Raw genomic sequence first — 72,089 nt, 5'->3', positions numbered from 1 at the left:
TTACGAATCAATAACCCGTATATTGTATCAACGAGTTATGAAGAGTTAACTCATTCCCTTTGAAGAAATTATATGTATATTTTATATATTTTGAAATAAAAATAAATCTTTCCGTGCTAAGCTATTGTGTGTGAATCTTAACTAATCGGTTAATTCATATTACAAATATGCAATAATGTACGTCCTTCGGCCGCAACTTAACAAATTCAACAAATTCCAATTCATAATAAATCAAGTATATATTTGATTTTACACTTTCATCATCGACGTACCCGAAACTTTTCAGATAACATCATTCGTACTTTGCGAAATTCACAAGAATTCCACGAACCGAACATCATACATCAACAAATAACGAAGTATTGATTCATAATTTCAATGTCATTAAAGAAATACTGCGTAAAAGTTATGTACTTTTTAAAGCCTTTAGGGATTATTCAATTCTAGTTTCAACCGTAAATCAAATGAGTTTAATTTAACATTAACTCATTAAATCTATGTTACATCTGAAGAAAATATACATATATATATATATTTTCATAAAGACTGTAATAAAATTCTTTTGTACAAAATATTAATTGTGAAATTTTTTTTAGCGGGTAGGTAATACCCGAGAGATATATAAATTCACAATTAATATATTACATTCTTCGAATCTGATTCAGCAAATCATCCATTATACTCCCTACTTTCACAACAATATACATTCTTTTATAGAAATCAAAACAACCATACTCATTCAAAATTTAATTACATATTCTGATTTTGAAATCTCAAAATTCAACTTGAGATATGACCAAAATCATCACTCTTAGATCCTTACATCTTTCACAAGCTATATTTTGACTTTAAAACTGTGTTAGAACATCAAATGTATGTTAACGATTACAATCTGTGTTCAAACCCTTCGAAAATTTCTGAAGACACTTCGAATGATGAGCAATCGAGATGATGATCCAACCACATGTTACCCACAGTTATGTACCCGAAAAACTCTTGAAAACAAAGTAAAAGTTTAAACAACGTATCCGCGTCAGATTCTTTAGCATTTATTAGCAAAAATAACTTTGCGACTCCTATTCAAAGTAGCCAGTTTTGTCACAGCTCCAGCAAGTCAACTTTGACTTTTCAGTCAGACTAACCTTATTATAACCTTGAGATATACACCATCGTTATCAGGGAACCTTTTACATTCCACCACATTATTAACAGATGTATCAACAACTTCATTACCCTTTGACTTTAGCCTCTCCAAAAAGTCATTATAATTATTCATTGAAATCCCATCATTTACTCATTCGCATCTTGTAATGAGAATTTCCATACGAATCATTGGGAATTAGCAATCAGTATTTTGAAATCTCGCAGCATGTCTACGCCAACAGTTATATGTGTATATATAACGTATATCTTCTGGACTTAAATTGAATGTGAAGATTCTGAAAAACACTTCGAACTACGAATTGGTTCTCCGAAAATGGAAAAATACTGATGAAGCAGCAAAAAAAAAAAAAAAACTATAAACGACCTTAACAATAAAAGTTTGATGATAATGAATAGGTGTGCTGGCAAAGCGCAGAAAAAGAGAAGTCTTGGAACTGGAAAACGGATTGAGCAAAGTAGGAAGGAGGCTGTGGACAAATTACAAAGACTGAACCTGACTTCAAAGGATCCAAATAATTCAGTATCTGCTGAAGTCATTAACGAATACCTTGCTCCTGACTCTAAACCCCTGCGGACAATATTCTTCATCATCCTCTGATATTAGAAATTCTAAAATATCATCATATATTTCATTATAAATATCCTCCATATTTCTGAAGATATTTTCTTAATTTTTCTTATTTGAAATCATTTACCTCTTCGCGCTATCTGTATTACATCATAAAAGAAACTATTTTAGTTTCTAAATTCTGAAACATTCAAGTTTAAAATACGAATATTTTGAAGTAGTGTTGGGAACTGAAGCATGAATTAGTATAATATAATGACACTTGATCAATGTGATTATATTACAGTAAGTCATGCAGAGTTTCTAAATGGAACGTGATGATTCACAGATCATAACATCATCATGTGCCATGTTATACGACTCTTGTATTCTATTTAACCTCTAAAATATCAAGAAAATATTTCTTGATGATTCGGCCTTTTCCAAGGTATTTTAGTAATTTGACAAGTCAAGATCGTCCCATCACAATTTCCTTCCTAGAACATTAACAATGTTCATTTCGAAATTCATATCTGTGAATTCTGGACCATTACAAGCGGTGCTTAATCGCAAGAAGAAGAAACGAAAGGACAAAACTCTGAAATAGAAATTGGGGTATAAATTGCAGCAAATAAAAGAGAGCATTAACTGTGAATGATAATGATTATAGAAGACAGAAGCAGAGACTTTGAAATATAAGGGAACATATAAAGCCCAACGACAAATCATAAATTATAAACCATATATATCGATGCATATAGCAATATAAAGACACGAGAGAACTAGGAACACTATAAATCCAAGAGTATAGTAGAAGTAAATAGATTCTTCCGGTGGTAGATGAAAAAAAAGAAGAATGACCGATATGAAAGTTAGAAGTATATCGAGAATCAGAACTGGATGGAGCATATTAATGAATACTTTAAAATATGAGTTGAGGGGGAAAGAATAGAAGGTGATGAAACACGACTAGGAACTTAGAAATCAACAGATTTAACTCACACAATGGCAGAATAAGTGAATCAAACCCTCTAGTGAATAGGTTAAGTTTTTTTTTGATTAATTTAGTCAAACCACAACTAAATCAAGTGTGATTAGATCAACACCTAGAGCTATTATTCACCACCTGGGTGATTTGGACTGAGAGAGAATCGAAGGAGCTCACTAGATCTAAGTGTGTGTAACAAATGAGAGGCTTAACCTAAAATGAAGAACATAAGACTTTATATACCCCTGCTGTTGACACACCCATACGATTCATTCATCACACGTACGAGTTGGCTTCATCAACCGTACGGGTGATCACTCACTCGTGTCTTATCATTTAGGTTGTAACTGTGACTTAGCTCAGCATCAACCATGCGTATGAGCCTGTCAGCCGTACTAGTGAGGCTTCACTCATACGTCTGACTAAGTCTAACATAGTCAAACATCTAAATCTCGTTCCTGCAGTTCCTGTAACCACATACAAACACGGATAGGATAATAACGAGCAATCATGGTGGCCTGTAAACTGTTGTACCTGCAATGGACGTGGGTAGATGTCTAGGGACTTGCATAAAATGCTTCAACAGATGGTGTGAGTTGTAAGGAAACGAAGGAGGTGAATTTATAAGAAAATCTCTGACAGAACAATTAAAATGGATGATCGCATTTAAAGCGGATCCTAATTCCCTTGATTACCGGAGAGTCAAATCTTATTAAGAAGATTTTCTTCAAATCCCTTAAAATCTGGGAATCAATCATATCTACGTCAAATGATAAGATGAATCTACACTTACTCATTTCACTCTTCTATGTTAGCTTCATTCGTACTCTTCATATAAATGGATTGTTTATCCAAATTATTCGCTGATGATAAAACTCTAATTTTCAGCCCGTATGCATCATGAAAACATACTTATTATCATTCACGACCTTTCCACTCAAATTTCGGGACGAAATTTCTTTAACGGGTAGGTACTGTGACAACCCAGAAATTTCCAACCAAATTTAAACTTTAATCTTTATATGATTCCGACACGATAAGCAATATTTGTTAAGTTAAATTTCAAGAATTTTAAACTATGTTCATACATTCATTCAACCTCGACCAAGTTCCAACGATTCACGAACCATTAAACGAATATGATTATATATGTATATGTGTATATATATTATAACTTGAAACGTAAACAAAATATTAGATTAAATACTTTATATGATTGTATCTGTTTCAAAATGTTTATCAATGGAATTAGAAGATAAGATCAAATGATTGAATTATCAGATATATTAAATTATGATTACAAGTCTCTGTTGAAAGGCCCACGTTGATTTGAGAAATCTTTTCATTTTAACAATATTCAAAAAATGGTAAAGTGATTTATAAATATGAACAAATTGTCAATCATTGAGAACTAGACAAAGGATAGTGGAAGATTGAATCTCATAAAGACTCGATTGATCTATTTAGTTTCAAACGTACAAAAACGTTTTCAGTTTAAAAAGAACTTTATTATTAAAACGTATATAACTTTTATAAATATCTAGAACCACTTTTGACAACTCATTACTTAACCAGTATGATAAAGATAACGATATTTATATTTTATTTTATTAAATATATATAACGATTTAAATTAATATTATATATATTTATACGCGTATTATACGTACATAGTTTTATACTTTTACTATACTTAAACTTTACCTTTACTTTATTTTTTACTTTACTTTGACTTTAATAATTCACTTTAATAATTCATACTTTAATAATTCACTTTAATAATTCATACTTTAATAATTCACTTTAATAATTCATACTTTAATAATTCACTTTAATAATTCATACTTTAATAATTCACTTTAATAATTCAAAAATCTATTATAAATAGAATTCAATAGGTTTCATTATTTCATAGAAACTTGAAAATATTTTTCTCTAAACTCTCTCAATCGATTTACATATATATATTTACTCCGTATTATTTCAAGATATTATTAGTATACATAAAATATTACGTCGGAGTGCGGTCCGGGTGATTTCGAAATTGTTTTTCGAGTGGGATTGGATTAAGGAAATTATGGGTTATAGCTATGGAGGTGATTGGGTATGGTTCATGGGTATGCTCATGAGGTCAATATAGTGTTTATCATCTCCGTTGCGTCTACGTACCTTTCCTGCAATATTGAATCTCAATATTGATACGTGAGTACTCATAATTTAACTTTTACATACTAATAGTGTATCCCTGACTAATGCTCGAGTATATAGGATTATGCATGTTTGTACTTTTGATATTGCCTTTAGTTAGATTATGTTGAATCCTGAATTAGTTATATATGCGACTGAGATAAGGTATAAGATATGCATGTCGTTGGAAAGCTAGCGAAAAATTAAGAACTTTTTATTTAGATATCGAATGATTTCGATGAACGGATTTGAAGTTATAGTCCATCGAATTTTTGTATTATTATTAAAAATGATTATTATTATCGTCGTTATTATCGTCGTTCTAGTTTTATCTTATTATTATTATTATTATCTTTATCAATAAAAGGATTTATCATTAAAAATTGTTTTTTTATTATTATTACTATCGTTATTATCATTAAAGTTATAATTAGTATTATTATTATTATTATTATTATTATTATTATTATTATTATTATCTAATTATTATTATTATTATCTAATTATTATTATTATTATTATTATTATTATTATTATTATCATTATTATTATTATTATCATTATTAATATATATATCATTATTTAAAAATGGTTATTGTTATTATTATTATTATTATTATTATATTATCATTATCGTTAATAATGTCATAGTAATTATCATTATTAGTATTATTGTAATTAAAACTAATATTAGTAACACCTAATTATTTTGATTACTATTATTATCATTATTATGAGCACGATATAAAAGACGATTAAAAGCTATTAAACGAAACGATTAGGAAATAATGAGTAAGAGTATCATGATGAAATTAAAATATTATAAGATATTGATTTAGATAAAATTATCGTTCTTATTATTTTTATCATTACTATTATTATTAAAAGTATCGTTAGTATCAAAACTATCATTTTAACAAGAATTATCATTTTAACAAAAATTATCATTTTAATAGAAATATCATTGTTACTATAAAATATCATTTTTATTATCATTTTAAATAGAATTATTATTTTAAAGATAATATTAAAAATTATCGTAAATATTAAAGTTATCATAATTAGAATTATCGTTTTATCATAATATCACCTTAGTAATTATAAATATTGATATTTTTATAATAATAATTATTATTACAAAATAATACAACTTTTACTTACTAACATTATAGATATTATTTTATCAAATAAATATGTAATACAAACATATTTTACTACGTGTAATAAATTACTTTAATAATACCTATCATATTATCTTTATGATATTAAATGAACCCTATAAATTTTATTACTTAATATATATAAAAGTATATTTTATTATATAAATTTTAATATAAAATTTTATTTATTAATAAATGAATTATATTATTTACTCTAATAAATCTTTTAAAAATATTTAAAAATATAAAACGACGATATTTAAAATATATTATAATCATGTATAAATTTTGGAAATCATTTTGAGTCAAATTGACTTTTGTTGACTTTTGCATATTAGTCTCGAGCATTAGGATTGTGGTACACTATGACCTGACCTAATTGTTAGACAAATATTGACCAATATATAATTATATATAATTAATTTAGGTTCGTGAATCCGAGGCCAACCTTGCACTAGTTCAATGACGTTATATGTATTTGCACTACGAAATACAGTATGGTGAGTTTCATTTGCCTTTTTACCCTTTATATTTTTGGGCTGAGAATACATGCGCAATTTTTATAAATGTTTGACGAAATAGACACAAGTAATTGAAACTAGATTCTATGGTTGAATTATCGAAATCGAATATGCCCCTTTTTATTAAAGTCTGGTAATCTAAGAATTAGGGAACAGACACCCTAATTGACGCGAATCCTAAAGATAGATCTATTGGGCCTAACAAACCCCATCCAAAGTACCGGATGCTTTAGTACTTCGAAATTTATATCATGTCCGAAGGAGGATCCCGGAATGATAGGGGATATTCTTATATGCATATTGTTAATGTCGGTTACCAGGTGTTCACCATATGAATGATTATTTTTGTCTCTATGCATTGGACGTATATTTATGAGAACTGGAAATGAAATTCTTGTGGTCTATTAAAATGATGGAAATAAATGATTATGATAAACTAATGAACTCACCAACCTTTTGGTTGACACTTTAAAGCATGTTTATTCTCAGGTGTTAAAGAAATCTTCCGCTGTGCATTTGCTCATTTTAAAGATATTACTTGGAGTCTTTCATAGCATATTTCGAAGAACGTTGCATTCGAGTCATTGAGTTCATCAAAGATTATTATTAAATCAATTTATAGTTGGATAGTGGATATTATGAAATGGTATGCATGCCTGTCAATTTTCGATGTAAAGAAAGATTGTCTATTAAAAACGAATGCAATGTTTGTAAAATGTATCATATAGAGGTCAAATACCTCGCAATGTAATCAACTATTGTGAATCGTTTATAATGTATATGAACGGGTCCTTTCATTGTTAATATACCTAGTGAGATACTTACTCATCATAATCTCATGTCAACCATATATATATGTCTATATATACCACAACATGTAGTTTTTACAATTTTGTAACGTTCGTGAATCGGCGGCCAACTTGGGTGATCAATTGTCTATATGAAACTTATTTCATTTAATCAAGTCTTAACAAGTTTGATTGCTTAACATGTTGGAAACACTTAATCATGTAAATAACAATTTCATTTAAGATATATATAAACATGGAAAAGTTCGGGTCACTACAGTACCTACCCGTTAAATAAATTTCGTCCCGAAATTTTAAGCTGTTGAAGGTGTTGACGAATCTTCTGGAAATAAGTGCGGGTATTTCTTCTTCATCTGATCTTCACACTCCTAGGTGAACTCGGGTCCTCTATGAGCATTCCATCAAACCTTAACAATCGGTATCTTGTTTTGCTTAAGTCTCTTAACCTCACGATCCATTATTTCGACGGGTTCTTCAATGAATTGAAGTTTTTCATTGATTTGGATTTCGTCCAACTGAATAGTGAGATCTTCTTTAGTAAAACATTTCTTCAAATTCAAGACGTGGAAAGTGTTATGTACAGCCACGAGTTGTTGAGGTAGCTCCAGTTGGTAAGCTACTGGTCCGACACGATCTATAATCTTGAATGGTCCAATGTACCTTGGATTTAGTTTCCCCCGTTTTCCAAATCGAACAATGCCTTTCCAAGGTGAAACCTTAAGCATGACCATTTCTCCAATTTCAAACTCTATATCTTTTCTTTTACTGTCTGCGTAGCTCTTTTGTCCACTCTGGGTGGTTTTCAATCGTTGTTGAATTTAGATGATTTTCTCGGTAGTTTCTTGTATTATCTCCGGACCCATAATCTGTCTATCCCCCACTTCATTCCAACAAATCGGAGACCTGAACTTTCTACCATAAAGTGCCTCAAATGGAGCCATCTCAATACTAGAATGATAACTGATGTTTTAAGAAAATTCTGCTAACGGTAGGTGTCGATCCCAACTGTTTTTGAAATCAATAACACATACTCGTAACATGTCTTCAAGCGTTTGTATCGTCCTTTCACTCTGCCCATTAGTTGGTGGATGATAGGCAGTACTCATGTCTAGACGAGTCCCCAATGCTTGTTACAACGTCTGCCAGAACCTTGAAACAAATCTACCATCCCTATCAGAGATAATAGAGATGGGTATTCCATGTCTGGAAACAACCTCCTTCAAATACAATCGTGCTAACTTCTCCATTTTGTCATCTTCTCTCATTGGCAGGAAGTGTGCTGACTTGGTGAGACGATCAACTATTACCCAAATAGTATCATAACCACTTGCAGTCCTTGTTAGTAATGAAATCCATGGTAATGTTTTCCCATTTCCATTCCGGGATTTCAGGTTGTTGTAGTAGACCTGATGGTTTCTGATGTTCAGCTTTGACCTTAGAACACGTCAAACATTCTCCTACATATTTAGCAATATCGGCTTTCATACCCGGCCACCAAAAGTGTTTCTTGAGATCTTTATACATCTTTCCCACTCCGGGATGTATTGAATATCTGGTTTTATGTGCTTCTTTAAGTACCATTTTTCTCACATCTCCAAACCTTGGTACCCAAATTCTATCAGCCCTATATCGGGTTCCGTCTTCTCGAATATTAAGATGTTTCTCTGATCCTTTGGGTATCTCATTCTTCAACTTTCCTTCTTTTACAACCCCCTGTTGCGCCTCCTTTATTTGAGTAGTAAGGTTAGTACGAATAATTATATTCATAGCTTTTACCCGTATAGGTTCTCTGTCCTTTCTACTCAAAGCGTCGGCTACCACATTCACCTTCCCCGGGTGGTATCGAATCTCAAAATCATAATCATTCAACAGTTCAATCCACCTGCGTTGTCTCATATTCAGTTGCTTCTGATTAAATATATGTTGGAGACTTTTGTGGTCGGTATATATAATACTTTTGACCCCATATAAATAACGCCTCCAAGTCTTTTATGCAAAAATAACAGCACCCAATTCCAAATCGTGGGTTGTATAATTTTGCTCGTGAATCTTCAATTGTCTAGACGTATAAGCAATCACCTTCGTTCGTTGCATTAATACACAACCGAGACCTTGCTTTGATGCATCACAATAAATCACAAAATCATCATTCCCTTCAGGCAATGACAATATAGGTGCCGTAGTTAGCTTTTTCTTTAATAACTGAAATGCCTTCTCTTGTTCATCCTTCCATTCAAATTTCTTCCCTTTATGCGTTAATGCAGTCAAGGGTTTTGCTATTTTGGAGAAATCTTGGATGAATCTTCTGTAGTAACCAGCCAATCCTAAAAATTGACGTATATGTTTCGGAGTTTTTGGGGTTTCCCACTTTTCAACGGTTTTGATCTTTGTCGGGTCCACCTGGATACCTTCTTTGTTCACTATGTGACCGAGGAATTGAACTTCTTCAAACCAAAATGCACACTTTGAAAACTTAGCGTACAGTTTTTCTTTCCTCAATACTTCTAGCACTTTTCTCAAATATTCTTCGTGCTCTTGATCATTATTTGAGTAAATAAGTATGTCATGAATGAAAACAATGAAAAATTTGTCAAGATATGGCCCACACACTCGGTTCATAAGGTCCATGAACACAGCTGGTACGTTAGTCAATCCAAATGGCATAACCATAAACTCGTAATGACCATAACGCGTCCTAAAAGCAGTTTTTTGGAATATCATCCTCCTTTACTCGCATTTGATGATACCCAGAACGTAAATCGATTTTCGAATAAACCGACGAGCCTTGTAGTTGATCAAATAAGTCATCAATTCTCGGCAGTGGATAAAGGTTTTTGATGGTAAGTTTATTCAACTCTCTGTAGTCAATACACAACCTAAATGTACCATCCTTATTCTTGACAAACAAAACAGGAGCTCCCCATGGTGATATGCTTGGTTAAATGAAACCACGTTCTAATAGTTCTTGCAGTTGGCTTTGTAGTTCTTTCATCTCGCTGGGTGCGAGTCTGTAAGGAGCACGAGCTATTGGTGCAGCTCCTGGTACAAGATCTATTTGAAATTCAACAGATCGATGTGGAGGTAGTCCCGGTAATTCTTTCGAAAATACATCGGGAAATTCCTTTGCGACGGGAACATCATTGATGCTCTTTTCTTCAGTTTGTACTTTCTTGACGTGTACTAGGACAGCATAGCAACCTTTTCTTATTAGTTTTTGTGCCTTCAAATTACTAATAAGATGTAGCTTCGTGTTGCCCTTTTCTCCGTACACCATTAAGGGTTCTCCTTCTTCTCGTACAATGTGAATTGCATTTTTGTAACATACGATCTCTGCTTTCATCTCCTTCAGCCAGTCCATGCCAACTATTACATCAAAACTCCCTAACTCTACTGGTATCAAATCAATCTTAAATATTTCGCTACCCAGTTTAATTTCTCGATTCCGGCATATATAATCTGCTGAAATTAATTTACCGTTTGCTAATTTGAGTAAAAATTTACTATCCAACGGCGTCAATGGACAACTTAATTTAGCACAAAAATCTCATATAGCTTCTATCCGCACCCGAATCAAATAAAACGTAAGCAGATTTATTGTCAATAAGAAACGTACCCGTAACAAGCTCCAGGTCTTCCTGTGCCTCTGCCGCATTAATATTGAAAATTCTTCCGCGGCCTTGTCCATTCGTGTTCTCCTGGTTCGGGAAATTTCTAATAATGTGGCCCGGTTTCCACATTGGTTTAGAAAAACCAGGTGGTTTAGAGGTTCCCGGGTTATTGTCAAGATATTGAAAATACGGGTGTTGACGGTACATATAAAGTTCATCGGGGTCAGAATCAGATTTCTATATTTTGATGCCTTTTCCCTTATTATTTTCTTTTGCCTCATTAAATTGGGTCGGGGTAATTTCTATAACATCATTGGAATCCTCATCAGGATCCGGTTCATCGGAAAATTGGTAATTTTCCCAATATTTTGCTTCCTTAGCGGAAACACCATTGACCATTATTAACTTTGGTCCATTGGTTGAGGATTTTCTTTTATTTGACCGGTTTTCTATGGTTCCTACTATACCCCCCTCTGGAACCTCTTCTTCTTCCGGTTCCTCTTCTTCTGGTTCCTCTTCTTCCGGTTCCTCTTCTTCCGGTTCCGTTTCCTCTTCTTCCGGTTCTTCGGGAACTTGTGAATCTTGCCAATATATATTCGACTATTCGTTATTATTAGGTGAGTCAATGGGATTTGTGCTAGAGGTAGACATCTATCACACAATATCAAACATGTTAAGAGATTAATATATCACATAATATTTACATGTTAATAATATATAGTTTCCAACAAAAATGTTAAGCAATCATTTTTAAAGAAAACACGGTCGAAGTTCAGACTCACTAATGCATCCTAATAAACTTGATAAGACACACTAATACAAATTTTCTGATTCTCTAAGACAAACGCTCGGATACCAACTGAAATGTCCCGTTCATATTGATTATAAAAGTTCCATATTAATTGATTTTGTTGCGAGGTTTTGACCTCTATATGAGACGTTTTTCAAAGACTGCATTCATTTTTAAAACAACCATAACCTTTATTTTATCAATAAAGGTTTTAAAAATATTACGTAAATTATCAAATAATGATAATCTAAAATATACTGTTTACACACGACCATTACATAATGGTTTACAATAGAAATATATTACATCGACATATGTTTCTTGAATGCAGTTTTTACACAATATCATACAAACATGGACTCCAAATCTTGTCCTTATTTTAGTATGCAATAGCGGAAGCTCTTAGTATTCACCTGAGAATAAACATGCTTTAAACGTCAACAAAAATATTGGTGAGTTATAGGTTTAACCTATATATATCAAATTGTAACAATAGACCACAAGATTTCATATTTCAATACACATCCCATACATAGAGATAAAAATCATTCATATGGTGAACACCTGGTAACCGACATTAACAAGATGCATATATAAGAATATCCCCATCATTCCGGGACACCCATCGGATATGATATAAATTTCAAAGTACTAAAGCATCCGGTACTTTGGATGGGGTTTGTTAGGCCCAATAGATCTATCTTTAGGATTCGTGTCAATTAGGGTGTCTGTTCCCTAATTCTTAGATTACCAGACTTAATAAAAAGGGACATATTCGATTTCGATAATTCAACCATAGAATGTAGTTTCACGTACTTGTGTCTATTTTGTAAATCATTTATAAAACCTGCATGTATTCTCATCCCAAAAATATTAGATTTTAAAAGTGGGACTATAACTCACTTTCACAGATATTTCCTTCCTCGGAAATAAGACTTGACCACGGATCGATTCACGAACCTATACAAATATGTACATATATATCAAAGTATGATCAAAATATAATTACAACCATTTTTATTATGTTTTAAAGATTTGAGTGTATTAAGTCAGCTGTCCTCGTTAGTAACCTACAACTAGTTGTTTACAGTTAGATGTACAGAAATAAATCGATATATATTATCTTGAATCAATCCATGACCCAGTGTATACACGTCTCAGGCTAGATCACAACTCAAAGTATATATATTTTTGGAATCAACCTCAACCCTGTATAGCTAACTCCAACATTACTGCATATAGAGTGTCTATAGTTGTTCCAAATAATATATATACATGGGTCGATATGATATGTCAAAACATTTGCATACGTGTCTATGGTATCCCAAGATTACATAATATATTAGAATACATGTATAATACAATATAAATTAGCTAAGATATGATTTGTATAGATTTGTTAAACATTTCCCGTAGCTAAAAAGATCAAAAATATCCAATCTTGTTTTACCCATAACTTCTTCATTTTAAATCCATTTTGAGTGAATCAAATTGATATGGTTTTATATTGAACTCTAATTTAAGAATACAAACAGAAAAAGTATATGTTTATAGTCGGAAATTTAAGTTACATGTCAATTACTAAAGAGGTAGTTATTTCCGTTGAAAGAACGACATCTTAATGACCATTTTGAAAAACATACTTTCACTTTGAGTTTAACCAAGATTTTTGGATATAGTTTCATGTTCATATGAAAAATCATTTTTCCAGAAGAACAACTTTTAAATCAAAGTTTATTATAGTTTTTAATTATCCAAACCAAAACAGCCCCCGGTTTCACTACGACGGCGTATATCCAATTTTATGGTGTTCATCGTGTTTCCAGGTTTTAAATCATTAAGTTATCATATCATATAGATATAGAACATGTGTTTAGTTGATTTTAAAAGTCAAGTTAGAAGGATTAACTTTTGTTTGCGAACAAGTTTAGAATTAACTAAATTATGTTCTAGTGATTACAAGTTTAAACCTTCGAATAAGATAGCTTTATATGTATGAATCGAATGATGTTATGAACATCATTACTACCTCAAGTTTTCTGGATAAAACTACTGGAAATGAGAAAAATGGATCTAGCTTCAAAGGATCCTTGGATGGCTTGAAAGTTCTTGAAGCAGAATCATGACACGAAAACAGTTCAAGTAAGATTTTCACTCGAAATAAGATTGTTATAGTTGTAGAAATTGAATCAAAGTTTGAATATGAATATTACATTAAATTAGAAAGATAACCTACTATAAATAACAAAGTTTCCTTGATCTTAGATGATTACTTGGAATGGATTAGAAAGCTTGGAAGTAGACTTGCAAACTTGGAAGTATTCTTGATTTTTATGAAACTATACTTATGGAATTTATGAAGAACACTTAGAACTTGAAGATGGAACTTGAGAGAGATCAATTAGATGAAGAAAATTGAAGAATGAAAGTGTTTGTAGGTGTTTTTGGTCATTGGTATATGGATTAGATATAAAGGATATGTAATTTTGTTTTCATGTAAATAAGTCATGAATGATTACTAATATTTTTGTAATTTTATGAGATATTTCATGCTAGTTGCCAAATGATGGTTCTCACATGTGTTAGGTGACTCACATGGGCTGCTAATAGCTGATCATTGGAGTGTATATACCAATAGTACATACATCTAAAAGCTGTGTATTGTACGAGTACGAATACGGGTGCATACGAGTAGAATTGTTGATGAAACTGAACGAGGATGTAATTGTAAGCATTTTTGTTAAGTAGAAGTACTTTGATATGTGTCTTGAAGTCTTTCAAAAGTGTAAGAATACATATCAAAACACAACATGTATATACATTCTAATGGAGTCATTAAGTCTTCGTTAGTCGTTACATGTAAGTATTGTTTTGAAACCTTTAAGTTAACGATTCTCAATTAATGTTGTTAACCCAATGTTTATTATATCAAATGAGATGTTAAATTATTATATTATCATGATATTATGATGTATGAATATCTCTTAATATGATATATACATTAAAATATCGTTACAACGATAATAGTTACATATAAGTCTCGTTTCGTAATTCTTGAGTTAGTAGTCTTGTTTTTACATATGTAGTTCATTGTTAACACACTTAATGATATATTTAAATATCATTTTATCATGTTAAATATAGTGTATCAATATCTTAATATGATACATATGTATTTAGTAGACGTTATCATAACGATAATCGTTATATATATCATTTCGAGTTTCTTAACTTAGTAATCTCATTTCTTATGTATATCACACATTGTTAATATACCTAGTGAGATACTTACTCATAATAATCTCATGTCAACCATATATATATGTCTATATATACCACAACATGTAGTTTTTACAATTTTGTAACGTTCGTGAATCGGCGGCCAACTTGGGTGATCAATTGTCTATATGAAACTTATTTCATTTAATCAAGTCTTAACAAGTTTGATTGCTTAACATGTTGGAAACACTTAATCATGTAAATAACAATTTTATTTAATATATATATAAACATGAAAAAGTTCGGGTCACTACATCTACGCTCTAGTTTTTAGGACATAGAACTTTTAAAATCTTTAAATTTCGACGAAAAATTATTTTAAGCGATTAAATTGATAGACATCTAAAATTTTCTGCTTCGTAGTAATAGTTGGATTTATTAGTGGCTGAGTTGTGGATTTTCCGACTTAAAGGATCCTGGATCCCTGCTGCATCTTTTGGCTATTCGAAACGTGGGCAAAAGCAGAAAAGTCTATTAATTTAATAACTTATATAATTTTTATTATTATAACTAATAGGATATTCAGTGAATGCACCGAGCAAAACATTCACCACCTTTCATACGTTCACCACCTGTAACTCGATCAAGACATCTAACCAATATTATCGCCGTTGATTTCTCTTTAGAATCATCTCTAGTCAAACAAGTACTCCAACTCAAAATCCCGATAATCCATTTTTTGAACCCGACTTCAAAATTGAAAACCCGGAGGATATTCAAGGACAATTCCAAGATCCAGAACCACTAATCATTCCTCCTGAACCACAAACCATTAAATCAGAATCCTCTAGTGATTCGTATTCAACAAATTCAATTATGGAAGTAACTGAACCTCTAAGTATGGAAGACCAAATGAGAGCCACACGCACGGGCCAAGGTCACGCCATTATTAAGCCAGATGTTAATGCGTCAGATTATGAAATCAAAGGACAAATCCTACATATGGTAACTAATCAATGCCAATATAGTGGTACGCCAAATGAAGATCCAAACGAACATCTTCGAACCTTTAATAGGATCTGTACTCTTTTCAAAATCAGAGAAGTTGAGGATAAACAGATCTATCTCATGTTGTTTCCCTGGACTTTAAAGGGAGAAGCCAAAGATTGGTTAGAATCATTACCTGAAGGAGCGATTGACACATGGGATGTCTTAGTTGAGAAATTTCTTAAAAGATTTTTTCCGGCATCTAAAGCCGTGAGACTTCAAGGAGAAATTGTTACGTTCGCGCAAAAGCCAAATGAAACATTATATGAGGCGTGGACAAGATTTGGAAAATTATTGAGAGGATGTCCTGAACGCGGTTTAGATACTTATCAAATAGTACAAATATTCTACCAAGGTGTCGACGTTACTACACGAAAAGACATCGACATAGCAGCTGGTGGTTCCATTATGAAGAAAACCGCAACCGAAGCTCACAAAATTATTGATAACACAGCCTCCCACTCACATGAATGACACCAGGAAAAAGATATTTTTCATTCATCTAAAGTGGCTAGAGCCGATTCTAGCCATGACTTTGATTCCGTTTCTGCAAAAATAGATGCTTTCGAGAGACGAATGGAAAAGATGACTAAAGATATTCACGCAATACGAATCAGTTGTGAGCAATGCGGTGGACCACACTTAACGAAAGAGTGTCACATCGAGCAAACGATGGAACAACGTGAGAATGTTTCCTACATGAACCAAAGGCCGGGAAATAATTATCAAAATAATTATCAACCGCCAAGGCCAAACTTCAATCGAAATTAAAACATTCTTTACAATCCAAATGGACCCAACAATAACTCGTACAACCAACAAGGTCCGAATAACCAACCAACTCAAAACAACACTTTCAATCAACAAAGACCTAGCTTATATAAACCACCGCAACAAACCGAAGAGGAAAAGTCAAATCTAGAAGAAATGATGGCAAAGCTAATGGAATCTCAAACACAATTTATTACATCTCAAACCCAAACAAATGAGAGGTTTGATCAATCATTAAGAACTCAACAAGCTTCCATTTTGAATCTAGAAAAATGCGTAGGTACTCTTGCTAGCATGATGAGTGAGAGGGAACAAGAAAAGCTACCGAGTAATACTGAAGTAAATCCTCGAAATGAGAATGTTAATATGGTTTCAACGAATTCTGAAAAACCAGCATCAAAAGATGGGAAGGTTTTTGATGTGAGTAACAATGAAGAAGTTACAACACCACCACCTGAGTATGTAAAGCCAGTGGTGGCACCATACAAACCACCCATCCCGTTTCCAAGAAAAGGAGTTGAGTATGAGAAAGTAATAGGTAATAAAGTTTGTGATACCTCTGGAAAGAAGAAGAAGAATAAGAAAGTACAAGAAACAAAAACCGTAAAGATAAACCCGGTGAAGATAGTTCCACCAAAACCTCCACCCAGGGTGGGTGATCCGGGTGAATTTATTGTTCCTTGTCTACTTAGTGATTGTGTCATGTATGATGCACTAGCAGATTTAGGTGCAAGTGTTAGTGTAATGCCTCTTTCATTATATAAGAGATTAGGAGTAGGTAAGTTAAGTCCAACAGAGATGAGTGTTCTCTTTGATCAAACTATTAGGCACCCAGTTGGAATTGCTGACAATCTACCCATTCAAGTAGGTAATTTAACCTTTCTAGCCGAATTTATTGTCATTGACATAGAAGAGGACTCAAACATTCCTCTAATTTTAGGTCGACCATTCTTAGCATCCACCAGGGCGTTATTTGATGTAAGAGAGGGTAGAATGACACTTAGTGATGGTGACAAATCGGTCACCTTTGTGATCCGAAAGACTAAATCTCCACCAACCAAAATCGTTGAACCAACAAAAACGATTGGTAAGAACCATGTTTTTTTTACCAACTCTAACGGTAGTGCTTAACAATAATAAAATGCCTAAATGTGGGGAAAATGAAGTAACACCTAATGATGACCTGAAAACAAAGAACCCCGTTGTTGATATGAAATTAAACGACCCCGTTATTAATAGTTCAATGAAAAAACTTATTAAACGGATTCGCGATGCTAGAACCAAGGGGAACTTTAAGTTATGTAACTGGTTAATATCCAATCTATCTCCTAAAGAAAACGCAAAACTAGTTGAATTCGTGGATATTACACAGGAATCCGACCAATGGCTTAAAGCAAAAGTCACAGATATGCAAGTTGATTATGGTCCAAGAGAAATTGACACTGAAGTTAATCACAATTTCGACACCACAGCTACCTAAGTGTGGGGAGATTCAGATGTTCTAAAAAGAAAATGTTGTCTAGAGTTAGTTGTTCTGTTCTCGTGTAGTTCCGAGAATGAAATCCGATTGGTCGTTTCCACTAGCAGACACTAAAGAACTATTTTTCTCCCCCATTCTAAATTTTTGTTTTGTAGGTTTTGTATGAAATTAATATGCATTTTTAAATTTAAGTTTTGTGTGAATTTAAAAACAAAAATTACTTTATTTCATTAAGTTTAAAAAAATGATTTCTAAAATTCATCGTAAGTTAAAGACTAGGTCATGGAACCGAAATTGCTTTACCCGAGGGCGGGGCGAAAAATTTTATTATCATTATTTTAATATTATTGATCTAAAGTATACCAAAAAAATTAAAAAATTCAAAAATCTTTGCTTTTAAAACAATCGTTTTAAAAATGACAAATTTAAATTTTGTCAAGGGACGGACTAGGTAAACATACCGAAACTACCTAAAGTAAAAGGAAACAATTTTTTTTAAAAAAAATTATTCATTTAAATTGTTTTAATAAATAAAGGTTTTATATAAAAAAATATAATAAAAATATTATGTATGTTTGTAGTTTATCTTATGTAAAAAACAGGGTAAAACAACGCACTTTCAAAGACTGACATTAAGTTCAGCAAAAGCTACTAATTTTAACGACAAGACGCAAAATATCAAATGTGATATAAAATAATATGTTTGCAAACTCGGTATTTTTATTCATTTTTCTACACTAATCACCCTCATGAATTTAAATTTTTACTGATTTCTTGCAAATGAGGGCATTGCAAGATTTCAAATGTGGGGAAGGGTTATAAATTCTCTCAGGTTTACACTTGGTTTATTTGCCAAATTTTGTGAAAATTTGAAAAATTTTCAATTAAATGAATTCAAAATCATGTTTATACATATTTATGAACGATAAAACTAGGTGTTAATGCCGAAATTATTGTTACCTCGGAGAGAACATAAATGGAGAAACAACCTAAAACGCTTGAATTCATTTAAAATGAAATATAGGAGAATAAAAAGGCAAAGAAAAATAAAAGCTAAGTGTGAAAAGAATTTACCAAGTTCTTTAAAACATATATCACATATTTTTATACAAGATTATTGCAGGTATTTTTGCTTTGGACTAAACTAATCAGTTTTACCCGAATTACTATAATATATTTGAAAGAAAGATGGATCTACACAATGAATCAATTCCATCATTAAAAGGAAGTAAAGTCTTCCGAAAAAGACACGCGCTTCTTGATTTAGGTCAAGAAGTTGTCGTCCAGACCAGCTGTAGGTTGACGAAAAATCTAGAAAAGTCATCTCTAAAATCAGCAGGAAATCCACGGACCTCGGCATCAAAAAGGGTCGGCACGTGGTCAGACTTATCCTAACCATGAGAGGATCTGTCTCGTAAAATGGGGAGGGCGCCGTGTAAATTAGCTTGATAAGACTAATGAATCAGACCCCCAGAAAGGATAATCTCCTTAAAAGATTAAAAATCAGCTTTTAAGCCTGATATTACTCAATTCTTGAGATTGACCTTAAAGACTGAGAATTACAAACTCATGGAATTCAATGATATCTAAACTCGAGCTTGAACGAGAAAATATTTTGATCAAATTAAAGTCGATTTGTTTTCTGAAAACCTATTTTCAATGCGTTCATTACCATTGAACGTAAAATCCTAGGAATTCACATGGAATTCATTAGGTCACCTGAACCAATTCGGGTGTCAACCGTAAGAACGGTGGTTGCATAGCATGGTCGAAGACAGGACCTTGTGCCAGATCGAAAAATTATAGGGTGATCTTTACTATTGCTCCTACAAAGGATAGTAATTGCATCCGACACATTTTAGACCATGAACATCTGTATGTCATTAGACATTGCCTTAACAGTTGCTTGTTCAACGCTTTCCTTTACAACTAGACGGTAGTTTACCGAAAGGTAATATACGGAGCAAGTATACTGGACGTGTGCTTTCCTAATACAAGGTTAGCAAGTGGGTGACACAAAACCGCAAGTTTTGAGCTAAAATTTTAAAATCTGAAACCCACAAAACCCACAAAAATATTTTGCAAACACCGGTGAAGGGTTATTCTGGAATACTTATCTAGGGTAAAAGCTAGAATGAATTTTCAAAAGATCAAATGTTTTCATAAAGATCCAATTTCCTTAAAGGATCTAAATTTTTAATAGTCATGTGGGACTGTAAACCACATCGTTACTATCATTGTTTATACCGCCGTATCAAAATCACTGATGTATAAAGTGTGAGAATAAAAAAAGTGATTCGAGTGAAGTGTGATTTAATTTCAAGTTCTGTATTGCTTGAGGACAAGCAACGCTCAAGTGTGGGGATATTTGATAGTGCTTCAAATGAACATATATTTAGGCACAATATCCTTCCAATATGTAAAGCTTTTAGTTGCAATTGTTCTATTTTTATGTAATATTCGTTTAAATAAATAAGTGCGAAGACAAAAGAAGAAAACGACGATTTAAAGACGCAAATGACCAAAAAGCTCAAATGAACAAGATATAATTCAAGTGGTTCCATTTATTGATAAGAAACGTCTAAAAATGACAAGAGTACGAGCCGCGGAACGCAAAGTACATGATATCTACGCGTACGAAAGGACGTTCGAAAATCCGAAACTGAGACATGAACCGAGAATCAACGCGGGAGTCAACGGAGCTAAAATTACAAGTCAACTATGCACAAGAATATAATATAATATATATATATATAATTAATATAAATTATATATATTATATATATATTTAAATAAAATGTCGGCAAACTAGAAAATAAAAGCATATGAGCTTGATCAGAGGGCCATGCGATCGCATGGCTAGAAGGCACAAAATCCATGCAATCGCATGGAGGTCAGAACCTGGCCAAGTGCTATAAAAGGCGACATTTTCAGCGAATTATGGACACCATTTTTTCTTTCTTCCTCTGTAAACTTAATATATATATTATAATTTTAATTTATGTTAATTTTAATAATAAAGTTATGGTTTAGTTGAGTTATTGTAAGAAATATTTTACGGGTTTTAAAGTCGGAACTCTGTCCGGGTAACGCTACGCGATAAATAATCACTGTAAGCTATGTTCTTCCCTTTTAAATTAATGTCTCGTAACTAAGTTATTATTATGCTTATTTGAGCCGAAGTAATCGTGATGTTGGGCTAAATATTGAGACGGAGTTATTGGATTTTGTACCATAATTAAGGTTTGGACAAAAGACCAACACTTGTGAACATTGGACTATTGACTATTAATAGATGGGGGTATTGTCTAATCGAATGACAACTCATTAGAATCTGTCGAACCTATCTTCAAATTAGTTAATCTAATAATTATTAAAATGATCATGTATGTCCTATTTAGTGACGTTTATACGACATCTTTTACGATCATTTAATTAATTATTCGGGTTGGGTAATTGATTATTCATTCTGATTAAGTGGGTAAATTAATATTCATATCTCATTAAAACAGGGGTGGATTACATACAAGGATGATAGGTGTAATTGTTAACAAAGTATTAAAACCTTGGATTACACGCAGTCGATAACCTGGTGTAATTATTAACAAAGTATTAAAACCTTGTTACAGTTCGAATCCCTAATTAGTTGGAATATTTGACTTCAGGAATAAGGTTAATTTGACGAGCATATTATAATTATGACCGATGGACTAATATGGGTAAAACCCAGATAGGTATCAAATAAGCCAGGACAAAGGAAAATTAACCCGGGTAACAATTAATTAAAATTAAAACGTCAAACATCATGATTACGGAAGTTTAAATAAGCATAATACTTTTATTTCATATTTCATCGTACCTTTATTTGCTGTCATTTTAATTACTGCAATTCACTTTATCGCAATTTAAATTCTGTCATTTATATTATTGTCGTTTATCTTTACGCTTAAAATATAAAATTGACAAACCGGTCATTAAACGGTAAAAACCCCCTTTTATAATAATAATAATAATAATAATAATAATAATAATACTATATTACTAATATATATATATATATATATATATATATATATATATATATATATATATATATATATATATATATATATATATATATACACACACACACACACAAATATAATTGTTTAAAAATATAGTGTACGCAATAAGCCGTCTCCCTGTGGAACGAACCGGACTTACTAAAAACTACACTACTCTACGATTAGGTACACTGCCTATAGTGTTGTAGCAAGGTTTAAGTATATCCCATTTATATAAATAAATAAAACTTTTGTAAATTGTATCGTATTTCATAATAAAAATAATAGTATTTCGTACTACACCGCTACACTCATCAGTGAGTAGATTAATAAATAAACTTAAATACTTTCTTTTAATAAATAATAATAATGTTAATAAATGATGATGATGAAGTTAAACAGATCTAAGTTTGTCATTCTGTTTACATATTACTTGAAAATCCATACAACTCCAAATCTTATCTACTCATCATGTAACGACCCTGGTTTTTCCAACGTTATTTATTAATAATTATTATTATTAATACGCTTGATTAAATGAATGTATGTTATTACATTTACATGTTGCTTTAATTGCCCGTACTTGAACTTTAAATGCCCGAAACGTCTTTGTGACACCCGGAACTTGCACGAATAATATTTTAAGATATTATTTACATTCATGATTAATTTTATTAATCATTTTAATTAACTAAAGCTATTAGTTAGTTACTTTGGCTTAAGTTGGACTTTTATTGGATTACTTGCTAACTACTTGCAAACTTGGGCCTTTTAGTGTTAATGGACTTGTGTAAGCCCACCCTACTTATATTATGGATTAGTTAGCCCACTCTTGCAACTTGTAAGTATCATTTAACTTGGAACTAGATGGTTAGCTTAGAATTGGAATCTTGTTGCACTTAATCCCCATGTAAACACACTTATTATCCACCTTTTGTAAGCCTTACACACTAGTGACCAAGGAACTAAAGCCACCCCCCTTTTGAATGGGCTGCTGGCCGTTGCCCTTGGTGTAGGCCAAGGGTGTGATTTCCTTTCCATTTTGCTTACTTACTCTTCACTAGTCTTCATTCCAAAATACACACACACTAGCATTTCAAATTTTCTCTCAAACTTTCTCTAGTTCTTGTAAGTGTATGAACTTTATTTCTCTTCTTTTTCTTCAACCAAAACCGATTTCCAATCCATCCTCATCATCATTCTTTGTTGTTAAATTGTTACTTGTTCTTGTTTAAGGTTGATTACTTGTAAGTTACTAGTTATTATTTACTTACTTACTTGTCTTTATTTACTAAGTTACAAGATCAAACTTTCTAGTTTTGATTCTTCATCTTTATCTTGTTATAACAAGAACATCAAGAACATAATCTATCTAGTTATGTTCTACATATTTTGTTTCAAAAGATTAAAGTTCATAGTTGTATAAACTCATTACTTGTAGTTCTTGAAGTAACTTTAAAGTTACTTCACTTAAAGATCAACTTGGGTTGAATCTTTAAAAGTATGAGCAACTATGAACCATTTTCTTATTTAGTTAGTTTTCTACTTTATTTTGTTTCAAAAGATTTAAAGTTTATAATCTTTATAATTGTTACTTGTGTTCTTGTTTGTTGTATGTTACTAGAATACCACCTTCATGGTTGGTTTAGGCTTATCATTCATTTTCTTTATTTCTTATTGTTAGTTGCTTACTACACATTTGAACAAGGACATGAAACCAACAAGAGCTTACACTTTGGTGCAAGTATCATGGATCCAACACTTGGTTGTGATCTTTCTTAGTGTTCATGAACTTGTTCATAAACTTACATGTAACCTTGGTTCATCAAACACTTACAACACTTGCACTTGAGTTATGATGGACAAACCTTGGTCAAAATGATGTTAACACATCAACGAGTTGTACACTTGAAGCTATACGCATCAAGGATGAGAACCGTGATGAACATCAAGCACCGAGACAACCGGAACTCTCCAAAACCCACTGTTCTGTCCAAAACCTACTGACCTGATGCTTCTGGAACAGACCAGTAGACCTGGGCTGTTCTAACCTTGATTTTTAGATAGAACTTTTCGAGTAGATAACTTTTCATATAGGACTCGTCTTAATCCGAGTTACGGTTTAGGATTTATGGCCCTCCGATCGTTACCATGTCCTTTAACGTTGTGCAGAAATTTCTGACCTACTCGCACTTAGACCGTCGCCACGGTCAAACCAAGACGAGTTTGCTTCTGTAAATTTTACCACACTTAAGGGACTCGTAGACGGAGCCATGACCACTGGTCTCACCTTAATTCAGTAAGGGTAGAGGCTGTGGTGACTGACTGAAGTCAGCCTTTGTTTTAAACGACTTTCATAAATGAGTCTTACTTGTTACCTTTTGTTTAATGATGATTGATGATGACCCTTATGACCTTAATTACGTACTTGTAAACCTTTTGAGACGAATTATTGACTTAGTGCTATTTGACTTAGGTTGAGGACGTTTGGACCGTTACTTGCACACCACTTTCCGACTACTACCTTACCATTACTACTAATCATTGTGAGTTATAGCATTCCCTTTTTACTTTAACTTATTTTGGGAACTGAGAATACATGCGGATTTTATGTTTTACATACTAGGCACGAGTACTTAAACTTTATATATGTGTGGGTTATATAACGGCAGAAACATTCCCTTTAGCTCGGTAACGTTTAATCATTGGTTTTTGAACCGTGAACGCGAATCTTAGATATGGATCCATAGGGTTTGACATCCCCACTCGGGCTAGTAGCGCTAGCATTTAACGAGTGTTTAATACTTCGAGGTTATACGCACTTGCCAAGTGCACTTTAAGGGGGTACATTAAACGTTAAGTTAGTTACCGGGTGCCCACGGTTAAGCATATACTTTTACATACTTTTGAAACGCTCGTTGTAGCACTGAAATCTCGTGGCCTACTTACGTTACTGTTATACTTAAACTATAGCTCACCAACCTTTGTGTTGACCTTTTTAAGCATGTATTTTCTCAGGTGCTTGAAGTCGCTTCCGCTATCTTACTAGTCGTGCTGTAAAACCCGCTGCCTAGAGTTGTTATCGCATGACTACTTATGTTGCATTCAAACTTTTTACTTATGAACTTATGTTATGTAACGACCATTATGGTCACGTACACTTATTTAATGCTTCTACTTAGCGAAGCATACTTTTGATTTGTAAAACAATTGACTTATGTTATGACGTCACTTTTATTTATGAATGTAAACTCTGTTTTGAAAACGCATATAGTACTTAACCTTGTAATGATCCTGTTGTTGATGGTCCGTACATGATGATTTAGTACGGGGCGTCACATTTGGTATCAGAGCATTGGTTGTAGGGAATTAGGATGCATTAGTGAGTCTAAGACCGACCCGAGTAGGATTCACTAATAGGGCTAATCTACAACTTGTTAGTTTACTTGTTTCCGCTGAACTTACTGCATGCTGCTGCTTACTGTTACTGCTATATGCCGTATGCTACTATGTGATTTCACTACTACATGCTATTACTTGCTTTCGATTGCATGCTAGTTTCGTACGATTACTGATATTGCCATGCTACTTATTGTTATACATGATTTAAACTGTTGGCCTATTATTTGCTTGCTTTATGACATACTGACATGGAAAATTTATTTTTCCTTGTTCAGATGTCGGACGTTCCACCTACTGACATCCTGAGCGGCTCAGGCCCCGTTGTTCCGCCCACTGCTGCACCTATTGCTGCTGCTGCTGCTGCCGACATTCCGGCCCCGACACCCACTGGCGACCCCGGCGCCTCTAGTTCTGGAGCTAGCTCTAGTGTGCCTATCCCGGCGTCTTCTTCCAGAACCCTGAGGCAACTGGCTCGCATTGGTGGCATGGAGATCCCCGCGGAGTTCGGGGAAGGACCCTTCCGTAATCACTGGCGCACACCTTGCCGACGCACTGCCGACGGCCGCTTAGCCGTGATTACGCCAGGCCGACACCGACAGATGTTGGCCGCTTTCGGATACGTTGAGCCACCCGCGCCACCACCGCATGATTCAGACGACGGTTCTTCCACCGATGCTTCTTCAGACGACACCTCATCTGACGACTCCAGTGATGAGGAGGATCCCACTGACCGACCGATTCAGGCACCTTCTACCCCGCCGAAGAAGCGGTATCGCTTCGCTGGCATAATTCCTGGTCGTACTGTCACTGACGCTTATGGTCGGCGTCGTAGGATCACTGCTCGTAAATGGCTGGTGCCGTACCCCGCCGACCCACAGATATTACCGTCTCCACCCAGAGCCGGACCATCCACTTCAGCACCACCGGCTCCACCTGCACCGCCAGCACCACCTTCCCCACCATCTTCCTCTAATGAGGAAATGAGGCGGGAGATTGAGATCCTCCAGACTCGAGTTACTGAGCTCGAGGAGCAGTTGACTCATGTTTTGGACATCTTGTACCCACCATCGCCGTAGGACTTTGTACTAGATTCTGTATTGTAATTTCTTTTGTAATTTCATATTTCACTTATGTAATGTACGAACTTATTGTAATGTATGAACCTATTATCATTAATGAATGGAATTTGTGTTGCTTACTTCTTGCGCAAGTGTTCTATTTACGTTATCATCTCATGGTTTTGTGGTACTTATATCTGCTTGCGTTATTTAATCAACATGTGTTGTGCTGTTTTCATGTTGGTTGTTATATAATGTACTATTATTATTTGCATAATGGATTTTGACTTGAGTCAAAATGTTTGTATAGAACATCATGGCCAACGGGAGATCTATCCCCACCGCGGCACAAATTGAGGAAATGATTAACGAGCGAGTCGCTGCTGCACTAGCTGAAAGACAACCCCAAGTTCCACCACCACCGCCTGTCAATCCACCTGTCGTCCGAGATGGGTGTACTTACAAGGAATTTCAAAACTGCAAGCCACACTACTTCAGTGGCACTGAGGGACCCGTCGGTCTCACCAGATGGTTCGAAAAGTTGGAATCGGTATTCAGGGTTAGCAATTGTTCTGAGGCTAACAAAACGAAATTTGCATCTTGCACGCTGTCTGATGGCGCGCTCACATGGTGGAATACCATGGCCCAAGCGAAAGGAATTGATGAGGCGTATGCTACGCCTTGGGAAGAATTTAAATGTGCTATGATCGAGGAATACTGTCCGAGAACCGAGATTTAAAAGATGGAAATCGAATTTATGCAATTGAAAACCGTAGGGAACGACCTTAACAGCTACAACCGTAGGTTTTTGGAATTGGCTCTTATGTGTCCAACCATGGTCACCCCCGAATTTAAGCGTTTGGAGAAATACTTCTCGGGACTTCCTAAGTCCATCAAGGGTAATGTTACCTCATCCAAGCCACCAAGTGTTCCCGAAGCAATGCGCATGGCGCATACTCTCTTGAATCAAATCATCCTTGACGAGCCGGAGAAGGCTAAGTTCGAAACTGTTAGTGGTGAAAAGAGGAAATGGGACAACAACCACAACAACAACAGGGGTAGGAACTATGATCAAAACCCGGCAAAACGACATGAAGGGTTCAGGCAAAACAACAACATACACAACAACAACACCAACCCCAACAACAACAACCGCACCAATCCGAACTACAAAGGAACCTTACCACAATGCAATAGGTGCTACAAGCACCACACTGGGTATTGCAATGTTATCTGTGAGAAGTGCCAACGATCTGGACATGTTGGCAAGGATTGCAAGGTTACCACTTTGAATGTGAAGCCAAACCACAACAACAATGGGCCTAAGAAGTGTTATGAATGTGGAAAGACGGGCCATTTCAGAAACGAGTGTCCTAACAAGCGTAAGGATGGCGGACCACCACGTGCTAGAGCCTTCAATGTTAATGCAAGGGACGCTCGCGACAACCCCGACTTGGTGACAGGTATATTCAAGATCAACAATCTTTTAGCTTCTGTCCTATTTGATACTGGTGCCGATAGGAGCTATGTGTGTAGACATTTTTGTGATAAGTTAGATTGGTCGTTAGTTCCTTTGAAGGAAAGTATGCTTGTCGAGGTCGCCAATGGAAAACTTGAAAAGGTTGACCATATTAGTCGTGGAGCTATTATCAACATAGCTGGTGCAGATTTCGAAATTGATTTGATACCTATCAAACTGGGAAGTTTTGACGTGATCGTCGGTATGGATTGGTTGAGCAAGATAAAGGCCGATGTTATCTGTGGAGATAAAGCACTTCGCATACCACAAGGAGATGGCGAACCACTGGTTATCTATGGAGAGAGATGTACCTCGAAGTTGAACCTCATTAGTTGCGTGAAAGCACAAAAGATTATGAAGAAGGGACGCTTTGCTGTCCTAGCACATGTGAAAGCGGTAGAAACTGAGGTGAAGAACGTGAACGACGTTCGAATTGTGAACGAATTTTCTGATGTCTTCCCAGAGGAATTGCCTGGATTACCACCGCAGAGAGCAGTAGAGTTTCAGATTGACTTAGTGCCAGGAGCTGCACCTGTAGCTCGTGCACCTTATAGACTCGCACCTTCCGAGATGCAAGAATTACAGAGTCAACTACAAGAGCTATTAGATCGAGGGTTTATCCAACCAAGCTTCTCGCCTTGGGGCGCACCTGTGTTGTTTGTAAAGAAGAAGGATGGATCCTTCCGTATGTGTATCGACTACCGTGAACTCAACAAATTGACTATCAAGAATCGATATCCTCTTCCACGAATTGATGATCTTTTTGATCAACTACAAGGATCGAGCGTTTATTCAAAGATCGATTTGCGATCCGGATATCACCAGCTGAGGGTGAAGGAAAGTGACGTGATGAAAACTGCATTCAGGACCCGTTATGGTCATTATGAGTTCCTCGTGATGCCATTCGGTTTGACAAATGCACCTGCCGTGTTCATGGATCTCATGAATTGTGTCTGCAAGCCTTACTTGGATAAGTTTGTTATCGTCTTCATAGATGATATCCTCATCTACTCTAAGAGCGAAGAAGAACATGAGCAACACCTTCGGCTAGTGCTTGAACTCTTAAGACAAGAGCAACTTTACGCCAAATTCTCCAAGTGCGAATTTTGGTTGAAGGAAGTACAGTTTTTGGGCCATGTTGTGAGCGACCAGGGTATCAAAGTTGATCCCGCCAAGATTGAAGCCATCAGCAAGTGGGAGACCCCCACTACTCCAACGCATATTCGCCAATTTCTAGGTCTCGCCGGTTATTATCGAAGGTTTATCGAAGGATTTTCTCTGATTGCGCGTCCTTTGACCGCACTGACTCACAAGGGCAAGAAGTTCATTTGGGAACCCACACACGAATCAGCATTCCAAACTTTGAAGAAGAAGTTAACCTCCGCACCTATCCTATCACTTCCTGAAGGCAGTGACGACTTTGTTGTTTATTGCGATGCATCGAAGAGTGGTTTTGGTTGTGTACTGATGCAACGATCAAAGGTTATTGCCTATGCCTCCCGCCAATTGAAGATTCACGAGCGGAACTACACTACACATGATCTTGAACTTGGAGCCGTTGTCTTTGCACTCAAATTATGGAGACATTATCTGTATGGAACTAAGAGCACTATCTTCACCGACCACAAGAGTCTCCAGCACATCTTTGATCAGAAGCAACTAAATATGAGACAGCGTCGATGGATTGAGACGCTCAACGACTACGATTGTGAACTCCGTTATCACCCTGGCAAGGCTAATGTTGTAGCTGACGCTTTAAGCCGAAAGGAGAGGACGGCACCTCTCCGTGTTAGGGCTCTGAACATCACCATCCATTCGAACCTCAACAACCAGATCAGAGTAGCCCAAGTTGAGGCTCTCAAGGAGGAGAACATATCTCACGAGCATTTGAACATACTTGTCTCTCGATTCGAGGTTAGAGAGTCTGGACTCCGATGTTATGCCGGAAGAATTTGGGTACCTTACTATGGAGATCTACGAAGCCTGATACTTGATGAAGCACACAAATCGAGATATTCGATTCACCCCGGTGCAGGTAAGATGTACCACGACCTTAAAGAACAGTATTGGTGGCCGAATCTTAAGAAGGACGTTGCGACTTATGTTGGTAAGTGTTTGACTTGCTCGAAGGTTAAAGCCGAGCATCAGAGACCTTCTGGGTTACTTCAACAGCCAGAAATCCCACAATGGAAGTGGGAAAGGATCACAATGGATTTCATTACTAAGCTGCCGAAGACGGTGGGCGGATGCGATACTATTTGGGTTATTGTTGACCGCCTCACCAAATCTGCACACTTCCTAGCGATGAAGGAAACTGATACCATGGAAAGACTTGCTCAGCTGTACATCAAAGAGGTTGTATCTCGTCATGGTGTACCTTTATCAATCATCTCCGATCGCGATCCCCGTTTTGCTTCCAGATTTTGGCGTTCTTTGCAAGAAGCCATGGGAACTCGTCTTGACATGAGTACTGCTTATCATCCTCAGACTGACGGGCAAAGTGAACGAACGATTCAGACCTTGGAGGACATGCTGCGTGCATGTGTCATTGATTTTGGAAAGGCCTGGGAAAGGCATTTGCCACTCGCCGAATTCTCGTACAACAACAGTTATCACTCAAGCATTAATGCTGCACCTTTTGAAGCATTGTATGGTCGTAAGTGCCGATCTCCTATTTGTTGGGCCGAAGTAGGCGAAAAGCAAATCACCGGACCCGAGGTAGTTCACGAAACCACGGAGAAGATTGCTCAGATCCAAGCTAGACTTAAGACTGCCCGTGATCGCCAAAAGAGCTATGCCGATCTTAAACGGAAAGACTTTGAATTTAATGTTGGTGATCGTGTAATGTTGAAGGTTGCACCTTGGAAAGGTGTGATCCATTTTGGAAAACGTGGAAAGTTGAACCCACGATACATTGGTCCTTTCGAAATCTTGGAACGTGTTGGACCAGTTGCTTACCGTTTGGATCTACCAGCACAATTGAGCTCAGTTCATCCTACCTTCCATGTGTCAAACTTGAAGAAGTGTCTTGCTGCACCCGAACTCATCATACCTTTGGAAGAACTTACTATTGATGACAAACTCCACTTTGTGGAGGAACCTGTTGAGATTATGGATCGTGAGATCAAAACTTTGAAACGCAACAAGATTCCGATTGTACGAGTACGATGGAATGCCAAACGAGGACCTGAGTTTACTTGGGAACGAGAGGATCAAATGATGCGGAAATATCCTCATCTTTTCCCGACTCCTCCATCTACTTCAGCTTAAATTTCGGGACGAAATTTTCTTTAACAGGTGGGTAATGTAACGACCCTGGTTTTTCCAACGTTATTTATTAATAATTATTATTATTAATACGCTTGATTAAATGAATGTATGTTATTACATTTACATGTTGCTTTAATTGCCCGTACTTGAACTTTAAATGCCCGAAACGTCTTTGTGACACCCGGAACTTGCACGAATAATATTTTAAGATATTATTTACATTCATGATTAATTTTATTAATCATTTTAATTAACTAAAGCTATTAGTTAGTTACTTGGGCTTAAGTTGGACTTTTATTGGATTACTTGCTAACTACTTGCAAACTTGGGCCTTTTAGTGTTAATGGACTTGTGTAAGCCCACCCTACTTATATTATGGATTAGTTAGCCCACTCTTGCAACTTGTAAGTATCATTTAACTTGGAACTAGATGGTTAGCTTAGAATTGGAATCTTGTTGCACTTAATCCCCATGTAAACACACTTATTATCTACCTTTTGTAAGCCTTACACACTAGTGACCAAGGAACTAAAGCCACCCCCCTTTTGAATGGGCTGCTGGCCGTTGCCCTTGGTGTAGGCCAAGGGTGTGATTTCCTTTCCATTTTGCTTACTTACTCTTCACTAGTCTTCATTCCAAAATACACACACACTAGCATTTCAAATTTTCTCTCAAACTTTCTCTAGTTCTTGTAAGTGTATGAACTTTATTTCTCTTCTTTTTCTTCAACCAAAACCGATTTCCAATCCATCTTCATCATCATTCTTTGTTGTTAAATTGTTACTTGTTCTTGTTTAAGGTTGATTACTTGTAAGTTACTAGTTATTATTTACTTACTTACTTGTCTTTATTTACTAAGTTACAAGATCAAACTTTCTAGTTTTGATTCTTCATCTTTATCTTGTTATAACAAGAACATCAAGAACATAATCTATCTAGTTATGTTCTACATATTTTGTTTCAAAAGATTAAAGTTCATAGTTGTATAAACTCATTACTTGTAGTTCTTGAAGTAACTTTAAAGTTACTTCACTTAAAGATCAACTTGGGTTGAATCTTTAAAAGTATGAGCAACTATGAACCATTTTCTTATTTAGTTAGTTTTCTACTTTATTTTGTTTCAAAAGATTTAAAGTTTATAATCTTTATAATTGTTACTTGTGTTCTTGTTTGTTGTATGTTACTAGAATACCACCTTCATGGTTGGTTTAGGCTTATCATTCATTTTCTTTATTTCTTATTGTTAGTTGCTTACTACACATTTGAACAAGGACATGAAACCAACAAGAGCTTACACTTTGGTGCAAGTATCATGGATCCAACACTTGGTTGTGATCTTTCTTAGTGTTCATGAACTTGTTCATAAACTTACATGTAACCTTGGTTCATCAAACACTTACAACACTTGCACTTGAGTTATGATGGACAAACCTTGGTCAAAATGATGTTAACACATCAACGAGTTGTACACTTGAAGCTATACGCATCAAGGATGAGAACCGTGATGAACATCAAGCACCGAGACAACCGGAACTCTCCAAAACCCACTGTTCTGTCCAAAACCTACTGACCTGATGCTTCTGGAACAGACCAGTAGACCTGGGCTGTTCTAACCTTGATTTTTAGATAGAACTTTTCGAGTAGATAACTTTTCATATAGGACTCGTCTTAATCCGAGTTACGGTTTAGGATTTATGGCCCTCCGATCGTTACCATGTCCTTTAACGTTGTGCAGAAATTTCTGACCTACTCGCACTTAGACCGTCGCCACGGTCAAACCAAGACGAGTTTGCTTCTGTAAATTTTACCACACTTAAGGGACTCGTAGACGGAGCCATGACCACTGGTCTCACCTTAATTCAGTAAGGGTAGAGGCTGTGGTGACTGACTGAAGTCAGCCTTTGTTTTAAACGACTTTCATAAATGAGTCTTACTTGTTACCTTTTGTTTAATGATGATTGATGATGACCCTTATGACCTTAATTACGTACTTGTAAACCTTTTGAGACGAATTATTGACTTAGTGCTATTTGACTTAGGTTGAGGACGTTTGGACCGTTACTTGCACACCACTTTCCGACTACTACCTTACCATTACTACTAATCATTGTGAGTTATAGCATTCCCTTTTTACTTTAACTTATTTTGGGAACTGAGAATACATGCGGATTTTATGTTTTACATACTAGGCACGAGTACTTAAACTTTATATATGTGTGGGTTATATAACGGCAGAAACATTCCCTTTAGCTCGGTAACGTTTAATCATTGGTTTTTGAACCGTGAACGCGAATCTTAGATATGGATCCATAGGGTTTGACATCCCCACTCGGGCTAGTAGCGCTAGCATTTAACGAGTGTTTAATACTTCGAGGTTATACGCACTTGCCAAGTGCACTTTAAGGGGGTACATTAAACGTTAAGTTAGTTACCGGGTGCCCACGGTTAAGCATATACTTTTACATACTTTTGAAACGCTCGTTGTAGCACTGAAATCTCGTGGCCTACTTACGTTACTGTTATACTTAAACTATAGCTCACCAACCTTTGTGTTGACCTTTTTAAGCATGTATTTTCTCAGGTGCTTGAAGTCGCTTCCGCTATCTTACTAGTCGTGCTGTAAAACCCGCTGCCTAGAGTTGTTATCGCATGACTACTTATGTTGCATTCAAACTTTTTACTTATGAACTTATGTTATGTAACGACCATTATGGTCACGTACACTTATTTAATGCTTCTACTTAGCGAAGCATACTTTTGATTTGTAAAACAATTGACTTATGTTATGACGTCACTTTTATTTATGAATGTAAACTCTGTTTTGAAAACGCATATAGTACTTAACCTTGTAATGATCCTGTTGTTGATGGTCCGTACATGATGATTTAGTACGGGGCGTCACACATCACAACATAAACCAACCTAAACCCATCTAAACCACATGAAATTATTTACAATACCATTTTATTGGATATATCATAATAATAAACCTTATAAACATGTATAATAATTTATTTACTTTACACCTAATCTATATTGAAATTTTAAATCATCAAATAGATAAATGGACTAGATAGTGAGTTGTACACTTTATGCAATATTTAATTTAATAGTAAAAATCACAAGTAGGTTCTCATGATTTGTTTTAAGTAAATGATCATATCTTACCTTGAGTTTGTTTATAAACTGCATACTATAGAGTAATTGATAAAAAGATTTTTAATTGTACTGAAAATGCTACATTAGTAACCTGATTGATTTACAATTTTGTTTGACGATACTACTAATATTTTTGATCATATATCTTGAAAGTTATTAAGTCATGATTGATACAATATTTGGAATGCGTACTAATGAAATACAACTTTAGTAAAATAGTGTAATGAAGATATATCTACATATGTTAACTTTATTAAAAATGTTATTTCCGTTTGAAAATTTTGTTAATAGATATAAAGAAGTCTTGTAAAACTGAATTATAGCATGTGAAATTTAAGTGGCGTAGTTGAAAGTTAATATTAATGATTAATAAATTTTTTAATTAATAAGATGATGACATGTAAAAGGTAATGAATTCGTTGATCATACATTCATATTTGATTAATAATTAAAGCTCTCTTACTTGCTACAATTAAAGTGAAAAATTAGGTATTTAGGTCTACAAGTTTACAATTATGTTATTATTGGGATGGTTACTTACTCCATGAGCTATATTATTTTATTTATGAATTCTTGTTTTTATTTGATACTTTTTGCTATAAATTGGAGTGTAAATCGATTGATTATAACACACAAAAACGTATAATAAATTTTACTCCAAGTTATCTATATATTACTACATATTATCTATATATATGCTCCGTATTATTTATATATCACTCCATATTATAAGTAAATAATTACTCTGCTCAATTTCAAGTTAAACTTCAAGATTAGTAGTCATATACTATAAACGGGTTATTCACGGGTATTTAAAGCGGGTTTTCAAGTTGGTTAAAATTAAGGAAATACTGAGTATTGTTCGGGAATATTGTTCGTGAATCCAAGGCCAACCATACATTCGTCTACTATCATTACGTCTACGCAATGTACCTACAATATTGAATCTCAATATTGAACAGTGAGTTTATAGATTCCCTTTTTAAATGTTTTAAATATTTTTGGGCTTAGAATACATGCACTCTATTTTATACGCTATGGACACAAGTATTTACTTATTTAATTCTACACTGAGTTTAAACCAAAAATCTCTTAGCTTTGGTAACTAGTTGCTGCCAGTACATAGGATGTGGACTGGTGGGCACGAATAATTGTATATGGATCCATAGGGCTTGACATCCCTGTCCGAGCTAGTAGAGCTAGCATTTTAACGGACGTATGTTATTTGAGTTTACGACACGTTGGTTTGCGTGTATTAAAATGAATAGGGTAGCTATTATTATAGCGTTAAGTTTAGTTACCAGGGCGCTCTGTTATGTAGAATCTATTGATAAACTTTTGATGAAATCTTGTGGTCCATCTTTATATACTTATGACTCGAGCAATTAAACCTATAACTCACCAACGTTCGTGTTGACCTTTTTAGCATGTTTTATTCTCATGTCCCTAGGCTGCTTCCGCTATGATGTGCTTGTTGACTGCATGGAGTCTCGCATGCTTTGTTTAAAGTTTATTGCATTTAAAACAAAACTATGTTGTGTAATAAATAATTTGGCTGTGATGTCAACCTGTATTATTAAAACTTATGTATTTTGGAGATTTGCTTATACTTAAGCACTCACCCACATGTTTATAACTTTCTATGTTTAGAAAGTTTTTTATTTAATGAATACAATATTTTATCAAAATGTAACATATAGAGGTCAAAACCTCACTATGAAATCAATGAATAACGTACCGCGTCAATTGCGATTTTGACGGGTGGTTACACAACCACTCAGCCAAAGGCTCAGTGGTAAATTATGATTGTGTATTACTTGTATAGTCCAAGTAAAACATAATATTTACATCAAAAGCTAGTTGGCGCATAAGGGAGAATAGTTTCTTCAAAACGACGTTCGATCTCATAGAGCTTCTCTAGTCCGCTCCATCTAGTGGGTTCTTTCGAGCTATCCCGTATCCGTCATCTACATACATCATATATATGTATTCCAAACTCTGCAACACTTGTTCTATTGTAGGCCTATCATAAGCTTTGTTTGCAACACATTTTAAGGCAAGTACACTACACTGAAATGCACCGTCGATTGGGTAGTTCTGTTTAAGACGCGGATCCATTGTTTCCGTTAGATTTATTCTACTTGATAGAATTTGACTTGCCCAGTTAACCAAACTATGCTGCTCGTCGGGACTATTGTTACCTATTGCTGGTAGGGCCGTTAACATTTCCAATAGCACCACTCCAAAACCGTATATGTCACTTTTCACAGTATAATAACCTGACACATTAACGATTTTCGTCAACCATAAAATCAAAGGATCGTCTTAACTTTCTTAATATCCATATCCATTACAATATTACAATTAGACCAAATGGGTCTAGCATACATATATTGACTTTTAAACAATGGCCTTTTGCTTTTCTATTTGAAACAATCAATGGTTCTGGTAAAACTATATCAGTCATTGAATTATTAAATATAAAAAAAAAAAAAAAAAAACTTGTCTTTAAATTTTTCAACGACGTACCATTTCTCATATACTCAGGGTCTAAAAGGTGGTGATTAGCAATTACAGTATCAAGACGAGATTTCTCCATCCCAAAATCAATCAGTTTTGCATTTAAATCCTGAAATAACAATGTAAACATGAATACAAAATTACTGAAGTGATTCTATCAAAGCCATAATCATGTGGATCAAAAAGTACTGTACTTGATCTAACAATATATGAGAGCTTTGTACACCACCGCATATAACCGAATCTTTTGAAGAATGCAAATATGCGAGTCCACGGGCTACTCCTATCATTATTTTGAGTCGACTTACCCATGAAAGTGGTTCAGCTATATTGGGGGCATCTGCAACGAATTCAAGTCAGAAAGCTACTTTTAACATTCACATCATATAATTCTTGAGTAATAAAGATATATAATCCAATATTTTATAATTTACCTGCAAATAAAAAGACATCCAAACTTCTGTTATCAATGTACTCGTAAACAAGCAAGTTCTCATTTCCATTATTGCAGTATCCCAAGAGACTAACAATATTTGGATGATTTAGCTGTCCTAACAAACGTATTTCTGCCTGAATTCATCGTATATAATATATAATATATCATATAATATAATATGAAATATATATGAAAGGTATTTCTGCCTTGATTGTAAGTAGTATAGGTTGTAAATTTACTAATACGTACCAGACATTGATCATATCGCTGAGAGTTTATTATACAGTGCCTTTTAACAACAACAGCAATTCCGTTACCACAAGTTGAATGCGAAAGAGACTTTTCGTCGATCCAGCCCAAGAACGCGTCTCCAAAATATCCCTTACCCAAGAGCAAATCTTGACTGAAATTTTTTGTACTGATTTTCAAATCCGAAAACTTAAATTGTTTCAAGATTGGATCAGTAAGTTTAAAATCTGCAGGAACATGTTCGGCATCCACAATTGTATTGTTTATTGTCGTTTCAGAAGCAATTCTACTACTTCTCTTTATATCATTTGGTACCTTTGAAGCACTATTAGCTGAAATAAATGAAAACAGACACATTATATAATCTGTAGTTCGATTCGACCCAACCTAAGAACACCTATCCAAAATATTCCCTTACCCAAGAGCAAATCCTGATTGAAATTTCGTGTACCAGAAAACTTAAATTGTTTCAAGATTGGATTAATAATTTTAAAATCTGCAAGAATTTCTTTGACATCTAAAATCATATTGTTGACTGTCGTTTCAGTAGCAATTCTAGTACTTTTCTTTATATCATTCAGTACCTTTGAAGCACTGTTAGCTGAAATAAATGAACACCTAAATATTATATTGTTGATCATCTAAAATTCATTTTAGGCAGTTGTGATTTACTGGAAAACAAGGGTAATCAAGTTATACTTAATAACGGATCAGGAGAATATGGAGTACACATCGGTAATGTAGTGACCCGAACTTTTCCATGTTTATATATATTAATTGAGATTGATATTTACATGATTAAATGTTTCCAACATGTTAAGCAATCAAACTTGTTAAGACTTGATTAATTGAAATATGTTTCATATAGACAATTGACCACCCAAGTTGACCGGTGATTCACGAACGTTAAAACTTGTAAAAACTATATGATGACATATATATGGATATATATATAGTTAACATGATACTATGATAAGTAAACATATCATTAAGTATATTAACAATGAACTACATATGTAAAAACAAGACTACTAACTTAATGATTTTGAAACGAGACATATATGTAACGTTTATCGTTGTAACGACATTTAATGTATATATATCATATTAAGAGATATTCGTACATCATAATATCATGATAATATAATAATTTAAAATCTCTTTTGATATTATAAACATTGGGTTAACAACATTTAACAAGATCGTTAACCTAAAGGTTTCAAAACAACATTTACATGTAACGACTAACGATGACTTAACGACTCAGTTAAAATGTATATACATGTAGTGTTTTAATATGTATTCATACACTTTTGAAAGACTTCAAGACACTTATCAAAATACTTCTACTTAACAAAAATGCTTACAATTACATCCTCGTTCAGTTTCATCAACAATTCTACTCGTATGCACCCGTATTCGTACTCGTACAATACACAGCTTTTAGATGTATGTACTATTGGTATATACACTCCAATGATCAGCTCTTAGCAGCCCATGTGAGTCACCTAACACATGTGGGAACCATCATTTGGCAACTAGCATGAAATATCTCATAAAATTACAAAAATATGAGTAATCATTCATGACTTATTTACATGAAAACAAAATTGCATATCCTTTATATCTAATCCATACACCAACGACCAAAAACACCTACAAACACTTTCATTCTTCAATTTTCTTCATCTAATTGATCTCTCTCAAGTTCTATCTTCAAGTTCTAAGTGTTCTTCATAAATTTCAAAAGTTCTAGTTTCATAAAATCAAGAATACTTTCAAGATTGCTAGCTCACTTCCAATCTTGTAAGGTGATCATCCAACCTCAAGAAATCTTTGTTTCTTACAGTAGGTTATCATTCTAATACAAGGTAATAATCATATTCAAACTTTGGTTCAATTTCTATAACTATAACAATCTTATTTCAAGTGATGATCTTACTTGAACTTGTTTTCGTGTCATGATTTTGCTTCAAGAACTTTGAGCCATCCAAGGATCCATTGAAGCTAGATCCATTTTTCTCTTTTCCAGTAGGTTCATCCAAGGAACTTAAGGTAGTAATGATGTTCATAACATCATTCGATTCATACATATAAAGCTATCTTATTCGAAGGTTTAAACTTGTAATCACTAGAACATAGTTTAGTTAATTCTAAACTTGTTCGCAAACAAAAGTTAATCCTTCTAACTTGACTTTTAAAATCAACTAAACACATGTTCTATATCTATATGATATGCTAACTTAATGATTTAAAACCTGGAAACACGAAAAACACCGTAAAACCGGATTTACGCCGTCGTAGTAACACCGCGGGCTGTTTTGGGTTAGTTAATTAAAAACTATGATAAACTTTGATTTAAAAGTTGTTATTCTGAGAAAATGATTTTTATTATGAACATGAAACTATATCCAAAAATTATGGTTAAACTCAAAGTGGAAGTATGTTTTCTAAAATGGTCATCTAGACGTCGTTCTTTCGACTGAAATGACTACCTTTACAAAAACGACTTGTAACTTATTTTTCCGACTATAAACCTATACTTTTTCTGTTTAGATTCATAAAATAGAGTTCAATATGAAACCATAGCAATTTGATTCACTCAAAACGGATTTAAAATGAAGAAGTTATGGGTAAAACAAGATTGGATAATTTTTCTCATTTTAGCTACGTGAAAATTGGTAACAAATCTATTCCAACCATAACTTAATCAACTTGTATTGTATATTATGTAATCTTGAGATACCATAGACACGTATACAATGTTTCGACCTATCATGTCGACACATCTATATATATTTCGGAACAACCATAGACACTCTATATGTGAATGTTGGAGTTAGCTATACAGGGTTGAGGTTGATTCCAAAATATATATAGTTTGAGTTGTGATCAATACTGAGATACGTATACACTGGGTCGTGGATTGATTCAAGATAATATTTATCGATTTATTTCTGTACATCTAATTGTGGACAACTAGTTGTAGGTTACTAACGAGGACAGCTGACTTAATAAACTTAAAACATCAAAATATATTAAAAGTGTTGTAAATATATTTTGAACATACTTTGATATATATGTATATATTGTTATAGGTTCGTGAATCAACCAGTGGCCAAGTCTTACTTCCCGACGAAGTAAAAATCTGTGAAAGTGAGTTATAGTCCCACTTTTAAAATCTAATATTTTTGGGATGAGAATACATGCAGGTTTTATAAATGATTTACAAAATAGACACAAGTACGTGAAACTACATTCTATGGTTGAATTATCGAAATCGAATATGCCCCTTTTTATTAAGTCTGGTAATCTAAGAATTAGGGAACAGACACCCTAATTGACGCGAATCCTAAAGATAGATCTATTGGGCCTAACAAACCCCATCCAAAGTACCGGATGCTTTAGTACTTCGAAATTTATATCATATCCGAAGGGTGTCCCGGAATGATGGGGATATTCTTATATATGCATCTTGTTATTGTCGGTTACCAGGTGTTCACCATATGAATGATTTTTATCTCTATGTATGGGATGTGTATTGAAATATGAAATCTTGTGGTCTATTGTTACGATTTGATATATATAGGTTAAACCTATAACTCACCAACATTTTTGTTGACGTTTTAAGCATGTTTATTCTCAGGTGATTATTAAGAGCTTCCGCTGTCGCATACTTAAATAAGGACAAGATTTGGAGTCCATGCTTGTATGATATTGTGTAAAAACTGCATTCAAGAAACTTATTTTGTTGTAACATATTTGTATTGTAAACCATTATGTAATGGTCGTGTGTAAACAGGATATTTTAGATTATCATTATTTGATAATCTACGTAAAGCTTTTTAAACCTTTATTGATGAAATAAAGGTTATGGTTTGTTTAAAAATGAATGCAGTCTTTGAAAAACATCTCATATAGAGGTCAAAACCTCGCAACGAAATCAATTAATATGGAACGTTTTTAATCAATAAGAACGGGACATTTCAGTTGGTATCAGAGCGTTGGTCTTAGAGAACCAGAAAATTTGCATTAGTGTGTCTTATCGAGTTTGTTAGGATGCATTAGTGAGTCTGGACTTCGACCGTGTTTTCTTTAAAAATGATTGCTTAACATTTTTGTTGGAAACTATATATTTTTAACATATGAATATTATGTGATATATTAATCTCTTAACGTGTTTGATATTATGTGATAGATGTCTACCTCTAGAACAAGTCCCATTGACTCACCTAATAATAATGAAGAGTCAAATGTAAATTGGAATGATTTGTGGACTGATTCACAAGTTCCCGAAGAGGAACCGGAAGAAGAGTCGGAACCGGAAGAAGAATCGGAACCGGAAGAAGAATCGGAACCGGATGAAGAAATAGAACCGGTGGGGGAAATAATAAAACGGTTAAGTAAAAGAAAATCCTCAACCAACCGACCAAAGTTAATTATGGTCAATGGTGTTTCCGCCAAGGAAGCAAAATATTGGGAGGATTACCAATTCTCCGATGAATCGGATTCCGACGAGAATTCCGATGATGTTATAGAAATTACCCCAACTGAATTTAAAAAGGCAAAAGAAAATAATAAGGGAAAGGGCATAAAAATAGAGAAATCTAATTCCAACCCCGATGAACTTTATATGTATCGTCAACCGCCGAAGTCCTTAAGTTGTAACAATGACCCGGGAACCTCTAAACCACCAGGTTTTTCTAAACCAATGTGGACAACGACGGCTCGTATTAGGGGAACATCATATATCCCTAGAAACTTGGCAAAACGAACCAAAACCGAAGAAGAAGAAACGAGCGAGTCGGAATAAGATAGTTGTATTCGTGTGGTGTAATATATGGAATATAGTGTTCTTATGCTTTATGATATATGTAAAAATTGCTTGGATTAATAAGTATTTTTTTTATGAATCTAACTCTTGTCTATTTTACAGTTTAAAAACACAAAATGGATAGACAACCCAATATTTTAAGAGACCTACCCGGAGACATGATTGATGAAATCTTGTCTAGAGTCGGCCAGAATTCTTCGGCACAACTATTTAAGGCGAGATCAGTTTGTAAGACATTCGAAGAACGTTCCAAGAATGTCTTGGTTTATAAGAGACTTTCGTTTGAAAGATGGGGGATATCACATTGGGAAACCCATAAGTTACGATGTGTTTACTTTGACGCATATATTGCGGGGAACCCAAATGCTATTTTACGCAACGGGTTAAGAAATTATTTTGACTCAATATATCCGAATATTGGACTTCGTGATTTAGAAAAAGCGGCTAACATGCAACATAAAGAAGCATGTTATGCTTACGGATTAGTAATGTTCGCTTCTCACCAAAGAGAGAACAAGAACATCGGGCTACAACTATTAAACAAAACGTTTCCACAAGTGACGGAGTCGGTAATTGGGGTAAGAAATGAGGTTTTTAGATTATTACGGGACTGTTGGACATTACGTAACCCTCGTCCCTTTGATGACGTTACAACACGCTGTCTTATCAACGGCCATAACGGTTATGTTGCACAAGACCAAGGATGGGAAGTAGTCCTAGTAAAACCAGAATGCATGACTTGTTTCTGGACGTATGAATTACGTGTCTTTATTGCCTTTGCTGAACGACTTGTGTACTAGCTAGAATTGTCTTCACAACTATCTTGTATCAAAGTTATTGTGTGCTATATTTCATGCTTTATGTAAAATAAGCGGTATTGTAAGTTTGTAAAATATTGTATAAAAGTTTGAACGCGAAATATTATTATAATCAGTTTTTCATATAGAATTGTAGTAGTTGAATTGTATATTAGCTACTAAGTATGAACTTAACGGGTAGGTACTACCCGAATTTAAACTTATAAAACGCTAATATGAAGAAAAAGCTTTTATAAATGAGTTCATATTATGCTACGAAATACTATTAACTACTCTTAATGTTCTGTATGATTAACTTGTTCCATTTAACTATTTTGAAGGAAATGGCACCGACTACTCGACACACCGTGAATATGAATGAAGAGGAATTCCGTACTTTTCTAGCTTCAAACATAGCCGCAGTACAGGCTGCGCTACATACCAACAATAACCTTGGATCTAGCAGTACAGGAAATCGTGTAGGATGCACCTACAAAGAATTCACTGCCTGCAAACCTTTGGAATTTGATGGAACCGAAGGACCGATCGGATTGAAACGGTGGACCGAGAAGGTTGAATCGGTGTTTGCCATAAGTAAGTGTACTGAAGAGGACAAAGTGAAGTACGCTACGCATACCTTCACAGGTTCTGCGTTAACATGGTGGAATACCTATCTAGAGCAAGTGGGACAAGATGATGCGTACGCACTACCGTGGTCAGCATTCAAGCACTTGATGAACGAAAAGTACCGTCCCAGAACCGAGGTCAATAAGCTCAAGACAGAACTTAGAGGGTTACGAACCCAAGGATTTGATATTACCACGTACGAAAGACGATTCACAGAATTGTGCCTATTGTGTCCGGGAGCATTCGAAGATGAGGAAGAGAAGATCGACGCGTTTGTGAAAGGATTACCGGAAAGAATCCAAGAAGATATAAGTTCACACGAGCCCGCCTCCATACAACAGGCATGTAGAATGGCTCACAAACTAGTGAACCAGATTGAAGAAAGAATTAAAGAACAGACTGCTGAAGAGGCCAATGTGAAGCAAGTCAAAAGAAAGTGGGAGGAAAACGGTGATAAGAATCACCAATACAACAACAACAGCAATTACAACAATAATCGCAACAATTATCCCAACAATCGCAACATCAATCGCAACTACAACAAACGGCCCAACAACAACAACAACAACAACAGCAGCAACTACAACAATCATCCCAACAACAATAATAACCGTAACAACAACAACAATCAGAAGCAACTATGCCAAAGGTGTGAAAAGAATCACTCGGGGTTCTGCACCAAATTTTGCAACAAGTGTAAAAGAAATGGTCATAGCGCGGCGAAGTGTGAGGTCTACGGACCAGGGATTAATAGAACGAAAGGAACAAATGGTGTCGGAACGAGTAATGGCGGAGCAAGTAGTGTCGGAGCAAGTTATGCCAATGTAGTTTGTTATAAATGTGGAAAACCAGGCCACATTATTAGAAATTGCCCGAACCAGGAGAACACGAATGGACAAGGCCGTGGAAGAGTTTTCAATATTAATGCGGTAGAGGCACAGGAAGACCCGGAGCTTGTTACGGGTACGTTTCTTATTGACAATAAATCTGCTTACGTTTTATTTGATTCGGGTGCGGATAGAAGCTATATGAGTAGAGATTTTTGTGCTAAATTAAGTTGTCCATTGACGCCTTTGGATAGTAAATTTTTACTCGAATTAGCAAATGGTAAATTAATTTCAGCAGATAATATATGTCGGAATCGAGAAATTAAACTGGTTAGCGAAACATTTAAGATTGATTTGATACCAGTAGAGTTAGGGAGTTTTGATGTGATAATCGGTATGGACTGGTTGAAAGAAGTGAAAGCGGAGATCGTTTGTTACAAAAATGCAATTCGCATTATACGAGAAAAAGGAAAACCCTTAATGGTGTACGGAGAAAAGGGCAACACGAAGCTACATCTTATTAGTAATTTGAAGGCACAAAAACTAATAAGAAAAGGTTGCTATGCTGTTCTAGCACACGTCGAGAAAGTACAAACTGAAGAAAAGAGCATCAATGATGTTCCCATTGCAAAAGAATTTCCCGATGTATTTCCGAAAGAATTACCGGGATTACCCCCACATCGATCCGTTGAATTTCAAATAGATCTTGTACCAGGGGCTGCACCAATAGCTCGTGCTCCTTACAGACTCGCACCCAGCGAGATGAAAGAACTGCAAAGCCAATTACAAGAACTTTTAGAGCGTGGTTTCATTCGACCAAGCACATCACCGTGGGGAGCTCCTGTTTTGTTTGTCAAGAAGAAAGATGGTACATTCAGGTTGTGTATCGACTACCGAGAGTTGAACAAACTTACCATCAAGAACCGCTACCCACTACCGAGAATCGACGACTTATTTGATCAACTACAAGGCTCGTCTGTTTATTCAAAGATTGACTTACGTTCCGGGTATCATCAAATGCGGGTGAAAGAAGATGATATTCCAAAGACTGCTTTCAGAACACGTTACGGTCATTACGAGTTTATGGTCATGCCGTTTGGTTTAACTAATGCACCAGCTGTGTTCATGGACCTTATGAACCGAGTGTGTGGACCATACCTTGACAAGTTTGTCATTGTTTTCATTGATGACATACTTATTTACTCAAAGAATGACCAAGAACACGGTGAACATTTGAGAAAGGTGTTAGAAGTATTGAGGAAGGAAGAATTGTACGCTAAGTTTTCAAAGTGTGCATTTTGGTTGGAAGAAGTTCAATTCCTCGGTCACATAGTGAACAAAGAAGGTATTAAGGTGGATCCGGCAAAGATAGAAACTGTTGAAAAGTGGGAAACCCCGAAAACTCCGAAACACATACGCCAGTTTTTAGGACTAGCTGGTTACTATAGAAGGTTCATCCAAGACTTTTCCAGAATAGCAAAACCCTTGACTGCATTAACGCATAAAGGGAAGAAATTTGAATGGAATGATGAACAAGAGAAAGCGTTTCAGTTATTGAAGAAAAAGCTAACTACGGCACCTATATTGTCATTGCCTGAAGGGAATGATGATTTTGTGATTTATTGTGACGCATCAAAGCAAGGTCTCGGTTGTGTATTAATGCAACGAACGAAGGTGATTGCTTATGCGTCTAGACAATTGAAGATTCACGAACAAAATTATACGACGCATGATTTGGAATTAGGCGCGGTTGTTTTTGCATTAAAGACTTGGAGGCACTACTTATATGGGGTCAAAAGTATTATATATACCGACCACAAAAGTCTTCAACACATATTTAATCAGAAACAACTGAATATGAGGCAGCGTAGGTGGATTGAATTATTAAATGATTACGACTTTGAGATTCGTTACCACCCGGGGAAGGCAAATGTGGTAGCTGATGCCTTGAGCAGGAAGGACAGAGAACCCATTCGAGTAAAATCTATGAATATAATGATTCATAATAACCTTACTACTCAAATAAAGGAGGCGCAACAAGGAGTTTTAAAAGAGGGAAATTTAAAGGATGAAATACCCAAAGGATCGGAGAAGCATCTTAATATTCGGGAAGACGGAACCCGGTATAGGGCTGAAAGGATTTGGGTACCAAAATTTGGAGATATGAGAGAAATGGTACTTAGAGAAGCTCATAAAACCAGATACTCAATACATCCTGGAACGGGGAAGATGTACAAGGATCTCAAGAAACATTTTTGGTGGCCGGGTATGAAAGCCGATGTTGCTAAATACGTAGGAGAATGTTTGACGTGTTCTAAGGTCAAAGCTGAGCATCAGAAACCATCAGGTCTACTTCAACAACCCGAAATCCCGGAATGGAAATGGGAAAACATTACCATGGATTTCATCACTAAATTGCCAAGGACTGCAAGTGGTTTTGATACTATTTGGGTAATAGTTGATCGTCTCACCAAATCAGCACACTTCCTACCAATAAGAGAAGATGACAAGATGGAGAAGTTAGCACGACTGTATTTGAAGGAAGTCGTCTCCAGACATGGAATACCAATCTCTATTATCTCTGATAGGGATGGCAGATTTATTTCAAGATTCTGGCAGACATTACAGCAAGCATTAGGAACTCGTCTAGACATGAGTACTGCCTATCATCCACAAACTGATGGGCAGAGCGAAAGGACAATACAAACGCTTGAAGACATGCTACGAGCATGTGTTATTGATTTCGGAAACAGTTGGGATCGACATCTACCGTTAGCAGAATTTTCCTACAACAACAGCTACCATTCAAGCATTGAGATGGCGCCGTTTGAAGCACTTTATGGTAGAAAGTGCAGGTCTCCGATTTGTTGGAGTGAAGTGGGGGATAGACAGATTACGGGTCCGGAGATTATACAAGAAACTACCGAGAAGATCATCCAAATTCAACAACGGTTGAAAACCGCCCAAAGTCGACAAAAGAGCTACGCTGACATTAAAAGAAAAGATATAGAATTTGAAATTGGAGAGATGGTCATGCTTAAAGTTGCACCTTGGAAAGGCGTTGTTCGATTTGGTAAACGAGGGAAATTAAATCCAAGGTATATTGGACCATTCAAGATTATTGATCGTGTCGGACCAGTAGCTTACCGACTAGAGTTACCTCAACAACTCGCGGCTGTACATAACACTTTCCACGTCTCGAATTTAAAGAAATGTTTTGCTAAAGAAGATCTCACTATTCCGTTAGATGAAATCCAAATCAACGAAAAACTTCAATTCATCGAAGAACCCGTCGAAATAATGGATCGTGAGGTTAAAAGACTTAAGCAAAACAAGATACCAATTGTTAAGGTTCGATGGAATGCTCGTAGAGGACCCGAGTTCACCTGGGAGCGTGAAGATCAGATGAAGAAGAAATACCCACATCTATTTCCAGAAGATTCGTCAACACCTTCAACAGCTTAAAATTTCGGGACGAAATTTATTTAACGGGTAGGTACTGTAGTGACCCGAACTTTTCCATGTTTATATATATTAATTGAGATTGATATTTACATGATTAAATGTTTCCAACATGTTAAGCAATCAAACTTGTTAAGACTTGATTAATTGAAATATGTTTCATATAGACAATTGACCACCCAAGTTGACCGGTGATTCACGAACGTTAAAACTTGTAAAAACTATATGATGACATATATATGGATATATATATAGTTAACATGATACTATGATAAGTAAACATATCATTAAGTATATTAACAATGAACTACATATGTAAAAACAAGACTACTAACTTAATGATTTTGAAACGAGACATATATGTAACGTTTATCGTTGTAACGACATTTAATGTATATATATCATATTAAGAGATATTCGTACATCATAATATCATGATAATATAATAATTTAAAATCTCTTTTGATATTATAAACATTGGGTTAACAACATTTAACAAGATCGTTAACCTAAAGGTTTCAAAACAACATTTACATGTAACGACTAACGATGACTTAACGACTCAGTTAAAATGTATATACATGTAGTGTTTTAATATGTATTCATACACTTTTGAAAGACTTCAAGACACTTATCAAAATACTTCTACTTAACAAAAATGCTTACAATTACATCCTCGTTCAGTTTCATCAACAATTCTACTCGTATGCACCCGTATTCGTACTCGTACAATACACAGCTTTTAGATGTATGTACTATTGGTATATACACTCCAATGATCAGCTCTTAGCAGCCCATGTGAGTCACCTAACACATGTGGGAACCATCATTTGGCAACTAGCATGAAATATCTCATAAAATTACAAAAATATGAGTAATCATTCATGACTTATTTACATGAAAACAAAATTGCATATCCTTTATATCTAATCCATACACCAACGACCAAAAACACCTACAAACACTTTCATTCTTCAATTTTCTTCATCTAATTGATCTCTCTCAAGTTCTATCTTCAAGTTCTAAGTGTTCTTCATAAATTTCAAAAGTTCTAGTTTCATAAAATCAAGAATACTTTCAAGATTGCTAGCTCACTTCCAATCTTGTAAGGTGATCATCCAACCTCAAGAAATCTTTGTTTCTTACAGTAGGTTATCATTCTAATACAAGGTAATAATCATATTCAAACTTTGGTTCAATTTCTATAACTATAACAATCTTATTTCAAGTGATGATCTTACTTGAACTTGTTTTCGTGTCATGATTTTGCTTCAAGAACTTTGAGCCATCCAAGGATCCATTGAAGCTAGATCCATTTTTCTCTTTTCCAGTAGGTTCATCCAAGGAACTTAAGGTAGTAATGATGTTCATAACATCATTCGATTCATACATATAAAGCTATCTTATTCGAAGGTTTAAACTTGTAATCACTAGAACATAGTTTAGTTAATTCTAAACTTGTTCGCAAACAAAAGTTAATCCTTCTAACTTGACTTTTAAAATCAACTAAACACATGTTCTATATCTATATGATATGCTAACTTAATGATTTAAAACCTGGAAACACGAAAAACACCGTAAAACCGGATTTACGCCGTCGTAGTAACACCGCGGGCTGTTTTGGGTTAGTTAATTAAAAACTATGATAAACTTTGATTTAAAAGTTGTTATTCTGAGAAAATGATTTTTATTATGAACATGAAACTATATCCAAAAATTATGGTTAAACTCAAAGTGGAAGTATGTTTTCTAAAATGGTCATCTAGACGTCGTTCTTTCGACTGAAATGACTACCTTTACAAAAACGACTTGTAACTTATTTTTCCGACTATAAACCTATACTTTTTCTGTTTAGATTCATAAAATAGAGTTCAATATGAAACCATAGCAATTTGATTCACTCAAAACGGATTTAAAATGAAGAAGTTATGGGTAAAACAAGATTGGATAATTTTTCTCATTTTAGCTACGTGAAAATTGGTAACAAATCTATTCCAACCATAACTTAATCAACTTGTATTGTATATTATGTAATCTTGAGATACCATAGACACGTATACAATGTTTCGACCTATCATGTCGACACATCTATATATATTTCGGAACAACCATAGACACTCTATATGTGAATGTTGGAGTTAGCTATACAGGGTTGAGGTTGATTCCAAAATATATATAGTTTGAGTTGTGATCAATACTGAGATACGTATACACTGGGTCGTGGATTGATTCAAGATAATATTTATCGATTTATTTCTGTACATCTAATTGTGGACAACTAGTTGTAGGTTACTAACGAGGACAGCTGACTTAATAAACTTAAAACATCAAAATATATTAAAAGTGTTGTAAATATATTTTGAACATACTTTGATATATATGTATATATTGTTATAGGTTCGTGAATCAACCAGTGGCCAAGTCTTACTTCCCGACGAAGTAAAAATCTGTGAAAGTGAGTTATAGTCCCACTTTTAAAATCTAATATTTTTGGGATGAGAATACATGCAGGTTTTATAAATGATTTACAAAATAGACACAAGTACGTGAAACTACATTCTATGGTTGAATTATCGAAATCGAATATGCCCCTTTTTATTAAGTCTGGTAATCTAAGAATTAGGGAACAGACACCCTAATTGACGCGAATCCTAAAGATAGATCTATTGGGCCTAACAAACCCCATCCAAAGTACCGGATGCTTTAGTACTTCGAAATTTATATCATATCCGAAGGGTGTCCCGGAATGATGGGGATATTCTTATATATGCATCTTGTTATTGTCGGTTACCAGGTGTTCACCATATGAATGATTTTTATCTCTATGTATGGGATGTGTATTGAAATATGAAATCTTGTGGTCTATTGTTACGATTTGATATATATAGGTTAAACCTATAACTCACCAACATTTTTGTTGACGTTTTAAGCATGTTTATTCTCAGGTGATTATTAAGAGCTTCCGCTGTCGCATACTTAAATAAGGACAAGATTTGGAGTCCATGCTTGTATGATATTGTGTAAAAACTGCATTCAAGAAACTTATTTTGTTGTAACATATTTGTATTGTAAACCATTATGTAATGGTCGTGTGTAAACAGGATATTTTAGATTATCATTATTTGATAATCTACGTAAAGCTTTTTAAACCTTTATTGATGAAATAAAGGTTATGGTTTGTTTAAAAATGAATGCAGTCTTTGAAAAACATCTCATATAGAGGTCAAAACCTCGCAACGAAATCAATTAATATGGAACGTTTTTAATCAATAAGAACGGGACATTTCAGGTAAGAGTTAAATTGATACTGTCTCAGAAAAAACAGGGGCACGGGGGTAGCGACCCGTTGCCGGTTGAGCGGTTTTAGACGGGGAAACTCCCCAATCCAAACTGTACTTTACTATACATGTTTAATGAAAAGTTGCATCCAAATTAACTCTCCCGTCAAAAACGAAGGGTTGCATCCTTTTGTTTCCGACCGAATTAAACTGTTTTTCCCGCAGATTTATGCTTTTATACGAATATACAAAAACACACACATATTTTCTGTATTTCGGATTTTTTATTGTATTGCCAAAACAACAAATTGTTCTTCATGTATTATCCCTGTAAAGATTTCGTGAACCTTGGCATATATTGTGATACGGACGTAAATATGTATACATGGCTTGGATAACAGTTAATGAAATCAAGTGACTAACACAATTGGAACGTGTGATGAAGGAGTTGCCAAAGTCCCATGATGTCAGTCTAGTCCATGCGTGCATCTACATGTTCTCCTTAATATTAGGCTAGTGGATTAGTTAGTATTAGTGGTTACCAGTAACTTTCAATTCTAATAGTAGTAGTTTTATTTACTAGTTATAACCGTAGTCTATGCACTATAAATATGTAATTCATTTGTGGTGATTATTATGATGAATGAAATATTGGTTTAGTCCAAAGTCTCTTTTCCAAAACTCTATTTTCTTTGGAGATTAGCCATCTCGAATCGGCTTCTATCCTCGGAGTTAACGGTTGACTCGAATAAACCGTATCATATTGGGTCGAAATACTTTATATAAAAAGTGTTCACATTATTCAATAACGAATCCAGATTATTGTTCATACCCTAATTTTTAGCATATATATTCTCTAGTTCGGTATTCCCACCACCATACTACGCCATTTCTACATGTTAATTAATTGGTGTTTTGTTTACATATGCAATGAAGATGAGTTTGAAATATATACCAGAACTACCTCCATTAGAGACGAGGTAAAACATTCTACCAAATACTTTTTTGCCTGCAGCTTGCAACGAACGATTTGTTTTGTCTTGTATGGTAATCAAAGACTCGAGCCTTAGACCATTCGTAACGGTAGGGGGCGTGGGTTGGGGGCGTGAGTTGCTTTTTGATGACTAGGACGTGTGAGTTGTTTTTGTGGAGCAGTGGTTGTGTGGGTTTTTGGTGTGGGTTGTGAGTATTGTGATGAGGTGTTAAAATATAATTGGGTTAAATATTAAAAAGGGGTATAAAATAATATTTTAAATTAATAAAAAAGAAAAGAAAAAAATGTTGCCCAATCGAATCCTCCCACCCGCGTCTCCTCCTCCCGTCGCCATCCCACGCACCACCCCCACGCCACCACCGCCGCCCCCTGCCACTCCCCGCTACCTCCTTCCTCCCCGCGTGGCCGGTTGCCACATCACCCCTCACGGCGTGGCTCCACTCCCGTTACAAGTCGTCTTACAACAACCTCAGCCATGGTAGGGCGTTGTTTCGGATTGTTGTGCAAACATCTTTCAACTATCCCAGCGAACTCCTTCAAACATTTTGGAGATATTTGACCCTTTAATTCTAAATCAATTATAGATTTAGAGTTACCTTCTTTAATGAAGTCTTGAGCCCATGTTGCTAAGCCCCATTGTTCCTCATCAAGAGTTTTATCCACCGCTCGTTTACGGCACAACACTTCCAACAATACCACTCCAAAAGCGTACACATCAGACTTTCTAGTCAGCCTTCCGGTTGTGAAATAATTTGGATCAAGATACCCAAAAGTTCCTTTAACAAGGGTTGTTAAAATATTAGTGCAATCTAATTAAATGGATTCTATTGTCACAAGATATATCTTGTAGAGATTGTGCATATCTCTTATATATCTTGTATTTAATTTAATATAGATATTGTGTATATCTCTTATAGATCTTGTATTTAATAAAGAGATTGTCCATATCTCTTTTATTAAAGCTAGTTTGTCATTTACTCTTGTAATCTAGTATAAATACTAGAGAAATTATCATGGTGAAAGAATAAGAAAATTCAACCCAATACAGGTCTAGTTTTCAATTGTTTCATACGTGTTTGTTTAGTTAACTTTCATTCTAGCAAGTTATTTATTATTTTATGGTATCAAGAGCTTGGTTATAAGTTTAGTCCTAAGTTAAACTTTGGTTGCAATTACTCAAAGTGTAAACTAGTTTCTTGCTAATCATAAATGGAAGTCTCAAATGTAAACAATGGAGGTATGTTCAATGGTATGGAAAGACTTGTAGGCAACAACTACAAGTATTGGAAGATGTGTATGAAAGCTTATCTCCAAGGTCAAGACCTATGAGAACTTGTGGCCGGAAGTGATGTCATAATTCCCGTAGAAACTCTCGAGCAAGGCGAGTCACGAAGAAAATGGAAGATCAAGTGTGGGAAGACTCTCTTTGCATTGAGGACATCAATTAGCAAAGAGTTCATAGAACACGTTCGTGATCTTAACTCGCCAAAGGAGGTTTGGGATACTCTTGAGAAACTCTTTACCAAAAAGAATACCGCATGGTTGCAATTCTTGGAAAATGAGTTAGCAATCTCAAGACAAGAAGGTATGTCAATTTCTGAATATTTCTTACGAGTCAAAACTCTCTGTTCTGAAATTTCAGAGATTGATACAAACGAGAAAATCAGTGAATCTCGATTGCGAAGATATTTAATTCGCGGTTTGAAGAAAGAGTACGTTCCGTTCATAACCTCCATTCAGGGGTGGGCTACTCAACCTTCGGTTGAAGAATTGAAGAATTTACTCTCTAATCAAGAAGCTTTGGTCAAGCAAATGGTCAAAGGATTTGAAAATGATGCGGTATTGTTTTCAAAAGGGAAGAACTTCAAGAAAGGTTCTTCTAGCAAAGAAAAAGAAGAAGAGGAAACTAGTTACAAAAGTAACTATGAGAAGAAACCTCCCACATGTTACAAGTGCGGGAAGGTTGGTCAACATCAAAAGATATTGTCGTTCTAAAGTCACAAAAGCAAACGTGGCTTGTTCAAGCAACGATGATGACGAAGTCAAATGGGAGCAATGTTTTACCGTTGATACGGTTGTTAAGAAGAATCAATGGATTATTGATTCGGGTTGCTCTCATCATGTGACCGGTGATGGAACTATTCTTCATGACGTTAGAGATCACAATCAAAATCGAGTTGTAATCACGGCCGACAACTCAAGTCATCCAGTTAAAAAGGAAGGTAGTGCTATTCTCGACGTTAATAATAATACTTTTACTTTGGAAGATGTTTATCTTGTTCCTAAATTGACCAAGAATCTAGTTTCGGTACCTCAAATTACCGAATCTGGAAAACATGTTCTTTTTGGTCCAACGGATGTGAAAGTCTTTGAGAATGTCAAGGAGATTGTGGGTGATGTTCTTTTCACGGGAGAAAAGAAAGGTTCTTTGTTTGTGTTGTCCGCAGGTGAGGCTTATGTGAAGAAAACAAGTCAAACCGATAACGGAGCTATTTGGCATGCTAGACTAGGCCATGTGGGATATAAAATGTTGTAAAAGATATTCTCACATAAGCTAGTTGATGGGATTCCTCAATTAAAGAATGTTCGTGAGGAAGTAATATGCCAAGGATGTCAATATGGAAAGTCACACCGACTTCTATATAAAAAGTTGATAATGCTAAAATCGAACATATATTTCATAGCATTATCCCTCAAGAAAGACAAGCTTTTAGTTGCAATTCTTCTATTTACAAGTGATATTCGTTTAAATAATAAAAGGTGAAGACAAAAGACAAATTCGATGAATTGAAGATGCAAATGACCAAAAAGCTCAAAAGTACAAAGTACAATCAAAGTGGTTTAATTTAATGATGAGAAACGTCTCAAAATTACAAAAGTACAAGTTGCAAAATGAAAAGTACAAGATATTAAATAGTACGAAAGGACGTTCGAAAATCCGGAACAGGGACCAGAGTCAACTCTCAACGCTCGACGCAACGGACTAAAAATTACAAGTCAACTATACACATAAATATAATATAATATATAAATAATTCTTAAAATTATATATATATATATATATATATATATATATATATATATATATATATATTATATATATAAAAACCGTCGGAAAACTAGGAGACAAAGAATTGTGAGCTGGATCCTACCTCCATGCGATCGCATGGCCTGGAGGCCTAATTCCCATGCGATCGCATGGCCTACTTTTTCTCGCCACATTCCTATAAAAGGCAGTCTGGTGCTCGAGCTTAATATACCATTCATCAATCTCTCTCTTACAATATATATATATATATATATATATATATATATATATATATATATATATATATATATATATATATATATATATATTAATTTATAATTTTAATTTTAATTTAAATAATAATAAGGGTATGTTAGCGAATGTTGTAAGTGTGTAAGTCGAAATTCTGTCCGTGTAACGCTACGCTATTATTAATCATTGTAAGTTATGTTCAACCTTTTTAAATTAATGTCTCGTAGCTAAGTTATTATTATGCTTATTTAAGCCAAAGTAATCGTGATGTTGGGCTAAAATATTAAGACGGGGTAATTGGGCTTTGTACCATAATTGAGGTTTGGACAAAAGACCGACACTTGTAGAAATTAGACTATGGGTTATTAATGAGCTTTTGTTTAATTGAATGATAGTTCGTTAATTTAATATAAAAATTACAATTAGACGTACCTATAAATAACCACATACACTCGATCGGACACGATGGGCGGGATATTTATAAGTACTAATAATCGTTCATTTAACCGGACACGGGAATGGATTAATAGTTAATGGACTTATTAAAACAAGGGTGAATTACATACAAGGAAAATTGGTGTAATTATAGTTTAAGTCCCCAATTAGTTGGAATATTTGACTTCGGATATAAGAATAATTTGACGAGGACACTCGCACTTTATATTTATGACTGACGGACTGTTATGGACAAAAATTAGATGGACATATCGAATAATCCAGGACAAAGGACAATTAACCCATGGTAATAAATTAAAATCAACACGTCAAACATCATGATTACGGAAGTTTAAATAAGCATAATTCCTTTATTTTATATCTCATCGCATTTTTATTTACTGTCATTTTATTTAATTGCACTTTTAATTATCGTACTTTTTAATTATCGCAATTTTATTTATTGTCATTTTATTTATCGCATTTTAATTTATCGCACTTTAATTATTGTCATTTACTTTACGCTTTAAATTAAGTTATTTTTATTTTTAATATTTTACATTAGGTTTTAACTGCGACTAAAGTTTTAAAATTGACAAACCGGTCATCAAACGGTAAAAACCCCCTTTTATAATAATAATACTACTTATATATATATTTATATATTTACAAATATAGTTCTAAAAATATAGCGTTAAACTTGGCTAGCTCCCTGTGGAACGAACCAGACTTACTAACACTACTGTACGATTAGGTACACTGCCTATAAGTGTTGTAGCAAGGTTTAGGTATATCCACTTTATAAATAAATAAATAACTTATGTAAAATTGTATCGTATTTAATAGTATTTCGTAGCAAAAATATAACTATTTCGTATACACCTCTACGCACATCAAAAGTCAACAAATCAAAAACAAGGTTTGCTTGACTTAATTCATATGGACTTGATGGGGCCAACAAAAACACCAAGTTATAGCGGTCATCGCTATGTAATGGTGTTAATTGATGATTATTCTCGGTTTACTTGGGTGAAATTCCTAAAGGAGAAAAGTGAAGCCTTATCAAAGTTCATAGAGTTCAAAGAAGCAGTAGAATCAGAATTTGGGAGAAAGGTAAAAGCTCTTAGAAGTGATAATGGTGGAGAATTCATGTAAAATGATTTCTTTACTTATTGTAAAACAAATTGTATTTCTCGCCAAATGACTTGTCTGGATACTCCACAACAAAATGGGGTTTTAGAAAGAAAGATTACTTACCTTGTTTCAATATGCTTATCTTGGTTACATGATAAAGGGTTGCCTAGGGAGCTATGGGCGGAAGCACTTCAATGTGCTTGTCATGTGTCTAATCGGTTACCATTATGGCCAGGTACACAAAAATCATCTTTTGAGCTAGCTTATGGTCAAAAGCCAAATGTAAGCTATTTTAGGGTGTTTAGTTCTATTTGTTATGTTCATGTTCCAAAAGCTAACCGAACCAAACTTGACCCCAAAGCTCAAAAGTGTATTTTTGTTGGTTATGATTCTCACAGGAAAGGTTGGAGGTGTATGGATCAAGAAACAAAGAAGTTTACCACTTCAAGAGATGTGGTATTTGATGAAGTGTCTTCTCAATTTTCTGAATCAAGCAAAAATGGTGAAGAAAATAGAGATTACAAATTTATGTTTCCTAGCTTCGACACTCAAAAAGAAAGTGAGAATGATGGTGTTTCTAAAACTCAAGAAGAGACACCTAGTGAAGAAGTACCAACTCAAGTTAGAAGGTCAACAAGAGAAAAGAGACAACTAAGACATCTAAGTGACTATGAGGTGAACACAGTCACAACTTGTTTCTTTTCAGGTGGCTTAACCGAAGAACCAACATGTTATGAAGAAGCTAAACATTCTCTGGATTTGAGAAAAGCAATGCAAGAGGAGATTGATGCATTGGAAAAGAATGAAACTTGGGAGCTTGTCAAGAAACCGGAAGCATGTAAACCGGTTACTTGCAAATGGGTCTACCGTTTGAAGAAGAACTCGGATGGAACCATTAATAGGTTCAAGGCTCGGTTGGTGACTCGTAGCTTTTGTCAAAGTTATGGGCTTGATTATGAGGAAACTTTTAGCCCCGTGGCTAAAAAGGTAACGGTGAGAACAATAATCTCACTAGCGGCTTACAAAGGGTGGAAATTGTGGCAACTTGATGTAAAGAATGCTTTTCTATATAGATTGCTTGATCGCGAGGTGTTCATGGAAAAACCTATTGGGTTCATTTCAAATCAATTTCCAGAATATGTGTGCCAGTTAAAGAAAGCTCTTTATGGCTTGAAACAAGCTCTGAGAGCTTGGTATGGTAAGGTTGCACAATACCTTGTCTTTTGTGGTTTTAAGATTTCTGATGCAGATTCTAGTTTGTTTGTAAAGAAAGAATCAGGTTTCCATGTTTTGGTGTTATTATATGTTGATGACATGATTATCACAAGAGGAAACAAGTCAGAAATCTCTCGTTTAAGTGACGATCTTTCGGTTCGTTTTGAAATGAAGAATCTGGGGGAGATTGGATGTTTTCTTGGCTTGGAAGTTGATAAATTAGAAAACGGATACTTTATCTCTCAAAGGGGTTATGCAAGAAGTCTCTTGGAACGTTTCAACATGGGGGAGTCAAAGCATATGACTACTCCAATAGAACCAAACCTCAAAATGAAGAAAGATCAAGGAAAAGAGCTCAAGGATGTGAAGTTGTTCCGATAAATGGTTGGGAGTTTGATCTATCTAACCATCACAAGGCCGGAAATTGCTTACTCGGTTGGCATTTTTTCACAATTTATGCAATGTCCAACTAATGTTCATCTTGATGCAGCAAAAAGGATCCTTCGTTATGTGAAATGATCAATAAGCCACGGCTTGTGGTATAAGAAGTGTGATAATGTTTTGTTAAATGGTTTCGTGAATGCAGATTGGATGGGAGACGCAAATGATCGCCATTCAACTTCAGGTTACTGTTTTAACATGGGTTCCACTGTTATTTCATGGTGTAGCAAGAAGCAAGATGTTGTTGCTTTGTCTAGCACGGAAGCGGAATACATAGCTGCAACAATGGCGGCTCAAGAATGTACTTGGTTAAGAAAATTGATTGGTGACATACTTGAAAATGTAGATTATGTTGTCAAATTGAAATGTGACAACGAAAGTGCAATCAAGCTTGCTTCGAATCCTGTGTTTCATGCCCGTACTAAGCATATAGAAATGAGATATCATTTTATTCGTGAAAAGGTTCTTAGCGGGGAAATCGAGCTAGCAAACGTAAGGACAAATGCTCAAGTAGCCGACATCTTTACTAAAGCTCTAATGAAAACCAAGTTCATGGAATTTCAAGAAACGTTGGGGATTATTGATCGAGAATTTGCACTAAGGGGGAGTGTTAAAATATTAGTGCAATCTAATTAAATGGATTCTATTGTCACAAGATATATCTTGTAGAGATTGTGCATATCTGTTATATATCTTGTATTTAATTTAATATAGAGATTGTGTATATCTCTTATAGATCTTGTATTTAATAAATAGATTGTCCATATCTCTTTTATTAAAGTTTGTTTGTCATTTACTCTTGTAATGTAGTATAAATACTAGAGAAATTATCATGGTGAAAGAATAAGAAAATTCAACCCAATACATGTCTAGTTTCCAATTGTTTCATACGTGTTTGTTTACTTAACTTTTATTCTAGCAAGTTATTTATTATTTTAAGGGTGTTCACATAAGTGGATGTTTGGCTCGTTGGGCCTATTTTAGACAACCCAAAGTCTGAAATTTTTGCTACCTAAGTTTCATCTAACAAAATATTAGAGCTTTTTACGTCACGATGAATCACACCAAATTCAATCCCGGTACCAGTGTGAAAGTAGTGTAACCCACGACCCGCACCTATGCATATTTTTAGACGTTGAATCCAAGAAAGAGGGGTACCTAGTTTATGGAGATGATCTTCAAGTGTACCATTGGGAATATATTCATATGCAAGAATCATCTCTTTTTCATAGTTACAATAACCGATCAAAGTTACTAAAATACAGTGACGCAACTTGGAAAGCATCTCAACTTCTGCCCCAGAACTCTGTTTCCCCCTGATTGGACATGGAATCCAACCGTTTAATGGCAGAAACGACGTGACCCGATCCATTGAAAACGTTACCTTTGTATACTTTTCCAAAGCCCCCCTTCCCAACTACTAATGCTTCGTCAAAATTTTCTGTTGCTGCAAGAATTTCGTTAAATTCAAAGTAACAACATTGTTGTGACAGTTGCACGGAGGAGGAAGAGGTGGACGTTGAGGGCCCACATTTGTTACCCTTGCTAGTATCAAGAAACGTAATTGTTGATGAAGTAGATGTAAAAATTATATTAAGTTTGATATTAATGAATAATGGAGATGGTCATCTGATAAAATGATGATCTTGGTGGACAGAGATGCATCTCAACATGACTTTGACTAAGGGCATGTTTACTTTTTTTACTATTAAGTCCTAAATGGATATAGATGAACATAGGGATAATGAAAGGCAATATGTAGTAAGGGGAGAATGAAAATGCTTGTTTACTTTTATCTTGAATTAATAGCCTGAATAACATCTAATGACCATTTTATCCTTAAAAACTACTACAACAAAATACAAGAAATCTTTTCGTGAAATTGTTAATGAGGGCATAGGTAAATTTCACATGAGCTTTGTTAGATGTTTCTTTCCATTTTACTATTCTAAAAAACAGGTTCGATATGCTTATAAAGAAACATAAATAAAAGTAATAATAATTAAAAATAAATAACACAAATTGAGAATATCACATGTAATTCTCACAAATGGATAACAGCACAACCATAAACTTCTCTACATGGAAAGAAGGATATATTATCTTCATTTGTTTCACCCATTGATCAACGGCGACATCCACAACAAGCCCTTTTATTATTTACAACTACCAGATCTGAGAGTAGGACAGTGACGGTGATTTTTGTGGTGAAGCCGATGCAGCTACGCCGGTGACGGTGATGGTGCTCGGAGGAATTTTCTGATTTGGGTTTTCATATAACTAGCTTCAATTTAAAGATTTGCTTTTGTTTTTATAAGGAAGATGAAGAAAAAAAAGGAAAACGAGAGGATTGGGGCAAATCTGGGAAATATGACAGCTATATGTGGACAACATAGGTTTTTGGAATGAGCCATACAGCCCTTTGGTCAGTTGGGATTAATCAATAAGGTCCAAGTAAACAATCAAATATGCTGACCGAATAATCCCTCCACTCAATTAATCTCATTAAGTCACAAGTAAACAGGCCCTAAGTCTACAATTATATTAAACTAGTTTAGTCAAAGCAGAAATCGTATCTATACTACTAGTATATTATAAAAAGGAGTTGATGTTGACGTCATTATGTGCTTTTAAGAGGGAAGTGATATCTACACAACTATTTTTTACACATACACAACTAAATATGCTTTACAGTGTTGTACTGTACAACACTGTAAAACATGTTTGGTTGTGTATATGTAAAAAATGATTGTGTACATATCATCACCCTAAAGAGTTGTAACATGTTAGTTTTGATGATGTAATATTTAAAATTAAAAAAATTAAAAAAATCCTCTTCTTTATATTTAATTTAATACTTCTGTATTTATATTTATTATATTGTAATTTTAATTTTATAGAGTCCCATTTCAATCTGCATACTTTTTACTTTTTTCATGTAAGCATTTACCATATTAACTAATGAAATGACCCGTGAAATTACGGGTTTGTTTAAACGAAACAATTTAATAATATGTTTTACGTATTAAGTGAACGTAAATGCTAAAGTCATTTAGTTTAATGACCCGTGGAACCACATAGTCCGACTAAGAAACTCGTCAGCTAAACATTTCATCAAACACCTAAAATGCATATTAAATAATCCACATCCAATCATAAGAGATAATATTGGTTGTTATTTTTCTTTTTAAAGTGTAAATTAAAATATAAATTTATAATTGGTTTTCTTCTTCCTATCTTTTATACCTTCTCGTACTCAATTTAAAATAATTAATTAAAATAATTCAAAATTATTTAATTTTAATAATTAAAATAATTATTAATAAGATTTAATAATAATAATTAACTAATAAGATTTAATTTTAATTCAAAATTATTTAGATTAATGACATCACCCATCGTGCTTAGATTTTTTTTTCTTTTAAATTTTTTCACAAAGGAATTAGTCTAATAATGAAATCATAATTATAAAATTTTAATATTAACTATAGATAGATTTCCGAGGCACTTTTGAGACTAGAGGTAAATTTTGAAATTTAAATCCATCTATTATCAAGGGACCTCTCTATCATTACCCTTTTACCAATACTCCTACCATTTATCGAGGAAAAATTGTTTAAAAATGTACTAAATTTTTATTATATAATAGGTAAACTTCACGTCACTTCAATTTCAAAAATACATTTTTCCTCCCTCATGATTGTTAGATATTGTACTATTTGTTTTTACAAGACAAAATTTCATTATTTGTACCTCACAAATCTAAACTTCATCCACAAATCTCTTCTCGTCTCTTCTTCCTTAATCCACGAACCTCTAACCCTTTTCTGTCTATACTACTCCATATATCATACGGAGTATTTGCTAACAAAATCAAAGTCAAGCCTCCGCACCACCGCCGCAAGTTGTCTTCCTTCTACTCTTTCCTTCACGTCTTGTTTTAGTAGAAATAAATGGGTTCTTAATTAGGGTAAATAAAACTTATAAAAGTATATCTGAAATGGGTGTTTAAATATATACAGACTCGTTATTCGTCATCTGGGTTCGTCACCATCGTCATCTGGGTTCGTCACATCGTCATCTGGATTCGTAACCATCATCATCTGGGTTTGTCCCCATCGTCATATGGGTTCGTCACCATCGTCATCTGGATTCGTCACCATCTTTAACTGGATTCGATTCGTGATTCGTGATTCGTACTTCAGTTTATCACCAGATTCGTGTTTCAAACACTCTGCATATGTTTTGGTTTTATTTAATTTGGATTTCGAATTTAGGGCTTTAATGGTTAGCGATGTATAGTGGTGATGGAAGAGGGAAACGGGACCAAACGTTTGATGGTCCATATGTTTTTGATTTGATAAACTAATAAAGAATCAAATTTGAATTGCTATTTGTTTCTTTGAATAATTTGCATATATCCCGTGATAGCATACTGTCCAGATTCTCATCTTTGCATATTGTTTACTTATATCATACGGAGTACAAAATATTTTTTTTTTCCATTTTCCAAAAAAAAAAATAGAAATAGAAGAAGAAAACAAATGAGAAAACATCTGGTACATTGTAAATGCACCTTCAAAATTAATCAAAAAAAAAATCAATTCTATAAATACACTAAATCCCATAGTTGGTGTACTATTTATGAATAGTATCCCAACGCATGCTTTAAAGACTTGTACATTATGTCTAAAATGTTGTGCTCACAAGGATACTACTAAGAGCACTGAGAGTGGTGACTGAGGTCACTTGGCATATCAGACCTGACTTGCTAAGTCAGAAAAAAAGGGGAGTGGTGACCTCTGTCAGTTGGGCATGTCAGTTTATATTTTGATTATTATTTTTATGATTTTAAATATAACATAAATGAATATAATTATAAAAATTAACATAAATAGAAATAACTTCCATTAAAATAAAAATAAAACATTACAATTCCTAAAAAAAAAAAATTACAATTTCTAAAAAAAAAAAACAATACAATTCCTATTTATTAAGAACAAATACGAAACGATTCAATTTCCACTTTGAAGCTTGGCCCGAATCGCCGCTTTCTTCGCTTGAAGAACCAATGCATCTTCTTCATCCATTCCCGCGGTAGACATTTGTAGTATTTTTAAATCAAAGTAACTAGTCATTGTATCAAAAGTGCCGCTTGCACTTTCATCAAACGAGGATCTTGCGGAAGCGGCGGAGCTCGAATACGTCTTTTGTGATTTTGATTTTCTTGATTTTCCGGGAGGTCGTGGTGTTGCATCCTCCCCATATAACTCCGCATTTGGATTCTCTTCCGGTTCTTCCGGTTCCTCATCTAGATCACAATCATCCAAACTAATACAATCACGTTTGGTTGTTTTAAGTGGAGTCGGGTTGTTCCACTTTTGCTTGTCTTTTAGGAATCCCCAAGCTAGGTAATTGTTAAACTTCTTAAACGTCTCCACCTTGTATTGTGCATCACAACGTTCTTTGAAATTGACATCACCCTCGCCACTACGTGGAACTCGTTTGAAACGACTCACGATTCCACCATACTTTCTGCAACATTCATTCATTTTTGTCCATTTGGAGGTCAACATATCCTTTGTTCTTTTGTAAGGTGGACCCCTAGAATGGTACTCATTCATAACCACGTTCCAAAACGAAGATGATTTTTGATCAATGCCTTGGTTTGGATCTTCAGAAGCCGCAATCCACGATTGAGCTAAACGTAGCTCATCTTCGGGTTCCCACAAGTACTCAGTTCGTCTTCTAGGTTGAGACGAATCGACCGCAACTTCTTTTCCTTTAGCCTTTGCTCTCGACTTGCGTTTTGGTGTTTGTGGCGTTTGTTGTGTTTGTTGAACTTGTGCTTGTTGTGTTTGTGGAACTTGTGATTGTTGTTGTTGTTGATGTTGCCACAACATAAACGCTTGAATTTGCTCGGGAGACATTTGTGGAAATGATTGTTGTGAATTGGCAAAATTTGAAAAACCGAGATTACCCTCACCACCACCACTAGCGAACCTTGAGCCGATCCGGGTGAATAGGGTGAGAGTGGACTCCATTGTGGATGATAATAATTTGACATTTTTTTTTTTGTGAATGAGATTTGTGTTTGTGTTTGTGTTTGTGTTTGTGTTTGTGTATGTGTTGTATATATATAAAGTAAAAAAGAAAAAAAAACAGAAAAAGTGGCCAACGGCTATGTATCCGTTGTGTTTTTTTTTTATTATTATTCAACGTAAAACATTTTCCTCCGTCGCCACCGCGACTGACCTGACCGGGACGTATCAAACTGACGGGGTCGGGGAGTGGGGTGACATGCGACGAGCCAGGAAAGGAGCTTGGGGACGGGCTCCACTTCCACTGCTCTAACTCCCCCATTTCCTCTTTTTTTTTTTTTTTTTTTTTTTTTTTTTTTTTTTTTAAATTTTTGTTTTATTTTTAAGTTATCAACCAATCAAAACTAAAGTTAAAACATCACAACATTAAAATACCCCTCGTATTTGAATCTATTATTATACTTTGATTTTATACAACTGATTCTACTACTATTTACTTTCATCCTGATCACCACTTTTATTATTCTCTTTTCTAGAGTAATAAACTATCAATTATATTACTTATATAAAATTTAAAAATATTTTAATTTAATTAAAGAAAAGTAAATTATACAAGGATTAAAATTTGTTAGCAATATCATTTTTAGTTTTGACTGCTACAGACTTTTTAATTTTAGTTTGAGCATCTTAGATTTGAAGAAGTTATAGTTAAGGAAGCAAATATATTACGATTATTATGCACATTAAACCGATCGAAACTCAATACAACATGTGTTTAACAAAACTATTCATTATCGTAATTCCGACTACTCTGCAGCGAAGCGCGGATACCGATTGATGGAAAGTGGCGAACTTACATAAATGAATACATACAATGGAATGGTGAATTTTGTGTTCTAGGGGAATTATAGTATTTTAAATTTAGTGGAATTTTTAGAAAGAAGGAGAAATAAGTTAGGGTTTTCAAAATTAGGGTTCTTGTAATTTTTATGATGAAGATGAATATGTGAGTGGAAAAGATTGAAGGTAGGACTATTCGTGTAAAAAATAAACATTAGTGGCAAAGGTGCAATATTGACAAACATGAAGGATTAATCACGTAACTTTTTCTAAATATTGACCTGATACCTTCTTTACAAGTTAATTAATACAATAGAACAATTTAAATAGTTGAATGCATACAATAAAATATTTGAAAATTAAATGCATACAATAAGAATTGGTGAAAGTTCAATGCATTTTCAAATTTTTTTCCCATTTATTAATACCACTACTATGGACAGGCACCCCCTCCAAATTCATATGGTAATAGCTTCTTATTCTTCCTACTCCCTATTTCCTAATTCCTCTTTCATTTGGTTAATGATTTGTACATTATTGATTATGCTATCGATCTGTACATGATTTTCATTTCTTTTTTCGGTCTCAATTGATCCATATTTTTCTATGATGATGGTAAGTTATTAGAAAAATGAATATGGGTGATACAAGCCATTTGATTTATAGGTTGCATATTCAACATATATGCAGGCAAGGCATTGTTGACATCAAAGAAATGAAATGAGATACTGTAGGCAAACTACTGTGGTTTTTGTTTAAGTCAAATTAGTAAATTTGTATAATAAGCCAAAATGGTGTGTTTCTATATACTACAGCATATAGTTTATAAACGTGTATCATCGTTGTACATGTTTCATAAGTTATCAATGGATTTTTGATGCTTTTTTTAGGAAAAAAAAAACATTTCATTTATGGATATTTTAGGTGGATATCTAAGCGTTTACAGGTAAAAGTTTTAAATGAGAAGTTGATTCTTATTAAATGAAACACATGTAACGTGCTCGATGAAATGACTCAAAGCAATTTTAATTCATGATCACTTTTACACACTTTAAGACGATTTAGTATATTACAATTACCCTTAACAAACTAAAAAACACCGGACTTTTGCCCGTTTTACCAAAAACACGTTTTGCAAACGCCATCACCAAAAAATTACAAACCACCCCTAAAACAATGCCACAAGTGACAACTTTTTAGGGGTACAAATTGTAAATTTTTTAATTTATTTGTTACATAATAATTTTGATTTTCAATATCTGTTTTTGATCATTTCTATGAAATATATAGTTACACGTCACTAGCCCTTTTGTATTTATTTTCTATTTTGAGCCACTTAGTAATGTTTGAGAAAATATTTGTATCAACTACCCTTTGTGATGCAATTTTCTTAGTACTTTTTTTTTGAAAATATTGTGTATGTATTATATATATCACAACCCGTGAATTTATGGGTGACTACATTAGTAAGATGTATATTACGGAATAATATCAATGTTTTTGTTTATGTGTCCTCATCCAATATATTTAAAACTAGATTTTAAGAGTCCGTGCGTTGCACGGCAGCTCTAAAAATTAGTTTTCGTAATTGCCACTATTTGTACAACATTTTTTGTTGTTGATAGCAGTTAATGACAAACAATATAAGAGCCCGTAAATTGCACGACACCTCGACAATCAAAGCCCTCCCGATTATCCAAACAATTTACCAGAACAATATTATATCCATAATTTATAAACCTAACTATTAGTCTTAGTATATAAATCGACGACATGTGAACAATTACAGTACCACACAAATGAACTTCACAAGCATAAACCTTAGATGTTAATATTGACACTCAAATCACACAAAATGAGCTCATGTTGATGATCAAAAGTAACACCAACATGTGATTTCATATTACAATGATAATAATTTATGTACAAAGGAAGTAAGAAACTCTATGTCATCCTATCATTGGCTAACGAATCATTCGATCTTTGATTTAACTAACAAAACATGGTAAAATTAAAGTTACACAACGATTACTCACCTCACCTATCAAAGAATATAAATGCATATTACTTTAATAACCAATAATCATTTAATTTAACTTTGTAGAAGACTGTAGAAAAAACATACTTGATGGATTGGAGGATGGTTGCACTTTTTGATGCCATCAAATGCTTTCCACAATCTGATAAAACATTATCTCAGGCAAGTTAGCCATAACCATTCTGAACCCAGATTCAAAACAGTTTCACCTTGAGCGCAAAGTTAATCATGATGGATTTATTGTTGCTGTTCAAAAAAAAAAAAAAAATTCTGATGAGTTTATCTCTTGAATCCTAGAAAGAGCTGCTTCCAATGTCTGTGTACATATGAATTTAATAAACGATTTATGAAACATAACAAAAACTTGAAGAAATGCAATAATAAGTAAAAAAAATTGGAGTAAATCACATATCTTAGTTGAAAACCTAAAGTAAAATCAACATACAAATCCATCCTCATAGATATCAATGAGCTGGTAGTCAGTACGGTTGACATGAGGGATCTGCACGCGGATATTAAAGAAAGACATGTTAATACAACATAAATAACGTACAAAAAAAAAAAAGAAACAAAATGACAGTAAAATAAGAGTGGCTTACATCAGAGTTATGTGATGAGGGTAGAATATCTTCAAGCTATAAAATGAGGTTCTAATAAAAAAACATACCATGAGAGAAATCAAATCTAAATTTTTCTGGAAGAGCAATGGATCATTTCTGATCGACATGAGTCCCTAGTAGTTCCTGGCTTCCTGCAGTTAAATTTCAATATTAGGAATACAAAATCATTTACCAGTAGTAAAAGTCATTTTACTACCAAGGAAATAACTCGAATAAGATATTGAAAGAACTTACATTTTGAGGTTCGAGAGTTGGATGATAATGTTTTTAGTGATGGACGAATCAAATAATAATGAAACGCACATTCATGTTGTATATACAATTGAACTTCGAATACTGAACTGTGGAGACCCGAGTCATATATACATTCAAAAAATAAATTATACAATTTCTACACTATGAACTCCCTGTTAGATTGCTATCTATCAAGTAACTTCTTTTCTCAGTTAAAAAAAAAACATCAAGTTTTGATTATTTAAGAAATTGCACCTTATCTTACGCGTTGACCAACAGTGCTTTTACCAAAAAAAACATGAGAAAAGTCCCGGTCTAAATCATTAGGAACCACGGCCACGTAACCATCGTAGTCTTGTTAACAAACTTCAGTCAATCGTAAAGATTATTATTCATATGATCAACATTAAAGATTAGTCGAGTGTTGATCGAAGAGGTTAAATCATGACAAAATATTAACCAATAGTTTTAGGTCAACCAATTACAATGTTGTTAACTCTTAAGGAAAAAATTTATTAAAAGAAAATATAAGAATTCAATTGACATTCCAAGACTTTTTGACCCGTACACTTCACCAAACATCAATCATCATATATATCAGTTACTCCATCAAGAATAGATTCAATATAAATTTCAGTAATTTCAAATACAACTTTCTAAAATTTGTACTAAATCTAACATCTGCATTGGATCATAATTATATAAAGTAGTCTTTGTTGTTGTTTTTGGTTTTTTTCCACGAAAAGGCTCGGTTATAGTTAGCTTTCAGGCTTTGTTTTCTGTTTTCGAGCTTTTTTGTGGGGTTCCTGTTGTATCTTGGTTTGTTTCTATAAATGTTTTCGTTCTTTTGCCAAAAAAATAAAAATAAAAAATTTATAAAGTAGTGAGTAATATAGTATACTCATATAACATACATCCAAATCCTGATCGTCAGCCTATATCTATACTAACATATTTTAATAACCTATATTTAGATTTCATCGTGATAACATGGATTTTATAATCATTTTTTTATCTGTTAAGTGTGGTTGTATAAAAATTAAATAAGTAACTATTTATAAAGAATATGAATTGTGTGTGGGTTGACGCAAACCCAACGAATTTAACCAACGCTACCCGTTTTAACCCATGGTATCATCTACCCGTTTGACCCGTTACATAATCTGCTGAGTTGCAGCTGCCTATAACTTACAATTGTGTCAAAATGAAGTTGTGGTCATCATGTACATATACATAAACTGAACATAGCCAAAAGACAAATAAATGTAGATATGTATTGAAATTGTATATATTAGTAGTCTTTTCAAATTTCATCAAATATTTTAGCCAAACAATTAGATAAACAGCACAATTAATAATTAAACTGAAAAGGTCGAATTCAAAGGTTTGTAACTTGATTGGTTAATACTTAACCACTTTTAAACCAAACATTCAGGGGCAGCATTTTAGTTAAAACGATGGAGATAAATTTGAGTGATTACCTGATGAATAATCAAACTTGTAAAAGTGAGGGTTGTTTGAACTGTTTGATCAAATCTCAAAATCATTCTTTATTCGATTTTGAAACCTGAATGATATATAGCTCTAACATACTTGCAGCTTTTATATATTCATTCAAGCAATTAATCAAACACTTGGTGTGCAAACAAAATTTATCATTCAATAATAAATGCGTATAACTCAAACGTACCTTATTAAAACTCAAACCACAACATCTTAATTCAGAAAAATCAACCATTTTAATCCAGCCATCGATAATCCAACAGTTATTGTAAACACATCTGCAATTGAACTGTTCAATAGAAGATCAAAAATTCAAAATCATTCGTTCAAGCATTTGGTGTGAATTAGGTTTCAATGATTCCGTATTTTAGTACCTGATAACAACAGTTGATTTCAATTACTGATGGAAGATGGGCGGTTGTTTAGGTTACGTGATCTGGATTGTGAAAATATGAAACATAGCAAACACCACTGGAATTGTTACAACCACCACAAACCTCCGATTTTTTCAGTCTCCGTAACAATGAAATTTATCTTCGTCTTCATCACACCGGCTTAAACACCGGAGAAACTTCTGGCGGTTTCGAAGAATCTGGTGTTAGTACACAAAGTTTATACGGTTTTGTAGAGAATAACGCAACAGATTTATTGGTGATAGTGACGTCCTCTATTACGGCGGCATGAGGGCACGATCGTCGGTGGAAATGATGTGGGTTTTTTTTTCAATTGTGAAGAGAAAGAGATAGAGAGTATGATCTGTATTCTAATTGTGAGGTGAACTAATCCGGCAATTTACTGGGCCACGTGGCATTTTTATGCAATTAACAGTATTAATTATGATTAAATATTGGATTAACACGTGTCAGCCCTCATTAGCAAGTAGGACAACATGTTTTATAAGGAGTAGAGAAGATAGAGACAGAGATAGAGATGTATATATTATGTTTCACTCTTTTTATGTTATGTGTTTTATGTCAGCACATCAAATTCTTCATTAGTATCTATCTATCTATCTATCTATTCTTAATAATACTTGTGAATTTTGTATACATTCTTATATTATTGATTATTTAATAATTAATAATTGGTTAAAGCTATAAATACGTCTTATAGTTTCACTTATATTCCAATGTAGGCTATATATACCTCAAAAATATCAGTGTAGGTCACATACTTTCAAAATTGTGCTAATATGAACGCACTGAACCGGATAAAAAAACGAGCTGACGTTGCATCTTTGTGGAGAATGACGTTAGTGATACTTCGGAATAAACCATTTTTTATATAGCTTACATCGGAACAAAAATGAAAGTATATGACCTATTTTTAGCCACATAAAATAAACAAAAAATGTTAAATCATTGACTTTACAGGTTCAGCAGGTAACCGGTTACCAATAGCCTACATTAGAACACTTTTTGAAAATATGTGACTTACACTAGTATTTTGGTGATTTATTAGGTATATAGCCTATATTGTAACAAAAGTGAAAGTATAAGACGTATTTATATCTTTACTTTAATAATTATACGTGTATTTTCA

The 72,089-nt window shown here is 34.3% G+C and overlaps 1 protein-coding gene, 1 long non-coding RNA gene and 1 pseudogene across 2 annotated transcripts; all 3 read right to left on the bottom strand.

The window, feature by feature from the left end:
• Window positions 1-36,659: 36,659 nt before the first annotated feature.
• On the bottom strand, window positions 36,660-38,680 carry LOC139901779 (probable serine/threonine-protein kinase PBL11). The gene is made up of 8 exons (XM_071884456.1): window positions 38,647-38,680; window positions 38,366-38,548; window positions 37,948-38,279; window positions 37,697-37,832; window positions 37,457-37,602; window positions 37,272-37,371; window positions 37,131-37,196; window positions 36,660-37,021 (listed from the first exon to the last, which is right to left on the bottom strand). Exons 1-8 carry the CDS (start codon window positions 38,678-38,680, stop codon window positions 36,660-36,662), a joined length of 1,359 nt encoding a protein of 452 aa, XP_071740557.1.
• A 14,503-nt stretch (window positions 38,681-53,183) lies between these two features.
• On the bottom strand, window positions 53,184-61,393 carry LOC139901778 (receptor-like protein kinase FERONIA; annotated as a pseudogene).
• A 6,629-nt stretch (window positions 61,394-68,022) lies between these two features.
• On the bottom strand, window positions 68,023-70,749 carry LOC139898217 (uncharacterized). The gene is made up of 3 exons (XR_011776917.1): window positions 68,636-70,749; window positions 68,278-68,436; window positions 68,023-68,193 (listed from the first exon to the last, which is right to left on the bottom strand). It is a non-coding gene; the product is annotated as an uncharacterized lncRNA (long non-coding RNA).
• Between the last annotated feature and the right edge of the window lie 1,340 nt (window positions 70,750-72,089).

Source organism: Rutidosis leptorrhynchoides, chromosome 3, assembly GCF_046630445.1.
Source record: "Rutidosis leptorrhynchoides isolate AG116_Rl617_1_P2 chromosome 3, CSIRO_AGI_Rlap_v1, whole genome shotgun sequence".
NCBI lineage: Eukaryota > Viridiplantae > Streptophyta > Magnoliopsida > Asterales > Asteraceae > Rutidosis > Rutidosis leptorrhynchoides.
Note: the sequence above shows the minus strand (reverse complement) of the source record. Positions and strands in the feature narration are given on the sequence as shown.

Bases quoted from the DNA above. Each gene is read 5' to 3' on its own strand.
- LOC139901779 (XM_071884456.1), bottom strand. From the start codon at position 38,680: ATGTGTACTCCATATTCTCCTGATCCGTTATTAA. The intron at 38,549-38,646 runs GTATAACTTGAT...CATTTATTTCAG, and splicing joins TTCTCCTGATCCGTTATTAA to CTAACAGTGCTTCAAAGGTA. The intron at 37,833-37,947 runs GTACGTATTAGT...CGATGAATTCAG, and splicing joins AGCGATATGATCAATGTCTG to GCAGAAATACGTTTGTTAGG.